We start from the raw sequence: 72089 nt of genomic DNA, 5'->3' as shown, positions 1-72089 counted from the left end.
TGGAACCCATGCTGAGAGTATTAAATAAAAGCCGAGATTTGGGCAGTTATTGCCAAGTGGCATTGCTGGTTTCTCTTCTTATAGTATAAAGCAGAAATTTAAAACACACACACACACATACACACAGGCTATAGAAGATGGACAGATACGATGATTGCAATTAATTTTTGTCTCATGCGGAGCCCTAGAACAAAAACAGCTTCCAGAACTAAACATTGTTAAAATTTAGAATCTGTATTCCTTCTTTTTAATCTTGTTTGTGAGAAGGTCAAAAGCAAAAGGCTTTTGTTAACTATACAGGTCGGATTTCCTAGCCTTTGAACATGTGTTTTAAATAGAGAATGAATCATTATGGATGAGCATATTGGTTTTGCAAGTATTTGACTGTTTTGGTACTTCATGCCTGAATGTTTTCCAACTTTCTGTACCATAGATGCTTCCCACACATTGAAATGTCTTACAGTTGTATTCAGAGTAAAGGAAACGAGGCAAGGAAGTCTATCTTCCAAAGAGAGTTCTCTATATATAACATTCAGTTGGCTGTCAAAACAGAAAAAGGCTGCCTGACAAATGTCTAAATATCACAGTGTTTATGTAGGCTCATTGTCTGAGGTTTGTGTTTTACATTTACATTTAAACATGTTTATTATATTTATTGCTCATATAAAGATTTTCTCATTTTAGTTTTAAATGATGTGTATACTTTTTTTTGCAGTTATGAAAACTCACATTTTATGTGGTAAAGATGAATTAGTTGTCTTTAGTGAAATGGAGTTCTATATATTCACAAGACAGAAAAATAGATGAAAATAAGTTTTATATTATTTGACTCATAGCCTTTAGTAAGACTTGATAGAAACATACAAATATGGTAAAATATTGTCTTTTCCAGATTATTATCACAAATAGAACAAAGGTCTGTCTTCCACTGCTCCAAATAAAATTAAGTATTGTACTTTGTAAGTCAGTAAACTTTGCTTGGAATAGAATTGGGGCTTACAAGATATGCTAGAATTTTTTAAAGGCTTCAGGTGCATTCAAATTCTGCACATCTACAAGCTCTGGGGAAAACATATGAGATAAGCAAGGTTAGGTTGTGGAGTTGTGTTATCTCTCTCTGTGCCCTTTTCATTTCTTTTCTAGGGCCCCTTACTTCCTGATGCCCAGTAATCTGTTCCCATGTTAGTCCCTTTCTTCCTTGAAGGAAAACTATATGATTGGTCAGTTGTTTTAGATAAAGACATAATGATTTTTTTTTTCCATCTTCAAGTTTCCTTGTGCTGTTTGTATTTAAACAAAAATTTCTTGGAGAATGTGGTGCTTAAACCGAAGAGATACAATTTTGATGTCTTATTCCTCCCTCCCTCCCTCCCTCCCTCCCTCCTTCCTTCCTTCCTTCCTTCCGTCCTTCCGTCCTTCCTTCCACCACAGCAAATTGGGCTCTTGTGTAGGCTAGGAGTATAGAATATAGGTTGAAGGATCTTAGTGAAGGCTAAGTTGAAAACATTAAGCACAAGGAAGGCAAGAACTTGATTTGGTGGTGATGGCTCAGACTCTGAACAAGAAAGTAATGAAAGAGGGAGAGGCTTGGGGCTTGTACGCAGATTCCAGACAGTTTTTGAGAAGACTTCAAACACTGGAGTCAAAGAATGAACACTGCAAAGTTCTCTTGTCCCTATGCTCATAGCATCCAGAAAGAATCCATTGTTATATTGTCCTAAACAAATGCTTTGGAAGCTGACAGAATTAAAACATGCACACGACTCTCTGTCCAGGCATACATAGTGTGAACAGTTTCTTTCTAGCTTTTAAATATCCTGACTATATTTGGTTCTTCTAGAAATGGCACCTATTCTGGGCATAGAGGAACATTGAGGAGATTTTGAGAAGTTGTCCTCATTCTTCTTTATAGTTCGTGTCTGCCAGAGATGGTCAGGGACCTAATCAAAGGACCCTTGAAAATCTCAGGTACCTTTCAATTTAAGTGAAGTATTTATTTTCTAATACAAAGGTTTTCCTGGTGCAACTTGCTTATTTGTTTTTTGTTTGTTTATTCATTTATACATTGAAGTAATATTTACTTCACTTGTACCCTAAATGATAAATGCAGTGTTAAACAGACAAATAAGGTCCCCATTCTCATAGAAGGATCTCAACAATGAACAAATAAATAATTTATACCACTCAGTTCTAACTTTTATTATTATTTTTTTTCAGTTCTAACTTTTAAAGTCCTTCGTGTTTCAAGAGATCTGTTTATCGATAACTGAGGAGCTGATCTTCGTGAAAGGGCATATCCAAAATAATATATTCACAAATATTCAATAACATTTTATGATTGACCATACCAGGTACATCAAAAATTAGAGTTCAGTAAATGCATGTAGTTTTAGAAAAGAACAAAGGAAATCATATGTAGATTACCCATCTTTTCTTTAATGTAATCAGATATAATATTTAGGAATGTATATCTGTATATAGATAGCTGAATTAATAATTCAAGATTAAAGGAGGCAATTTGAGTTTTTTTTTAAATTCGTGTTTTTGTAAAGACTACCTAATATCTGGAGATTTTATCTTTTCATGTTATTATATCTAAAAACAAAAGACTACTATAAAATCTGACATAATAAGGTATATATCATAGTATCTTCAAAGAAATTCCAAGTCACTTGTGAATCACATCAGGATTTTTCATAAGTATGGTGGCAACTCATGGCAATTTTGAATTTTAATGTAGTGTACTTTCATATCTTATCAGAAAGGTGGGATTCTTTAAGAAAAAGAAAGCTACTCTAAATATCAGTTACATGTCTTGATTATGTGTTAGGCATTAGACCCTGATACCTTTAAACTGTTTTAAAAAGTCTGCTGTACAGAATGCTTCTCTCTACTCTGTCCGTTGCCTTCAGGATCTAGCTCAGATTTCATTTTTGACCACAGTAATAGGAACAGTGTGAGTTTTTAAGAAACACATTTAATGCTTGACCCATCAATCCTCAAATGGAAATGTTAAAATTCCCTAATAACTTCAGGACTTTATCAGTTTGGTTTTTTGGTGTTTTTTTCCCATGTACTTTGTAAAGCCTTGTTGGCAGGTACAAACAGAATCAGGATTGTTATGATGTCTTAGTGAGTTTTTAATTTTATCATTAAGTAACAACCCTCTTAAAATCAATGATCATCTTTTCCCTTTGAGTATATTTTGTATGATAATAATGTTACCATAGCGTTCTTTGGTTAAGTGTTTTACTAAAGTATGTGAGTGTATATGTATGTGTGTGTGTGTGTGTGTGTGTGTGTGTGTGTGTGAACATAATCCCTTTGCTTTCCACCTTTCTGTGTCAACGTTTAGATGTATTATGTGGTGACTATGTTCTAAAAGTAAGCTGGATTATCATTTCTAACCCATTTGAGCATCTTTGTCTAACAGGCAAAGTAACCCATTTCGCTATATTGTGATTACTGATAGATGCTGACCAATATCTACTACCTTCTTTTAAAATGTTTTCTATTTAGTGTTCATTATATTTTATTTTCTTTCTTTCATTTGATCTTTTTAAAAGAACTGACTTGAGTATACATTACTCTTTATGTTTCTTTCTTCACAGCTGTGGAATGTATAAGGACAGACTATGTGAATTCTGTTTTCTATTTTTACCATATAAGTTAACAGAGTCTAAAATTACTTTATGTCTCTAAATTCCTCCTGAAAAATAAAAATCACTTTAAACACTTTACACTTCATTTTACCATTATCTTTCATACTGATGTTTTCTAGTTTTTCAGTTTTGTTGTTGTCGTTGTCATTGTTAATGTTTGCCGAAGTAGAGGTCCCCATCAGTGTTTATTTGGTCTGTCATATTGCCAGAATTTCCAAACTTTATTTCAAACAACTTAATCAATTATGATTGGACATAATGGTTCCTGATGTATTCCAAACATATTACTTCAACCACGTTCCAGCTAAGTAAAGGTGAGGTTATTTACTGAGTACACACTGTGTCCACTGTGTGGTATGGAATACAGAGATGGACAAGGTATGAATCATCCACTTCCAAAGGCTTTAACAAAGTATATATTGGCCTTCTTCATTCCAGATAAATTGATATAAGTGTTCCTACCTGCCATATTATAGTATCTGTCATGGTGGCTTGCTTATATGCTCTTGCTTAGCCGGTATTTTTGATTGGGTGGAAAGTGAGTGGAGGGAGTGATGACAGAGTCATAACTTAACGGTTTAGTTCCTCCTCAGGAGGGAGATATTCATATATACTCTTTGAGACAGATGGAGATGATATACTGCACCCTCAAGCCCTCAACATTTCAGCCAAGTTTTCATTTCTCAGGGAAGAATTCCAGGATAAGCATAACAGCCTGAATGGTCTCGCAGCAGGTTGCTGGAGAAAGTGCTCATCACGCAGGTTCTAATGATTTTCCGGCAAAGGAGCCTCCCCTTTGTCACTGCCAGATGGAAAGTTTACTAGTGCCTCCTCTTCAGTTTGAGCCAGGCCATGCTTCCTCTGAGAGCTATACAGTTTAGGCTAGTTGGTTAATTAACAAGTGCTTAATCAACACCTATTGTGTGTGGAGCATTCTGTGTGGGTCTGTTCTCTGTCTAGGCAAAATCTACTCACACATCAAAGCCCAGCTTCAGTCTCTGCTCCTCTATGGATTCTAATCCCTCTTGATATTCTCTATGGAAATGATCATCTGAACCATTTTACTATTTTACTATATGATTCTTTATTGATATCTAAGTGTAATCCTTAATTTCCCAGTGCAACTGTAAGCATAAAAGCTTTATTTTTCTATGGTTATTTATTATAGTTGAAGATTACTTGGTGATTATTGTTGCTGAAGATACTGTTTCTCAAAATGTGTTCCAGAGAATGCTAGTCCTTTTTTTTTTTAAACCAATTGAGTATCTATTTTTTAAAATTTTTATTTAAATTCTAGTTAGTTAACATGCAGTGTAATATTAATTTGAGATGTACAATTTAGTGATTCAACACTTACATAACAACACCCAGTGCTCATCACAACAAGTGCGCTCTATAATCCCTGTCACCTATTTAACCCATCCCCCCACCCACTTCCCTTCTGGTAACCATCAGTTTGTGTATAGTTAAGAGCCTGTTTCTTGGTTTGCCTCTCTCTTTCTTTACTCTCTGACCATTTGTTTTGTTTCCTAAATTCCACATATGAGTGAAAGAGTATGGTATTTGTCTTTCTCTGATTTATTTCACTTAGCATAATACTCCCTAGTTCCATCCACATCATTGCAAATGGCAAGATTTCATTCTTTCTAATGGCTGAGTATATATTCCTGTGTGTGTGTTTTTGTGTGTGTACTACATCTTCTTTATTCATTCATCAGTCAATAGACATTTGGGCTCTTTCCATAATCCTTAAGAGATTCTGGGGAAAAAAGGCAGGTGGAGGTGGTTGATACAGTAGAATACATTTGTGAAATGCTCCACACTCTTTCCTTCCTCTTGAAAATACATAATACAATTTGAAGACAATTAAGACTTTGATAAATCATGTGTTAAAGGTAAAATTTTAACTTAGTATTTCTTAAACTTAATTGATTCCTTGTTTAATGCAATCAGATATAATCTTCAAGAATTATATCTAAATTTAGGTATCTGAATTAAGAATTCAGTATTAGAGGTAACAATTTAAATTTGTTTTGGCTTTGCTTTTACAATGGAAGTCCACTACCTGGATATTTTAATTTTTATCTGAGTATATTTCCACATGAGAGCTCTCCTCTTCTCCCTTTATTCAACTCTAGTTAACATCCCTTTTTTTTTTTTTAAGATTTTATTTATTTATTTGACAGAGAGAGACACAGCGAGAGAGGGAACAAACACAAGCAGGGGGAGTGGGAGAGGGAGAAGCAGGCTTCCCGAGGAGCAGGGAGCCCGATGCGGGGCTCCATCCCAGGACCCTGGGATCATGACCTGAGCCGAAGGCAGACACTTAACAACTGAGCCACCCAGGCGCCCCTCTAGTTAACATCCCTTAAAACCAGTATTCTATAGAATAATTTTGGGGAAGTAAATTTCTGTGTTATAGCCAGTGGTTTTTACTAATGGTGTAATGAAGGTAGATACTACATCTGGGACACAGTGTCTGTTTGGCTCATGGCTGTGGTGATAGAAACTTCCTGGAAGACGTACAACAAATCTGTGTAGGTAGGAGGTTAAGTTTTCTCACTTGGCCTTGAAGCTGTGATGTGAGTGCTCTAAGAAACACAGGTGCGACATATATTACCTTCTAGGCAGGGTCCATTCAGTTGATCAGATGATCTCTGTGACAGTCTTTTTCCTTAAAAGAAAGGGACTATCACTTGGTCAAAACTCTCTAAATAACAGCTCCTATGTCAGAATCTTCTGATAAATGCAGACATTAAACCAGTTTCCTTGTCATCAGACTGAAACTCCAAGCAAGTCCACAACATTATTCAGTTCCACTGGATGCATTCTGTGGAATAATGTGCCTGAAAAGCCAGGAGGGAGAAAATCACTCCAGTGGAAGTGGTGTTTCCATGTTAAAGTTTTCGGATAAATGGCTACAGAATTGAGGAAAACATTTAGTAATTGATAATCTGTCTTATTCCAGATGAGGTTAATTATTGATTTTTGACAGGCTTTTCCACTGTAAAATTTCTACTTTTCCTTTTGAAATTAATAAACATTTTGTGGGGACGTACTTTGAGACTATGCAAATATTTTGTTTATCATCGTACTTTTACCTGCTAATTTTAGCATTCATTGATGACTCCTGTCTGTAATACTTACTACAGAAATATTTACCAAATGGTAAATTTCTATCATTCCTCCTATATTTATTAATTGGAATTCTACTGTAAGGAAGAGATGTTCCTCTTACCCCATTTATTTGTTAATGCATTCAATTATTACTTCTGTCAATGTAGACTCATGGATATTTATTTGATGGGCTGATATCCACTTCTTATCATTGTTTAGTGTCTTCCTCAAATGTTCCCAGCTTTGGCTGTTGGGAGCTTTTTCAAATTGACTTCTGTGATCCCCATTCATTCTCTTTTAACACTTCCTTATTTTCCATCACTCAGAGCTGCTCCAGACCCATCTTGTATTTCCTCAATAATTTCCCAGCCCTAGAGTCAACTGCTTTTTCAAGTGTTTTTTGTTCTTTCTGAGAATTATAGAAACCAAGATCTAGGCATATAGTGTTCTCAGTACTACTGGGATGTCATTGCTGTTAGGCCTTCTGAGTGGTTATAGCTAGAAACTATTTGTATGAATAGTAATCCATGTATCTATATCTACTTCTTATCTGTTCACATTATTTATAACAAAATCCATGAGTTCCAACTGATATTTTCAATTGTAGTCCAATAGCATGAGTTCATTCCAGCTTTCCCTTTTCTTTATTTGTAGCTCCTTTCTTTGACTGCAAGAAACCTGGGTCTTATTACCCACAATCTATTTCTATACGATACGTTTATATAAAATAGCTTCAGAATTGCTAATCCATACCCCAGTGAAAATCAAATTTACTAACTGGAGCATAATATTTGTGTACAGTTCTTATTTTTTTCTTTAGCTTTATAGTACCTTTCAAGATATTTATTTGTTTATGTAAGATTTTTTTTTTTATTTGAGAGAGAGAGAAAGTGTGAGCAGGAGGAGGGGCAAAGTGAGAGGGAGAGAGAGAAACTCAGCAGACTCTGTGGTCAGTGCTGAGCTCAATGTGGGGCTTGATCTGCAAGACCCTGAGATCATGACCTGAGCCAAAATCAAGAGTTGGATGCTTAACTGACTGAGCCACCCAGGCACCACCCCTCAAAATATTTTTTTAATGAAGTTACTTAGTCTATTTTTCTCTGACCCCTTCAGTGAGGCTATGTTATTCACTTGTAATAGGCTTAGGTTCATTTATTTTTATATTCCATTTTCAATACTTCCCCTGTATCCAGTTTGAGTTTAATTATTTATTGATACTTTTTATGAAATATTGCTATGATTTGGAACTAGATAACCATACATAAAGGTATATTCAGAGAAATTTCTCTAAGAAACTCCCTTTCTCTTTGAACTTCACCATTCTTGCCATTCTGTTTGCACCACCCCTGCAGGTAACCCATCTTATTTGTTTCTGAATTTTATTACCTAAATTATGTTTTGCACAAATGAGCAGATATATTGATATTTTCTTATTTGCTTTTCTTTCTTTAATGAAAAGCTGCATACTATATTCTTTTGCACTTAAAAAATACATCCTGAAAATTACTCTATATCAGTTCATCGAGATCTTCCTCATTCACTCTTGCAGATGTATTTGGACTATCCAACATTCTTAAGAGTCTGTACATACAAACTGGTGACAGTGACTAATTTTATTCATTTACTGTGATGACTACTTACATTTGAATCAAAATAAAATGCCGCATGCCTTGCTGCCTGAATTTTTATCTCTTCCTTGGCTTCATGATCAGGAAAACATACCTGTCTCTACTCACATGCTCTGGCTGGAGCTTATCACTGCCCTACTTCCTGTTACTTCTTGCTTGAGTTGGCTTTGGCTTCATCTTGTGATCTCATATTTGAATCTGCATCATTAGTTTCTGGTTCTCCCATTCTCTGTCTTGCCCTAGGCCCCTTTCATCAATATTGCTTTGACCTTGGCAGCACCATAACTCCTAGCTTGTGTCAGGTTCACTGTAAGCTCCCATGCCATGGTGGTCTTGCTTTTGCAACTAGACCTAGTCTAGCTGGGTCTAATACAGCTGACTGTACTCCAGATTCAATTTGTTTGTCTCTGACTTCTCTACAGCACTCACTCACTCTTAACAAAATACCTGGGATATTGTCCAATTTGCAGAATAAGGCGTGGCTTTAAATTTTAGCACATTTTTTTTTTCTTAAAAGAGGCTTACTTCTTGTGATTGTATCTTTGCGATGATTTTACTCTATTCATTTAGAACACTGTGAAAGCAGCTTCCTGATGAAATTCATCCATTATGGCAAATGTTTTCACTTCATGGAAACCTACTGAAATGGAAAGTATTTTGAAAATAAATGAAACATAGACTATTTTTGAAAACTGTTCATGGCCAGATTCCGCAAATGTTGATAGCTTGGAAATTCCTGATACTTTAAAGGGGAGAGGGGAAAAAAATACAGTTTTGTGCTAGAAAGTTCTGAGCCTCCCACATCTTACCTCATTTTTACAGATGCAGCAATTAAGACCCTGATTAATTGTTCCAGGAAGTCTAACTCATCTGAAAAAGCATACTTTCCAATTATCCAAATAACCCTGAACACACAAATCAAAATGCAGGAATGAAAGCTCCACATTTAACTCTCTTTCACCGAAACGTTATGAGATCCTCTTCATTTCCTCTTTCTGTTGATACACATAACAGTTTAGACATCAGAATTTGAGGTATATGAAAAGCAGAGGAAAGCCATTAGAAGAAGTAGACATGTGCAGTGAATATTTGTGATAAAACAAGTCATTTCATTATCCACATGCAGTTTGAGCCTTTTACTACTTTCTCATCTTCGGCAGAAATCAATTTGACTCTCTTTCACATCAATAGAGTATCTTCTAGATGAACCCCTGAGGTGGGTACATAAAGGGTATCTGATTTTTTCATTAATGCAGAGCTATTAAAGCCATAAATAGGGCTTAACAGCGTTCAACATTCATTGCAGAAGGGCTTCTCTAGCAAAGTAGTACAGAAAAAGGGACAATTTTCCATTAAATCTGGCATTTAAAGGTGAGAGGTGATCTGAACATTGTACCATGGAAATGTAGGTTCTAAAGATGAAAATGGCACAATGGTGGTCAGGGCTGAAGAATTCACTTTTTTTCAGATCAGGTTTAATTTTGGTTGTACTATAAAAGCATACGCCCATATTTGGTGCTCCCAAAATACACTGTGTATGTTTATTTGTCACAGATGTCTGATGAGTCACTGCACAATATGTTTGGGGTAGGTGAAAGTGATTTGAACATCTAATGGAATAGCAACTAAAATAAATATAGTATTTTAAAATAAATTGCAGGGGTTAAACATCCTGAGACATTTTAACATTAGCTTTGCCTAGTTGATGAACAAGGTGTTCGTGATCATCTATCTTTTTTCTCTGTGCTTCTCATTGTTTGAAATCTTCATCTGAGACAGATGAGATGTTGACTTGTTCTACCAAGTATTTTCTGAGATACCCAATCTTCTTTCTAAATGTTCCTTTTTTTAAGACAGTGAGTATGGGAGAAGCAATTATAGTGTGAAAAAAATGTATGTCCAGGTGAACATACTGACTGCTAAAACCTAGACATTATTTGGATGCTGGAAATATAATAGTAAAAAATCATGGTCCTTACCCTCATAGAATTTATAGCCTATTATAGTCCAAGTAAATAAATATGTATATAAAATATTTCTTTTAACATGTTGTTAAAAGAGCTGTGAGGGGTAGCAGTAGGATGTTAAGAAGGCAATTACTAAGGGAGTGGTCGATTTCTGCAAATAGATAGTTGCGGAAAATGCCTCAGGTGCAAACATATCACTAGGACCTGAACTTTGAAGCGGTAGCCACATGAAAGCTAGCAGAAGAATGTTCCACATAGAGAAAAGAGCTTATCGTGTTCAAAAATCTGAAAGGAGACCTGTGTAGCTCGAGTACAGTACAGGGAAGGACAAGAAGAAAACAAAACAAAAAAATGGGAGTTGGAAATTGGAGTTCTCAGTGAATAAACTGTATGACAAAAGTAGATGGCATCTGGAAGGATGGGGATTTGTAGTCAGAGACTGGAAGAACAGAGTTTAAGTTTTGAGATGTATTGTAGCTCTGGATGACTGCGAAGTAGAAGGTGTGACCTAGGGACACATAGCTGAAGTGGTAATGTTGTGGAAGTTATCAAAAGAGAAGAGATCAAGGGATATTAAGGGAAGGCTGTTAAAGGGACTGTCCTCAGGGTCTTTCAGACCAGGTTAGATATATTATAGGAAGCAAGACTGTGAGGCAGGAGCTCCTTAGGGCATATATATATATTTTTAAACATATGGGAAGTATACATTTTGTTATTATGCTAAATTCAAATCTCTATGCTTAGTACATCTTCACTAATTTCTAAATGGGCAAAATAAACAGCTTATTCAAAACACTGAAGGTTTTTTAGTTTCCTTCACATACATATGGGATAGTGAGCAGTTTGTTGCACTTTAACTGAAACTGTCATTTTTACCTTCAGCAACAACTGGTCTGTGTTGTAGCAAGAACAAATAATTCAGTCATTAAAATAATCAGAGGTGATGATTCCCAGACTTGCCTCAGTGTGAGAATCAACTAGGATGGGGCACCTGGGTGGCTTCAGGCGGTTAAACGTCTATCTTCAGCTCAGGTCATGATCCCAGGGTCCTGGGATAGAGCCCCACATCAGGCTCCCTGCTCAGCAGAGTCTGTTTCTCCCTTTCTCTGTCCCTCTGCCTCTCCCCTGATCATGCTCTCTCTCTCAAATAAATAAAAATGAAAATCTTAAAAAAAAAAAAATCACCGAGGATGCTTATTAAAATGCAAACTCCTGGGTCTCATTCCAGATTCCCTGACTCACAATTTTCTGGAATAGTGTTTGGAAATTTTCATTTTTAGTAAGTGTCCTAAATAATTTTTAAGATCAGGCAAGAATGGGAATTGCTGTTGTTGATGGAAACATGACGCGCTATGGATGAGGAAATATGAAATACAGGCCTATTTCTCTGCTAACCAGCTTTTGATCCAATTACTAAATCTTCCTTGGGTCTCAGTTTCTTCTTCTACAAAATGATTATTTTGAGATCCTTCCATATAAAATGTTCCTACCATTAACATTTCTATGTATGGTCTGTGTAAGATTTTTTTTCTATATACATCGAATTAACAACTAAAATCCTATAACTTCAGGCAACATTGAAACAAAAACACTCAGCAAATTACAAAGCATTTCCAAATATTCCTTGAAATTGATAAGATATCATTTTTCTCATATTCCTACTTTCTTACTTCAAGTGCTGGCCACTTTACCATACCTTTCTGGAAATAATGCAAGAAATTTTCAAACTCTCTTCTTTTGAATCTCTTTAAAAGTTTCCATTAAAATACTAATCTAAAGAAAAAAATTTCAGTTGAAATTAACATTCTTACACTAAAATTGTATTTATTAAAATAACTATTCTTATATAAAAGGAGACAACAACAGGCAGCAAAAAATATAATTTTTAATAACATTTTCTATTAAAACATGTTTTATGTTTTAGATTTCAGAGCCATTTTTGCTACTAGTAATATAGTATAACTCCTTAGCATCTATTACAGTGTTTTTAAAGCTGTAAGTTGCAACATATTAGTGGATTGTAACAGAAAATGTTGCTTCTGGACACAAACACACACATACATGCAAATATCAAGACATCGGATGTAGTAGGTTAAGTATTACTTTGTGAAACTTTCGTTTCAGTTATATACTCCTATCTGTATACATATTTTTTGTATATATTCTGAGATTTTATATAAAATGAATTTTTCACAGTGATCATACTGTATAATGTGTGTTACTTACTACTATATTTAAATAATAGTTTGGGGGTAAGACAGTAAGACAGTAAGACCTGTCAATATTGTGCATGAAAACATAAGAAAAAGAATATAGCTCAATCTCCAATGAAATATGAGCATGAACTCAGTAAAGTCTGTACAGTTTCATTTATAAGTACATCCCACCCAGTTAGTTTCTGCTTTCAGATAACCAGTTCGGAAGACCAGTTAGCACTGATGCCTGGAACCAAAATCAAAGGAAGCACACACAACAGTGTTGTAAGAGAAAGTCAGCCTGTTCAGAATCCTATTCGGCACTATGTTTACTAAATACATTACAGGTAGATTTGAAACGTCAGTCACCACTATTTGCTGTAAACATCCTGAGGTTAAAGACTATGAATTCTGTTTACAACAAAATCAGTTTAATTGGTATAGGAAAAAAAAACCAACTTGGACTTCAACTGGATTTACTAATTTTCTTTCAATATGCAGTGATTTTTTTTGTTTGTTTTTTTTTGTTTAAAGGATTGACTAGAGGAATATATTTAGATTAAAAAAGACTTGGCTTCTTTGCCGTGTCTTTTCCTTGTACCTGACATACAGCCATATGTCAGACCCAGAACACAGGACAAAAAAGCAAGTTGATGGGCCTTCAGTGACAACATGGAACTTGAAGTTCTAAGAACTAGATGTTCATTGAAAAATTGAACTGCAACTTGCCAAGGTCAGAGAGTGACATTTTCATAAATTAATGCTATCAGAAGCTGCTAGAATTTTCACAATTGTCATATTTGAAACCAGCAGAAGTTCCAGTAGAGGTCATACTGATTATGCTGGGAGCAAATCAGAAGACTTCCAATGCATGTAAGAATTTTCTTTGAATACAGAGTAATAAAGCTGAAATAGATTTTTTTTTGGTGTAAAGATGAGATTCTTTTTTTTTTGCCAAAAAGAAACATACTTATGTTTGTATGTTTAATGCCTCTTCATTTGCTCTAAAATATATTTCCTTTTTTTTTTTGTACGTAAGCTTACATTTTTTTTGTAGTTTTCACTTAGAAATAACAGAAATCTTGGGGCGCCTGGGTGGCTCAGTTGGTTAAGCGACTGCCTTCGGCTCAGGTCATGATCCTGGAGTCCCTGGATCGAGTCCCGCATCGGGCTCCCTGCTTGGCAGGGAGTCTGCTTCTCCCTCTGACCCTCCCCCCTCTCATGTGCTCTCACATTCTCTCTCTGTCAAATAAATAAATAAAATCTTAAAAAAAAAATAACAGAAATCTTAAACTAGAAGTTTCAGTTTGATAGAGATAGATTTGAATTGGAACTGTTCAATGGAATAAGAAATGGTAAAACAGAGTCTAAAGGAAAGAGAAAGAGAACTAATTTTCCACTTATTCTGAATATGTATGAACTTCTGAGAAGTTCATACATAGGTGAACCCTGAACACAGGAATTGATTGGAAATTATTAAATATTTATTTGGCTTTTATCATTTGCCATTAGGCCATACATAAAGAGTATTCTGAAACCATAATAAGGATTAACATTCTAAATATTCTATTAAACATTTAATTATGTTCAAAAAAAAAAAAAAAAGGGAAAATGAGGACAACTCCTATGAGACATGAGCCCAAGTACATTTGTGGGAAATGAGAACAGGGAATTTTAATTTGGTTGTAATTTCTCTAATGATGTCTTTATCTACCAGAACTCACATTATCTCACTTAACTCACTTCCCTCCCCTTAAACCTCTGCAAGATGGATTTTAAAGGAAGTAGTCAATCCCAGTTCATCATCACTGATTGGAGCTAAAGGTTCTCTGGCAAGAAGGGTCTAAGCCAGGAGTCTCCAGCCTTTTTAGCAGAAAAACTACTGTCCATTTCCCTAAAATATAAAGCAGTATCCGGAGAAAGAAGTTAGAGTTATTGAAAGTGTAAGATTCCGTGTGAGCAGGGACCAGTGCCATCTGACCTGGCTGAGCAAACTCTGCTTGTGGGTCGCTCCCAGCCCTGCCCCAACCCTGGCCAGGGGGCCTCAGAGTGGTTGCCACAGGACCCTCAGCCCTGCTAGAGGCCATGGACATGCCTTCTACCTTCTTGGGCAATAGCGCTCCACATGCATTAAAATTGAAAAACAAAAAACAAAAACCAGACTGAAATGATAATTACTGAGCTATCACAAAATAAATTAAATTTAAAAATAAGCAAACAAACAAACAGTACATTCCCTGGGAATGGAATTTGAAGCACATTCGTACTTGTAGATACTCCCCATTGAGCCCACTTATCCCAGTTAGCATATACAAGGTCTGCCCTGATCTTCATTCTATGGACTTCAATTACTTTATTTTTCTGAATATGAATAGTCTTTTCCCTTAAGTCATATTCTGATAGATAGCTCTGTTCTGACACCCCTTTGTTTCATCCCTAGACAGATGCCTCTTGCTTGTGAGGTGGCTGAAAAAAAAAATTTTTTTTTCAAGTCAGAGCTGTTAAAGCAGACAGTGTTCCTTCTCTTGGACTCTCCCCTGAAACCTCTAAATCTCTAAGCAACAATAGGCTCAGCTGACAGTCCTGATCTGAGACATTTAAGAGGATTTTAGAGAAGATTTGGCTTTGTTTGTTGTTTGTTGATATCTGGAATAAGGGGAGAGTATTATTTCTATCCTTTCAAACAAAAGGTTTCAGAGCTTGCTTTGAGAGTAGGACTGGTGATTGGGATGCTCCTCTCATCCCACTCATTAGATCATCACTAATGGTACACTGCAGAGCTTGCCAAATTGTGGTATATCTCTCAGTAGCAAGTAAATAAAGGGAGGCAAATGACCAATAATTTATCCTGTACTTGTTATAAGTAACTCAAATTACCTTGAACAAATAAATGTGTTTCTATTATTACCACATGCCATGAAAAGATAAAGGTATATGGAAATAATTATTCTCACTTGCATAAGGGAAATGCATATATCAATGCCTTTGCATTTCATATATACACACACACACACACACACGTGTGTGTGTGTGTGTGTGTGTATTTCACTCACTGAAGAACAGTAGGAGATCTAAAACTTAATCAAATGTCTCATGTGAGTCTTCAGATAGTTCATGAGGCTATGGATCTGGGAAAATATATTCAATGATTTATCCCAAGTTAGTTGGAATTCCCAGCACAAACAAAGAGGTATTATTATCACTTTCACCTAGCTACAGCTAAAATACCCAGTAACAACACTAAAGCACATAATTTAGAAGTATGCAAACAGTACTGCCCTTGAAAGGTGAGGACCAGTCCCTACTCTTTGCTTTCTCAGTTGCTTGTGGAAGAAATTGAAATTGGATCTCCCACATATTAGTAGGGGGAGCTTAGAGCATTGTGTTGAGAAAGTTTTATAGACTGAGTGCAAATCCGATCTTAGCAGGAAATAGGGCAAATGATTGGTGATATTGGCACAGTTATCGGAGAGGGAGGGGGTGGCAGTCCTTGTGCCACATATTTGTCAACCCGCAGCTTATCCATTTTGATCATTCAGCCATCTATCCATTTCTTAAAATAGCCTATTGAACTTCACCCCTATGACCTTTGGGGCTATAGCCTAGGAAATCAGAATCTATGCACTATAGCCAAAATGTCCTCAAGAAAAATTACAACCTCATATTTTATAGCCCTAGCCTCTAATTTTTTTTATTATGTTATGTTAATCCCCATACATTACATCATTAGTTTTTGATGTAGTGTTCCATGATTCATTGTTTGTGCATAACACCCAGTGCTCCATGCAGAACGTGCCCTCCTCAATACCCACCACCAGGCTAACCCATCCTCCCACCCCCTGCCCCAGAACCCTCAGTTTGTTTTTCGGAGTCCATTGTCTCTCATGGTTCGTCTCCCCGTCTGATTTCCCCCCCTTCGTTTTTCCCTTCCTGCTATCTTCTTCTTCTTCTTCTTCTTCTTCTTCCTTCTTCCTTCTTTCTTCTTTTTTTAACATATAATGTATTATTTGTTTCAGAGGTACAGGTCTGTGATTCAACAGTCTTACACAATTCACAGCGCTCACCATAGCACATACATAGCACATCCCCAATGTCTATCACCCAGCTACCCCATCCCTCCCATCCCCCACCACTCCAGCAACCCTCAGTTTGTTTCCTGAGATTAAGAATTCCTCATATCAGTGAGGTCATATGATACATGTCTTTCTCTGATTGACTTATTTCGCTCAGCATAATAGCCTCCAGTTCCATCCACGTCATTGCAAATGGCAAGATTTCATTCCTTTTGATGCCCAGCCTCTAATTTTCCTCCCCCTGTGTGGCCCCCAGTTCAGGTGCACACATTTTAGATATCCTCTTTCCATTCCATTATTCTCTCTTGAGGAGCACACTCTTCTACCACTTCTTACTCTTTGCTTCTACACAATCTCATGCGGATATTTTTCTCTCAGTGTAAATCCTCCCCAGTGAACTTTTGGATATAGTTTCTGTGTAACTGTAAAGTGGTGACTGACTGGGTTATTTCATCTGCTCAGTGTCCTCAGGGACACTTAGGTAATTATCTCTACCTACTACATTTGCCACATTTTTTGCCTATTTCTAAGTCTGCAGTTTTTTTTGTTTTTTGTTTTTAAAATATATTCTAGCTGCTTCCTCACCAACGGTCTGTTGGCCAAAGTTCCCTTTTAACTGCTATCTCAGTTTTCATCATGGGAAGAATGCAGCTATACAGGATATGATTAGAAGTATATACAAGATGGGGGCACCTGGCTGGCTCAGTCAGTGGAGCAGGCAACTCTTGATTTTGGGGTCATGAGTTCAAGCCCTACATTGAGGTTACTTAAAAAAAAAATAAAATCTTTAAATACGCATACACACACACACACACACACACACACAAGGTGGTTTTGTTTGTTTGCTTTTGGGTTTCTTTTTTTTTTTCTTTCATTTTTTTTGGTCTTAAGACTGCAGCTGCTTTTGGATGAGAAAAACACTGTAGAATCAGTTCCCTAAACTGAAAGGTGTTTTTTTTTGTTTTTGTTTTTTTAAAGATTTTATTTATTTATTTGACAGAGAGAGACACCACATGAGAGGGAACACAAGCAGGGGGAGAGGGAGAGGGAGAAGCAGACTTCCCACTGAGCAGGGAGCCCAATGCGGGGCTTGATCCCAGCACCCTGGGATCATGACCTGAGCGGAAGGCAGACGCTTAATGACTGAGCCACCCAGGCACCCCCCTAAATACAAAGGTTTTTTAAAAGTGCTTAGTCAACTCTGTTTCTCCCAAGTCTTGTTTTTTTTTTTTTTAAAGATTTTATCTATTTATTTGTTTGAGAGAGAGAGAGTGCATGCACAGGGGGAAGAGCAGAGGGAGAAGGAAAGAATCTCAAGCAGACTCCGTGTTGAGGGCAAAGCCCAATGTGGCACTAGATGTGTGAGATCGATGACCTGAGCCGAAATCTAGAGTCACTCACTCAATTGACTGAGCCACCCAGGTGTCCCAAGTCTTGTTTTATTCTAAACTAAATTCTACTGATGGATGGATTGCTGTCTCTTCTTGGTAAATCTCTCTCTAAATTTGGATATTTCCTGCAGATATGATTAAATTAAGCCATAGTTTATCAACATTTGAATTCCAAAGTCCTTTTATTTTTCTAATATTTGGAAAAATTAAGCTTAGCAAAAATTAATTCAGCAATAACTTCATTTTCAGTAACCAAGGATTTTTATAAAAGTTGAAAAAAGTACTATCGGTCATCCCTGGATTCATTCATTGTTCAACAAATATTTATTGAGCACTTATATAATCTTAGATTGCATAAAGGGATAAATAAATCAGATGTGGTCTCTGTTTCTTTGTATCTTACAGATTAGTGGAAGAGATAAACAAAATGCAGTGGAATAGATAAACAAAATTAGTGGAACAGATAAACAAAATGGAACTTACAGATTAGTAGAAAATTAAAAAATAAAATATAGGTTTCAACATTCTGAAGTAAATGAATAGAGTGAAGGAATATAGATAGGGATATAGGTAGTAAAGATGGTTGTCATCTAGGAAAACTCTGATGGAAAGAATATTTAAGTCGTGATCTAAAGGATTTTTTTTTTAAGGCATGCCACACAGAGTGGAGGAAGAATATGTTCCAATTAAATGCAAATGGATGTTCAAAATCTCCAAAGCAAGAAACAATCTGACAAGCTCTACGAATTAGAGGAACCCAGCATGGCTAAAATGGAGTAGACACGGAGGCAACAAAAATAGATGTCTTAAGAAATAAGCAGGAACCACAGATTATTCAGGAATTTGTAGGCCACAATGAGGATTTTGGATTTTATCCAAAGTATAATGAGAAACCATTGGTGGGGGGTGGTTAAGCAGAGGAGCAGCACATTCATATTTATGTTTGCAAAGAGTTATACTGGCAGCTCTGTGCAACATTGATTTGAGAGGATAAATATTGATACCAATAAAGCAGTTGAGGCATGAGAGCCAAATGATAGATGATAGTAATTTGAATTAATCTGATTCAGAGGAGATGCTGAAAAAAATCAAGACATTTTTAGAGAAAGAAATGAGCAGCTTGAGACGGCTCTAGTACCAGAGGTGGGAATGGTAAGGAAGAAGGAGGAATCAGAGAAGACAGCTGGCTTAAACCACCAGATGGGTGGTAGCACTAATCACTGAGATGGGGAAGTATGGAAGGAAAACAGGTTAGGAGAGAGGGCAGTATATTAAGAGTTTTATTTTGAAAATGTTTGAAATACCTGTGACATAGTCAACAAGACATGTCAGGTGAGAATTGACCTATGAAGCTGGAATGCAGAGTACAATTTTTGGATTGAGATATAAATTTGGAAATCACGAGCATTGAAAAAAAATAAGGTCTTTGAATGAAATATTTAGTGAAAACATAGAGAAGAATAAAGGAATCCAGCATAATCTGAGAGTTTGTAATTTTAGAGTTTATAATTATAATGGCAACATTGTTCAAGTTCCTACAGTGTGCTAGACACTTTATATATTTTAAGTATTTTAAATACTAGTTCATTGTAGAATTTCAATAACTACTACTTGATTGAATGAAAGTGCAGCCTTCACTAGGACAAAGATTTTTTTCTGTTAGAAATGTGGTAGAACGTGTCCTCATCTTAGCTGAAGTGCCAAAACTAAAGCATAGAGCATAGTTGCCTCTTTGTCTAAAAGAGGCTAAACTGTATCCAGAACATTCATCAAGGGATTGAGGCTGGGAAACTGGTTCATTTTCCAGTATATAAGAGGACAGCATCATCAGACAGGAGATTGAGGAGTATGAATATCTTTGAAGAGTCTAACAGACATTGTTTTCCCAAATTCCTTGCTCCCTACATATTCCAAGTATAAGTACCTCAAAAGAACTACAGATAAATAATGGGAGTAGTCCACAGAATGGAAACTGACATTTGGGCCTGAAGCAGAATGCACTCTGAACTGCAGAAACTCATATTCTTATGCTTCTACAAGATGGAGTGTGATGAAACCAGCCTTGAGACTTGGTGTTGGTGGGACACTGTTGCTTGGATATATCTGAAGGGTAAAGGTTAGCTGAGGATGACTTTGATGATAGAGAAGAATGACAAGTGGGAGTGACTGATACTTCCTGAGTTTGGATTAATGGGAAGCAAGGAATACAACTGGCTTTAGCCTTCTCCAAAGGACTTCTCCAAAAGGAGTACCTGTGGGATACCACCAGAGCAAGGAGTAGGGAGTCCCTAGAGGTGAAGTGAAGAAAAGAGAATGATTTGTGCCAGAGGATCAATGTGGGATGGTCCAAGAACCCACAAAGGTGCCCTATGGGAAGAAAGACTTGCATGCAGGCATCTGCCATCAGAGGACCAGGTGCCAGAAAATGGCAGCACCAGCTACCTATGGCTTTTCTTCCTTTTCCTCCAGCCCCACTTTTACCTTGTCCCCATTCCTGCCCCAAAGGAGCTAGAAATAGCAACTAGAGGAGGGTGAGTAGGTGAAGCATGGAAGAAACTAAACATGGTTCTCACCCTCCTTTCCCATTGCAGACTGGTTAACCCAGATCTGGGGCATGGGCAGAGATGCTTCTGTGAGGAGATGAGAAGCGATGAACTGGATGAGCATTGGAAGTTTTAAGTTATATTGCAGTGGACTTTTAATATCTGAAAATGAGGACTATTCATTAATGCTTGGAAGTCACTGTAAATTAAGGGTTCTTCTTGAGATACTATCCAAGGGGATGGAAGGAATAGCTGACAGAATGGGTTTGTGGGGCAGTGGTAGGAGAAAATTAAATTGCTTGTCTTTTGCACCCTTCTGAAAATAGCTCGTGAATAACTTAGTTCTAATTAGAAATTATTCCCAAACTCCTATTACTACCTTCAATGATGTGTATATAACTGGAGAACTTAGATTGAGACAGAATCAGTATCTTAGGTTACATATGCTTGAGAATAAGATGGCCCTGTGTGTACAAGATTGATGAGAAAAACTCTTTTCATTGGCATGAAATCAAACATATAGAAAATGCTGGAAATACCTAAAGAGGTCTCTTGGTTTTCTTTTCTATTATCAATTTCTACATCACTTTCTGAAGGTTGAGACCAATAATTAGAGTAAGAAGTGGGATATACTAATTGCCCCAGTAGACCTTTCTGTGATCCTGAGAATGTTCTATATCTGCTCCATCAGTCATGCTAGCTACTAAGGTACATGTGACTACTGAGAACTTGAAATGTAACTAGTATAACTGAGGAATGGTTTTTAAATTTTATTTAATTTTAACTCATTTAAACTTGAATAGCTACCTGTGGCTAGTGGACAACATGGGTCCAGACTCTTTAAGGGCTTGTACTAAGCTACACACAGCATGAAATAACATTATTTTAGAATTGACAAAGACAGTTCCCAGGCATTTTCCATCTTAAAAAGTTTATGTTAGGGGTGCCTGGGTGGCTCAGTCGGTTAAGCGTCTGACTTTTTTTTTTTTTTTAAGATTTTATTTATTTATTTGATGAGAGAGACACAGCAAGAGAGGGAACACAAGCAGGGGGAGTGGGAGAGGGAGAAGCAGGCTTCCTGCAAAGCAGGGAGCCTGATGCAGGGCTCGCTCCCAGGACCCTGGGATCATGACCTGAGCAGAAGGCACATGCTTAACGACTGAGCCACGCAGGCGCCCCAAGCATCTAACTCTTGATCTCAGCTCGGGTCTTGATCTCAGGGTCATGAATTGGAGCCCCACGCTGGGCTCGACACTGGGCATGGAGCCTATTAAAAAAAAAAAAAGTCTATTTTGGACTCTTACTTTGGTCAAGTATCCTGTGTAGATACCTTTTGCTCTTATCTACATTACTTTTTGTTAATCTATAATGTTTTTTCCCTCTTTTATTAATCTGGCTAGTGCTTTTATAATATTTGAAGGAAAGAGGGTGTTTCCCCCACTGTAGAAAGTATCCTAATTAAGACAGATAAGTCATGCAGCTTTTATTTATGTCACAATTTTCCCTGTAGCTAGAATTAAATGATGCTGTCAAAGGGCAATGCTAGTGTTTGATGGCTTTTAATATTTTTGTCCATATCAAAAGACTAAATAAATGCGATCGATATTCCCAATTCCTAACTCTGTAGTAATTATTCCAATAAAGACATATTCATGCTACCAAGCATCAATACATGTTCTTCATTGCCCTAATAAATCTGCTCCTAGAAAATAAACCATGTTCAGCTTGGGCTTTAGAGAGAATATTAGCAAACACCAAGCTCAGAATGTTATTAACCAAAGTCTTCAGCACATGGGGCTTACAAAATATGGATTTTTAAAACCGAAACACTTAATGAGAACTATCAAGAAAGAAGAATCATATCTGCAAAGGGGCTGCATATTATATTTAGGGTGGCTCCTTCAGCAAATAGCCCAAATGAGGATTTTTAAATAGCACTGGCTATTCAGGAGAACTCATTTAATAAATGGCTATCTCATAAAATAAAACAACTACAAAATAATAATATCAACTGTTATGAGTACTCCTTGCTGGCTGACTCTGTTTTAAGATATTCAGAGATCCTCACAAGAACCCCATGAGTTAGATACTATTTTATTCTCATTGTATAAATGAGGAAACTGTGGCTTTGAGGAAACTGTGTTGTTAGGAGGCTGTCCAAGGCCAATACTCTGGGGTGGGAGAGTTACAATATTTATCAAATCCAGGTCTGTCTAACTCCAAAACCCATCCTTCTTATTACATATTTAAAAATCTATTTTATAAAGACCCACTATATATTTTCTACAAGATTTATTTATTTGAGAGAGAGAGAGTGAGACCACAGGGGAGGGGCAGAGGGAGAGGGCGAAGAAGAGAATCTCAAACTCCCTGCTAAGCCCGGAGCCTGTCAGAGGGCTCGATCTCACAACCCCAAGATCATGATCTGAGCCGAAACCAAGAGTCGGATGCTCCACCAACTAAGCCACCCAAGCACCTCCAAGACCCACGATATATTAAGACAAGTCATTAACAAGGCAGTGCCAACCTTCTTGTTTCAGTCTGAATAATTCCAGCATGCTACAAACCTTTCTTTGTGAGTTTCTGTTAGCTCAGTCTGCTAGATAATATAGATTAACTTTATTGACTATTAAATGGTTAGCAGTTTTACTTGGTAAAATCTTCCTTTAAGATTATATAAGAAAATAAGTCATAAATTTGTTCAACATCCTAGTCATTCAAGAAATATTTGTATCACTCACTTTCTTTCTCTCCCTATCTCTCCCATTCTCTCTCTCTATATATATATCCATCTCTCTCTATATAAATAGATATATTTAGGAATTCACATCCTGTTTGCAGATCCACTTGCACAAGAAATATTAACACAGGGAAGGACCTCAGCATCAAATTACTGGAACAGGCACTACTTTATCAGTGTTTAAAAGAGGGGAAAAATACTTTGAATTCAGGGGATCTAAGACAAATGGTATGAATATAAACTCATGTATAAATGGTAGAGTATAAACTCTGTCTTGGTGGATTCTTTACAATCCAGATATGTGAGGAGAGAAAAAAAAGATACCGTATAGACAACAGGAATTTATTTTCCATAGTTCTGGAGGCTGGGAAGTCCAAGATCAAGGTGCTGGTTGATCCAGTTTGCCAGTGAGGGAATCTCTTCCTGGCTTGCAGATGGCTACCTTCCAGCTGTATACTCATATAGCAGAGAGAGAGAGAGAAAGAGAGAGAGAGAGAGAGAGAACGTCAAGTTTTCTGATGTCTTTTCTTCTATGGACACTTAACTCATCAGGAGAGCCTCACCTTCATAACCTCCCCTAAACCAAATTACCTCCTAAAGGCTCATTCCAAACACCATCACATTAGTAATTAGTGCTTCGATGTAGGAATTTTGAGAGAACACAGTTCAGTCCACAGAAGGTACATTATAACAAAACTCCAAGGCAGAAGTACTCAGTGACTCTTGGTAGGAGAGTGACTAGACCAGCAGGGTAAAAATGGGAAGGTAAGTAGAGAAACACCCAGCACATCCAGATTAACCATAACTTCCAGGCTAAGGAGTTCAACATTGTTATATAATTGAACTTGATGAAGTTGTTAACCAAAATTCATTTGGTGAGATATTATAGGATGTTTTAAGGAGAGAAGAAACAGAGAGATTCTGGATACAGGATGACTTGTCCCGATGTAAATGTGCCATAAATTACCTTACTGCATGACTCATTTTGTAAGAAACGTGATTCAAAATGGAGAAATGAGAGTCAAATGAGTACAGTATGACAATAAAAGATCTTAGAAAACTATGGATACAGGAAACAAACTATATATATCATAGGGCCTTTTTCTCAAGCAAGCATGTAGAAATGTATAACAGCTACCATGTATGGAAAGAAAAAAAATTTTTGGAGGATGGGAGAAAGGAGGCAATTAACTCAACAGCTGTCAATCAGAGTTGGTTTTGAGAAATACTAAAATAGATGCATGACTTGTAAGGCAAAAAGCAGCTCCACTCCAATTTGCTGACCCAGCTTTTCTCAACTACAGTATTTACAAAAATGTTGGTTTAGAGCATTGTATTAAGAAGCACAGTGATCATAACCCATCTGCTTATCTTTTTTCTTACCTAAGACAGGAGGGAGAATACTTTTTTAAAATTAAATTTAAGTTCAATAATTAGAGAGTAGGCATTGAACATATAGAGGAGGAAACAAAAAAGCTAAATAAGAAAAATCCTCTTAATAAAAAAAGTAGTAGTTGTTACAGGGAAATAGCAAAATCAAGTACTCTAAATGACTTACTTGCATTTTTCTGCTCTTTTACTCTAAATTTCATAACCTTAGTGAAGGTTAGAGTTTCCTAAACACAGTGTGCAAATGGCCCTTTGGAGTTCATATTATTTTGTTTTTATTTTTAAATTTTTATTTAATGGAAGGCAGTCATTGATTTAATTCTGGTCAGGATCCACACCGGGGGCCCTGCCGGCCCCGTCCATGGTGGGTATATTTTACTTTTTAATTTATAAAACTGTCAGATTTATTAAAAGAGAATTCTTACCTCTTTCTCTTGAGTAAGTGGCTTAAAGGACAATGCATGTTAAGTCAGGAAAGAACAATCTATGTCCTTTGAGACTTTTTTAGCAACAAATAATTTTACTGTTTAGAAACTCCCATTCTTAAAAGAAAGCACAGGTGAGTATTATATTTTTTTTCTAATTAAGAGCTTACAGGGGCGCCTGGGTGGCTCAGTCGTTAAGTGTCTGCCTTCGGCTCAGGTCATGATCCCAGGGTCCTGGGATCGAGCCCCACATCGGGCTCTCCGCTAGGCGGGAAGCCTGCTTCTCCCTCTCCAACTACCCCTGCTTGTGTTCCCTCTCTCACTGTGTCTCTCTCTGTTGAATAAATAAATAAATAATCTAAAAAAAAAAAAAAGAGCTTACATAGTTTTCTATATTCTCTTAAGGATTACTATAGCCCCATAATTCTTCTAAATTTTATCAGTTCCATAATTTTTCCTCTATCAAGGTTTTTTTTTCCATTTTATTTTCATATACATCTTATTTTTGCAATAATATTTTCATATGCACACTACTGACAAAAATAATGGATAGAAGCAGTTTTACTAAGTTTGTGCTGCTATATTTAGAAATAATGTAATGTTCATCTTATGGCATATAATTCTTAACATATTATTGTAAGTATATTTAAATACAAATCAGGGGGCGCCTGGGTGGCTCAGTTGGTTAAGCGACTGCCTTTGGCTCAGGTCATGATCCCAGAGTCCCGGGATCGAGTCCCATGTCAGGCTCCCTGCTCAGCAGGGAGTCTGCTTCTCCCTCTGACCCTCCTCCCTCTCATGCTCTCTGTCTCTCATTCTCTCTCTCACAAATAAATAAAATCTTAAAATAAAAAAAAATAAATAAATACAAATCAGTAATTTTGGCAGTGATCAGTTTAGTAATTCTGTTGTTTCAAATCCTCTTTCAACTTAGAAATTATATCCATCGTTTCTACCTCCTATTTGAAAGATTAGTGGCATCTCCATTAACCATAAGGTGAAAGTTCATTGCTATGCACAGATAACTTCCATGGCCATTTTTGATAGCTTTTGGTTGGATCATCCCCCTATATATATATATATTTTTTCCTTTCCTCTCCTATTCTGTCCTTTTCTGTCTTCCTTCTTTTCTGGAACCCTGTTAAAAAATATTCTTGCTACCACCATTCTCCCCCATCAGATTCTGGCATCAGCATCTTTTCCTTAATTTACTTTGCAATAATCCAGTTAGTCTATAAATTGAATCCCTTAAAAATAAGGAATGTGATTCATTGAGTTGTATCCACCTGTCACCGGAAATTTTGGAACTTACTTAGTATTCAAAGTTTCTTGAATACTTGAGCACATTTTGAGTTTCATAGGTTTGTGGACCCGCTTGAGCAAAACAACTAATTATAACCTAGTTTCTATAGAGTTGCAAACAATTGCAGAGTGGAGCACTGGTTATTCACAAATTGGGAATTGCCTATATTGTTTTGAGAGACGCCTGTTCCCATTTGGGGCTCTTATGACAGGTACTCAATTCTAATGCTTTACTAAGATTAGAGGTGGGTTTAAACCGTACGGTTCTAAATGAAGCAGTTACAGCTTTTCACCTTGCTCACATGTCTGTCTCAGAACTTACTATTTTATTATTATTATTTGCTTTGAGATTGTCGTGTAAGGAGAAAGGTAACCACTGGTGGTTGCGCCGGATTGCAGGGCGAGGCCGGCTGGTTCCTGCAGTGCCCAGGCCTGCACGGAAGCGCCTAGCGCCCGGCAGAACCCAGCTGAGGATACACGCTTTTCCCTCCCTCTCTGCCAGAGGGCTGAGCAGCAAATCGCTCCCCGGGGGTATTGTGTGTGAGCTGGCCGCAGATCGCAGGCCCAGGGGGGCAGCTCCACCACAGGAGACAAGACACGCCTCAGACCGGGCAAATTCCCGGCCCCCTCTGGCCCCAAGCCAGCAGCCGCCGCCCGCCACCTCTTCTCCTCCGCTGTGGCCCCGGCCGCCCTGCCGGGCCCCGAAGTCGTCCGCGCCTCGGCGCCGGCCCCTCGGCCCACGGCGCTGGCGGCGCGGTTGGGACAGGACCGATGTGGCGCATGCGTGGTGGCACCACCAGGCGCGGGAGCTGCGGCGGTGGGGACGGCGGTGGGGACAGCCGCGGGCAGGGCCGTCCCGGCCGGGCTCGTGGGGGTGGCGGCATCGGCGGCGGCGTGGGCTGGCGAGGCCGTGCGGGCGGCGCCCGACAGCAGCTGGAGGAGCGGTTCGCCGACCTGGCTGCGAGCCACCTGGAGGCCATCCGCGCGCGGGACGAGCGGGACCGCCAGAACGCGCGGCTGCGCGAAGAGAACGCCCGGCTGCGGCTTGAAAACCGGCGGCTGAAGCGCGAGAACCGCAGTCTCTTCCGTCAGGCTTTGCGGCTTCCCGGCGAGGCTAGCGACGGGGCGGCCGCAGAGGCGGCCAGGGCCACCCCGGGCCCCGAGGAGGCCAGCACGAACCCGAGGGCGAGAGGCAGCGGCCTCGAGGACGAGCCAGGCAGCCCCAGGGCCCTGAGGGCCCGGCTCGAGAAGCTGGAGGCCATGTACCGCCGGGCCCTGCTGCAGCTGCACCTCGAGCAGCGGGGGCCGCGCCCGCGTGGCGATAAGGATGAGCCGCCTTTGCGCGCACCCGAGTCAGGCCTGCGCGCCCCGGACTCAGAGCCCTCCGAGCCCTGGCTGTAGCCCGAGGCCGCGGCCGGGGAGAGGCGGGGCCTCGCGCGGCCCCTCCTTCTCCGCGCGCCGCTCCCCCATCTAGCAACGCCCTGGGCCCACCGCCGCAGGACTGGACCCCTGCGCCCTCCGCCTTCCGCCCCGCACATCCCGGGGGGGCTTGGCGGGGCGGGGGGGGGGGTCGGCTGAGGTTGAGCTTGCCGGGCCCTCTGGATCCGCCACAGTGCAGAGGACCTGCCTCTTGCCCCTGCTGGTTTCCATGGGTTGAGGCCTAGAAACGGAGGGGCGGGTTTTACAACAGCAAGAAATGGGTGCCAGTCAACACTTCCTAATGCCTGAACTTTTCAGGGTGTTGTGAGGACCTCTTCTATTTTTTTTTTTCTTCCTGTTTTGGTTCTTTGAGGAATGAATAATGCATTTTGAGTTGGTTGAATTTGTTGTTCATTCTTCAGTCCCCTAAAACCTCCAGCCATTATCTCTTACGTGGTCAACATACGCTTTTATGAGTCAGTATTACTTGGATATCTTATAAAGTACCACCTTTTTATTAAAAAGGTAATATTTATTACTTAGGAACTCTATGTCTGCTCCCTGCTCCAGTCCTTAAACATCTAATATATTGATTTGTTTACCCCCAGGAAATTTTTAAAATATCTGCCTGTAAGTGATCCTTTAAATTGGTAAATAAATCTGATGCATTAAAAATAACCTAGAAACATCCCATGACTATTCTTTGAAGTGTGTGACATTTTTACACATGTTTAAGAAATATACATGACATGTATAAATTTTACATGTTTTATATTTGACTTTAGTTATTCTTTGTAAGCCACCATTTTCGCTTAATGTAAGTGATCGTTTTAAATAATTAGATAGTCTAAATACTATTTCATTATTTTTATTACATTTTAGGTATTAGAGCATAGTCAGTGCACAGCTACTTTGCCTTCTTTTGTTTAATAATTTTTAAGAAATTATGAATTATTTGTATATCAGAAGTATCCAAACAGTGATTTAAGTCTCAATTGTGGTTTCACTGGCAAAAAAAAAAAAAAAAAGGGGTTGATTTCAAAAGCAAATGTTTTTTTTTTTTTTTTTTTAAAGATTTTATTTATTTATTTGAGAGAGCATGAGAGGGGGGAGGGTCAGAGGGAGAAGCAGACTCCCTGCTGAGCAGGGAGCCCGATGTGGGACTCGATCCCGGGACTCCAGGATCATGACCTGAGCCGAAGGCAGTCGCTCAACCAACTGAGCCACCCAGGCGCCCCTCAACAGCAAATGTTCTAAAATCACTTTTTTGCATTTTACTGAGTAGGCACTTTTGCCGACTAAGTAAAGAGGATACCATTGTACCTCATAAAAATCATGGGTATAATATAGTGTTTAAGTGATGGAAAATATCAGTTGAAGAAAAAAATATAAGTTTTTGCTAGAGCTAGAAATTATTTCATAAGTTAGAGATTTTGTTTTATTTGTGACATATTCCAAAAGTTTCAAATATATTACATATATTACAAAAAAGGTACCAGGAAAGTAGTTTTGTGATTTTTCTGTTTCTGGGTTTTTTGTTTTGTTTTTTATATTTTATTTATTTATTTGACAGAGAGAGACAAAGCGAGAGAAGGAACACAAGCAGGGGGAATGGGAGAGGGAGAAGCAGGCTTCCCGCTGAGCAGGAAGCCTGATGCAGGGCTCAATCCCAGGACCTTGGGATTATAAAGGGAGCAAAAGGCAGATGCTCAACAAATGAGCCACCCAGGTGAACCTGTTCCTGGGTTTTGAAGACACCTTGTGCATTTTGCCTAAAGGTACTTGATATTTGGTTGTAAATATTTAAATCTTCCCCTCTGACCGAAAAATATAAGAAGAATCTTGGTGAGGATAATTAGGTATATGGAAAGTATTTCTATCAGCTTTACTTCATTTTCTAATAGTGAAAGAAAGAAAACAGTTTTAGGAGGCAGTAGGAATTGAAGAATAGGAAAAGAGCCTATCAGCCATACTGCTACTTAACTGTAACTTTGGGTTTAAATTAGTTAATCTTTCCAAGCCTTAGTTTTCTCATCATTAAAATGAGCACAACCTCTACCTCAAAATATAAAAATTTTATTGAGATGTTATATGTAGAATGCCTGCATCAAAGTAAGTGGTCTATCAATGAGAATTACAATCTAAAATGTGAAAGTCATAAATGCATATTTTACTGACACTTTGCTTTCTGTATTTTGCTCCTATATGATTCTATATTAGCAGAGAAATATATTCTTTGAAAGAGTTGACATTTTTCACTCCTTATAAATAGAGGAGGTAAAACCCTATATGATAAGGGAATAATGCATCAAAATTTGCCACATGTGTCAAAATTGGGAATCTTCAACAAGCAAGCAAAATACTTAGTTTACATAGTTTTTATGCACCTTTTGTCTTAAAATCATGTACAATGTAAGTATGTGAGAAAAAAATTGTAAAGGAATGAGGCACACATACACAAAAGTGAGGACAACTTTTAAGCGTAATTCCTGAAAAAAATTCTGAAACCAAAATGTCCCAGAAGATGGGTTAAGGCTAATATATTTTGACTTTGTTGAAATTCTCTGCTGATAACTGATAAAGCATCATGTAATAATATAAAAGATGTTTGTGATATCAAAATATATGCCTGTTAAAGAAGTGGGTAAAGTTGATTTTAGAAAAGTTTGATGTAGGATCTATTTTGATCTAAAATAAACCAAAACTTTAGATCATCATACCTTGACATTTTATTTTCATAATTTGGTGTTGTGCAATGAAGAGGGCTTATAATTTATAGAAATGAGCAATAAAAATATGCCATGTTAGCAAACAAATTTAGTGAGAACAATTGGCCTTTTTAAACACCATTTTCTATGGCTGCTATTCACAAAACCATACTTTATCTTTTCCTCTATAAAAACATATGTATAAGTCAAAGCAATATGGAATGAGTATGTATGTAGATCATAGAACAAGTTATCCTTGCTAAACTTCTTGAACATATTTATAATATTTATAACATATTAGAAGAATACTGGAAAACATTTTTTGTCTCATTTAGTCTTAGACATAGGTTTGTCAGTTTAGGAGTATTGCCATGATGAAACTAATACCAAATTTTTAAATAAATTGAATGATCAGTACATACTAAATAATTACTAGCGTGATTTTGATGCCACTGCCAAAATATCATTCTCTGTTTCTCTAAAAGGAACAGATTTTCACTGAGAATTTGTCACAAAATCTTCATATATGAATGACACAATTTATTAATCTTTCTGTTTAGCGATTAATCATTACAAATTCTCATTTTCTACTATAAACTTGCTTTTTTGAAATATATCTTATCCATCTGATATAGACAGTATATGCATATATTTATGCACTGGAAATAATGGACCAAGGAAGGACTTAGATAATAACCACTTCTGACTTTATAAGGATTAATCATGCTCAAATTTCAAATTTTAAGCTTAAATAAGATTTTCATCTCTCAATGATCAGAATTAAACTGCATTGTGTTTAGTGTATAGCAGATTTTGCTTGTAAAATTCATGTTGAGAATCTACTTTGTTCATCTACATGTTCAGAATCTAATCTTTACTTATTTCATGATAACTTATTAGTAAGACAGTCCTTTTGTATACCCAAACTCTCAGACATCTATCATGCTTTAGAGAAAATTTGAGAAGGGACAACAGTGAGTTTGTTGGTGCTTGATTCTTGTCCGAATGATAAGCATTCTACTAAAAAACTAAGCTCTTTGAAGGAGAAATTTGAACAACAGTCTACCTCCTATTTCATACTTGGGACTGATAAAAGTTTTCCTTGGCCTTTCATTTTTCCAGGTCTTTTCACTTTATCTTTGATTTTAGAATTTTAAACATATAAACTATTGTATTTTTTTAAATTTATTTTTATTTTTTTAAAATTTGTATTGTAAACTTAATGGATCTGCCTTTAGTTATGGTGAAAACTGTTGCTAAGAACCAAGAAATCCAACAATTAAAAACAGTGGAAAATTCCTTTTTCTCTGTTACAAAATATGTCTGATTCAGGGGCTTCAGGATGTCAGGAATCTTTGCTCCACATGGTCATCCAGGGTCTCAGAACCTGTTATAATGTTCTTCTGTCTTACACTGGGTCATTGTTTCATGTGCATGGTAGAAATAGGTTACTTCTAGATCCAGCTTTCAGCATAGGGTCAAGAGAAAGAAAACTTGGAAGAGCTTTGCCCAGATTTGAAAATAACATAAATTCCCCTGGACACATTCTGTTCGAAAAACTTCATCATATTACCCATTTAACTTCAAAGGAGGCTGAGAAATATAGTCAAGCTGTAGAGCTTTTGCCTATAATTTCATTATTACAGAAGACTGAGAGAACAGATTTTAGTGGACAACCCCCTTAAAAGAGGCTGACATCTGCTTAAATTTTTTAAAGAACTTCTATATCCTGGTATAGCATTTTTGAAACTATGTAATTTAAAATAGAAATATTGTGGGATTGCTTTATTGATTGAAAAAAGTCCAACCTTTTCATTCCCCTCTGTACCATCCTTACAGTGCAAAACAGAAGATACTGTTTGAAATAAGCAAGGAAATACAGCTATTACATTTTACATAGGATATCCTTATAAATTATGAATTATCCCCGAATAGTGTATATGTCATAAAAAAACACAGTTTTAAGAGCCTATACTTGGTAAACATTATTTCATATGTAAATCTAGATTTATAACTTGAGGGGGAAATGTTTCTGTTCATCTTGTTTCTTATATAATAGCATTCCACAACTTTTAGAGCTGAAAGATACCTTGAAAAGTTTCAGCCTAGCATCCTTCAGACTCTTTTGTCAACAATTTAACAACTTGAGCAAGCTATGTACATATAGCACTCCATAACTTAGAGTAAGTGCATCACAATTCTAGGTAATATTATTCTCTCCTGTTTATGAATAAGGAAACTAATGAACAAAGACTATGAATAACTTTTCCAAGGTCAAAAAGAAAAATTTATTTAACAAATTTAATTGATATATAATTGACATATAACATTGTATTAGTTTTAGGACAAACATAATTTGATGTATGTATGTATTGCAAAACGATAACAATAAGTTAACATAACAACCACACGTAGCTACAATTTTTTTTCCTTGTAATGAGAACTTTTAAGATCTACTCTCAGGAACTTTCAGATCTACAATATAGTATTGTTAACTATAGTTACCCCACTGTACATTATCTTCCAGGACTTATTCAAATAAGCTATTGTAATGGTTTTAATAAGAATGCTTCTGGCTTTCTCTATTAAGCATGATATGCTTGTCCAGTAGTTCCCTAATTTTGCACTCTTTATCATGGCCATGGTTATACTTATTCCATAAGAAGATTTTGTTGTTTGTGTTGCAGTACAGTTTAAATAGCACTGGAGTTATATGTTCCTTTAAGTTTTTGTAAATTTTACGTGTGGGATTCTTGGGGACATATGGATAGATTATTTGGGGAAGGCAGGGTAGATACGTTGAAAATTTTGCCTACTTACTTGATGGAAATGTATCTCTTTACAAACACAGCCCAAGGAGACTAAAGGAAAATATTTATATTCCTTGGTCAGAAGAGAGGTTCTCCCTCTGACTTGCTAGACACAGAAAGAAAGCATAGAGTCCCATTTCCTTTGGCAGCTGTCATGCGATCATAAGAATGGCTGTACAGAGAGATGGAAGAAACCTCTTTCTTGATGTCATCATTGCTGCTCTGGTTGTCATGCCTGGGGTCTGTCCTACTAATGGGAAATACATTTCCTTATTGTTTAAGGCAGTTTGAATTGGGGCATTTAAAAAGTAGAGGTCACAATTGAATCCTATACAAGAATGAACATTACAGTGACACACCAAAATACAGGTTTCTCACAAACACAATGTTGAGGAAAAGAAGCCAAACACAAACGAACATAAAATGGACAAAATAACTAATATCTATATATATTTAGACTTGTATAAATTAAACAAGAAAAAAAAAAATCATCCCAGTTCAGAAAAGGGCAAATGACTTAACATATCTTTTTTATTAGAGAAAAGCTAAATATCCCAACTAACATATGGACAGATTTTCAAATTAACAGTAATATTAAACTAAACTTTTGTGTCCTATCTCTTGTATTGTGTAACTGACTCAGCATTTGCCTAATGGCAAAAGCACAGTATCCAAGGACCTTTGGTTCTCACTTTCTGTAAAGTGAGCATTGAGGAATGCCAATTTGTTTTAGTTCAGAGTATACATTGGTGTATGTACTGTTGACTAATAATCTTCAAAACAGGGTAGGCAGGTAAAAAATCTCAGATTTTCAATTTACATTTATTTTAATCTTATCCTTTTAAAACTTTTTCTTTTTGTGTATGTTCTAGAATGTTCTTAGTATAGTAAATGATACATATATTTTTGTATATACTCAAAAATGTTTTACAGATCCCATACTACACTGGGAATCACCTCAGTTGCAGGATTTCTCATTTATTAGCTTTGGACCTTAATCTCTTTATTACTTAATCTCTTTAGTACACAGTTTTTTTCAAATATAATAATTGAGTAATAAAATATATCCAAATATGTATCAGAGTTAGCCTTGTTATAAGACTTCAATTAGATATTATATATGAACTTGGATTTTATGCTTTAAAATATAACCAAAGTAAAAAAAAAATATTTCTGAATGATAATTTCTTCATGTCCCTTGGCTTTGGGGACATAAAAAGAAGTCATTAAAATTATTTTAGATTTTTGACTCATGTTATCTTCCCAACTAATTCTTAAGGTTGAGGATTAATTTCTCAGAATTTTGGGGGTGTATATATCTTTTTTTGGCCTTTGATATATTTGGAGAACTCAGGGCAGGTTTGTTTCTGTCAAGTATAAGAAAGCTACCAAATTAACCTGAAAATCCTAACAGCTATATTACTGAATGTAGTGCTTCACAACATTTTCTGAGAATAAAAACACTTCTGTGCTTATAATAAGGCACATCAGTACTACTAATAACTCTAAGACATGAAAATATCTGACTGTGAAGTTGATTATGTACTCAAGCGGAAAGCTGTAATAAAAACTTTTCTGAATCCACTCTCCTTCTGTAATGTTTCTCCCCCATATTGTTGATGCAGATGTTGAGTTTTTTCAAAAAATGCAAAATAATTAGACCTGAGGACTCCTTTTAGCTAAAAAGATTCCTTCCCCATTTTTACTAAACCAATATATTTCAGTGAAATAAGTTCTATGTGTTATTCTTCTGAAGCTGAGATTCAGCAGCATAAAAAGGAAGTCAAGTAAAAATAAAATGTCCAAACATAGCTCCAGATATCAAACATTTGTCTTCTGGATCCACTTTCCATCCTTCTCCACCCTGCTCCCTATCACATTATTAGCCTCCTTTCATCCTTGTGTTTCAGGGTAAGGTTGGCTTCTTGTTGGATTTTGGCTGTTGGGAAATACAAGCATGAGATCAGAAGGAGGAAATAGTGTTAGCTCTGAATTTCCTATGGGCTACTTACAGCCTTCCACCAAAGGTCACTGCTCCTATAAGTTTGCCCTGTCTGTAGGTTCTGATAAATGCTCTAGTCCCTCACCGCTTCTGGCCAAGGGGTGGTGAAGTTCTCCATGGCAGGTATTACTAGCTTCAGGGTACTTCTGTCTCCTAAACTATATCCAAGCTTTTATAAATGGCCTTTTATTAAACTATTTTATTAAACTATTATCCATCTTTACTGTGGGGACACAGATTGATTCAATGTACAAACAGTGACTACTAATATTGATATTGATTATATGTTTTAGGTTTAGGGTTTTTTGTTGTTGTTTGTTTGTTTTGTTTTGTTTTTTTGTGGGGCCTGAATTTATGACCCTGAGATCAAGACCTGAGTTGAGATCCAGAGTCAGACTCTTAACCAAATGAGCCACCCAGGGGCCCCAGCATGCTTTAGTTTTTATTATATTTAATGCATTTTGAAGATTCCATTGAGCAAAGGAGATCATCTCAAAATTTGAGATCTTTAGTTAATTCAGTTTGATGTTTTCGTGATTTAACTAACTAAAAATGCACATATGCAAATTAGGTTTTTTAAAATTTTTATTATGTTATGTTAATCACTATACATTACATCATTAGTTTTAGATGAAGTGTTCCATGATTCATTGTTTGTGCATAACACCCAGTGCTCCATTCAGTACATGCCCTCTTTAATACCCATCACCAGGCTAACCCATCCCCCCACCCCCCTCCCCTCTAGAACCCTCAGTTTGTTTCTCAGAGTCCGTAGTCTCTCATGGTTCATCCCTCCCTCTGATTTCCCCCCCTTCGTTTTTCCCTTCCTACTATGTTCTTCTTTTTTTTAACATATAATGTATTATTTGTTTCAGAGGTACAGGTCTGTGATTCAACAGTCTTACACAATTCACAGTGCTCACCATAGCACATACCCTCCCCAATGTCTATCACCCAGCCACCCCACCCCTCCCATCCCCCACCACTCCAGCAACCCTCAGTTTGTTTCCTGAGATTAAGAATTCCTCATATCAGTGAGATTATATGATACATGCCTTTCTCTGTTTGACTTATTTCACTTAGCATAATACCCTCTAGTTCCATCCATGTCGTTGCAAATGGCAAGATTTCGTGTGGGTTTTTTTTGATGGCTGCATAATATTCCATTGTATATATATACCACTTCTTCTTTATCCATTCATCTGTTGACGGACATCTTGGCTCTTTCCATAGTTTGCTATTGTGGACATTGCTGCTATTAACATTGGGGTGCATGTACCCCTTCAGATCACTACATTTGTATCTTTGGGGTAAATACCCAGTAGTGCAATTGCTGGCTCGTAGGGTAGCTCTATTTTCAACTTTTTGGGGAACCTCCATACTGTTTTCCAGAGTGGCTGCACCAGCATGCATTCCCACCAACAGTGTAGGAGGGTTCCCTTTTCTCCGCATCCTCGCCAATATCTGTCGTTTCCTGACTTGTTAATTTTAGCCATTCTGACTGGTGTGAGGTGCTATCTCATTGAGGTTTTGATTTGGATTTCCCTGATGCTGAGTGATGTTGCGCACTTTTTCATGTGTCTGTTGGCCATTTGGATGTCTTCTTTGGAAAAATGTCTGTTCATGTCTTCTGCCCATTTCTTGATTGGATCATTTGTTCTTTGGGTGTTGAGTTTGATAAATTCTTTATAGATTTTGGATACTAGCCCTTTATCTGATATGTCATTTGCAAATATCTTCTCCCATTCTGTCAGTTGTCTTTTGGTTTTGTGGACTGTTTCCTTTGCTGTGCAAAAGCTTTTTATCTTGATGAAGTCCCAATAGTTCATTTTTGCCCTTGCTTCCCTTGTCTTTGGTGATGTTTCTAGGAAGAAGTTGCTGCGGCTGAGGTAGAGCAAATAAGGTTTTGACAATTAGAAAGATACTAAGTATATATTACCTCTTAATAGTGTTTCCTTTAATTTGTATCTCAAGTGATTCAATACTATTCAACAGATATTTATTATTTTAATAACTCTTTGGCATAAAATCTCTGACCATTGGTAATACAATCTATGAGATCATTTCTTCTTTTGAAATGATTAACATCCAATCAAGATGCAGATATATCATGTAAAATAGGAAGAAGATTCCAAACTAGGAAGAAGATTCACATGACGTGTTATTTGAGCTGATTCTTAAAAACAAGTAGAGGATCAGGTAGATGGGTCTGCTGGGATAATTATTTAAGACTAAGGGAAGCCGAGAAAGGGATATGACTAGGGATGTACAGGGAATGCTCTAGGAACTGAGACTGTGATATGACTGAAGTGAAGGTATATGGGATTATTGTAAATTTGAATAAAATAGACTAGGGTCAAATAGTGGAAGGTCCTAAATTCCAAACAAAATTTAATCTTTCACTGGAGAAAAATTAAAGTTCTTTTAGCAGATGATTGATTTAGAATTATGAAGTATCTCATGTCATAATCAGATACAGTTTTTTTTTAAAGATTTTATTTATTTATTTGGCAGAGAGACATAGCGAGAGAGGGAACACAAGCAGGGGGAGTGGGAGAGGGAGAAGCAGGCTTCCCGCGGAGCAGGGAGCCTGATGTGGGGCTCAATCCCAGGACCCTGCGACCATGACCTGAGCCGAAGGCAGATGCTTAATGACTGAGCCACCCAGGCGCCCCATAATCAGATACAGTTTTAAGAGAGATTCCACAAGCAGCAGATAATCAGAGGACAGGTGAAGCTGGAGGTAGGAATGCAGGAAAGAAATTAGAGCCATGGTTCGGTTAAGAAGTAATAAGGCTTTAACACAATAAAAACTGTTGGAAAAGAATATGTTTCTTAATTTGTTTTCTCTGAAAGCAGAGCCTGTGACAAGGCAGTTAATTCAGATGACATAGTCATGGGAGAAACATGTACAGTTATAAGAGAAAAAGACCAAAGAATGAACTTAAAGAAATGCGTATATTCAAAGAATTGACAAGGCCAATGAAGGAAATTGAAAGAGTAGGCTAGAAATGTAAGGAGAAATCTAGGAAATTGTAAATCCTGAAGACCCAGGGAAGATTGATTTGATATAAGAAAGAAGTTAAGCAAGATGTGATAGAGTCCAAATAAAAATGGTCCAATTTTTCATTCATCCCTGTAGCTCTCATCTTTGTAACATAACTTTGCAATTCCACCTGCAAACACATGGAATTTATTTCTCTGCCTTGTTGTTACTTGTTTTAGCTAATGGAATACAACAGAAATGACAATATGGTGGTCTTGTGTATAGGACTCAAAAGACCATGCATGCTTCTATACTTTCTTGGAATCCTACTGTTACCATATGAATTCCTCTAACTCCAGCTAACAGCCAGCGAACTATCCTTCACCAGCCAGTTCCAAGACATCCAGTCAGCTGATCACATAGATTTAAGCAAGTTCTTTACAGCTCAACTCAACCAGGCCCAAATCAGCAGAACCAGTGACAAGTAAATTTGTGATCAACACTTACTGGTTATTTTAGGTTACTAGGTTTGGGGGTAGTTTATTGTGTATATATAGACAGCTGATACAGAGAGAAAACATTGCAGAAGCAAGTTTAGAGAAGAATGGTAAGAGACAAGCTGTTAGATTATAAGCTGTTGAGGAGTTACCAGGAATTGGGCAGTGGATATTTTTTAAATAAATATCTTCTTCAAGAGAACAGAGTTGGAAAAGTTGCTGAAGGTATTATTATTTTTATCATGTGTATAGAATGGATTTGACTATGTTTTAGGGAGACAAGAAAAATCTAATGGAAAGTGAGATGAACAGGCCAATGAAAGAAGATATAATTGAGGTAACACATTCTCAAGAATGGGTGAGCTCAAATGCATGCATGATTAGAACAGTCTGGTAAAGTAATAGGTTAATTTTTTTAAAGAGATAAGGAGAAAAGGGCAGGTGATGATAAAGAGAAAGAATTAGGTTGGAGAGGAATAGATTGAGTGAGGTCAGGTCTTTTCCATGAAGCAATAAAATCATCTTTTGAATCAAGTTAGCTGATTTTCTTTTCTAAAAGTAAAATTTCAAACATTGATGAAAGATATTTAAAATAAAGTCAATTGAGGGAGGAAGCAAAGAATGGTTGAGTGGTTCTGAGAGCTCTGAAAGTGGTTCTGTGAATTTGGATATCAAGAAACACACTAGAAATCACATTGGACAGGAGGAGAAAGTGTATGCAAGAAATAACTGAAAGATGCACAAGAGAACTTTTTTATTTCTAAAGTTGGATTTCACTAAGCAGTCTTATTGGTAAGTCAATTCTGATTTTCTACTTGTTGTATATCTTGAATTAATCCTGTTACAATAAGTAGAATTAATACAGATCATGCAGGTGCAGAGTTAAAAATTTTGTAATTTTGGAGTCTTGGCAACGTGTGTGTGTCGTGTGGAAGGGAGAGACAATGTAGAGACTTTGCAACCAGGATTAGTGTTGGGAGAAGAAATATAAGATATTATTAAGAAATTAAAGAAAACAGTGCCCTCTGTTTGCTTATCAGGCTTGACAATAGGATCAACAGAAGCTGATGAGAAAAAGTCCCTGGGTCCTTTGTGTAGAGACAGAAATCTATTGATATCTCCAAGATGCTGGTCAGAGAGAGATGTTGATAAGGCAAAAAGAATGGGATGAAGGTACATTTATACAAGAAAGGAAGACTGGATTTTTATGGCAACCTCTCAGGAATTATTTTCTTTGACCTGTAGTCAGAAAAAATCAATTGGACTCGATATCTTTACTTACAGTGTAGTAACATCAACTCATAGAATTGTTGAGAAAATCAAATGAGATGAGTGTACATGAAAGTGCATTGAAAATCTAAAACCCCATACGAATGAAAAGGATTTGCTGAAGCCAAAGGCAATAATATTTAAGATAACTTTTATTAAAATTGATTTTTAAATGATACAAGGAATAAGCTTTATATATTGCTTTAAAATAATTGGTTCTGTCTCAAAATGATCAAAACAATTAATCCAAAATGTTTGTCATAGGAGATTAGAATAATACCCTGAGTGTTACTTGTTATAAAATTTGTGGATATGCTCTTTCATTCTGTGTATTCAACAGTTACCTAAGAAACCTGAATTCAATTACTTCTAACTTCTGTATCTTACTGCTTCTATTATGCAATGTTTATATGAACTGTTTTTCTTATCATTTTTTGTGCCACTTGAAAGTAAGTCCTTCATGATGAGAATTATTTGCTCTGTTGGGTGACATGGATATTTATAGAGCATAAAGCCAGTTGACACATAATTTTTGAACATTGATATGTTCCCCTTGTTATCTTAAGTAGAGAAGGAAAGAACATAATTCACCCTAATGGTTTTTACTCTAGTATTATGGAGCTCAGGTCTCTATGAACATACACAAGAGGTAAGAGATTTAAAAAATGATTCATTATTTTATTAACAAAACTAACATTCACCTGTGAAATATATGTTGAGTGCCTGCCCTGTGACAGGCAATGTGCTATGTGCTAGTTGCCATCCAAATAGAATCCGATCACTACCTTGGAAAGCTTACAAGAAATGAAGGAAGATAAGTATCTTTTTTAAAAATCAACTTAATTTGTTTTTTTCTTTTACAACATTTCAAGTTCTGGTCCAGATTAATTGGGAGGACAAGATGAAAAAAGGTTATACTGAGAGAGATAATGGAATAGTGGGATGGGCAGGTGGTCGTGAATCACTGTTACTGAGTCTTTGTAGTTGATGTGCACAAAGCTCTCTTCCTCCATTTAATTCTCCTGAGCTGTATAACTTCTCACCAACTCATTTAATTTTAGAGATAATTTAAAAGTGAATATTCCACAAATGTAGAAAAAATAGCATCTTTGATAAATGTTGCTGGGAAAGCTGGATGGTTACATGTGAAAGGATAAAATTGGATGATTTTACCTTATGCCATATACAAAAATCAACTCAGAAGGGCTTAAAGACTTAAACATACGTTCTGAAAACCTTAAAACTCCTAGAAGAAAATATGGGGAAAATCTTCTTGACGTTGGCCTTGGCATTGATTTCTTGGATATGACCCCAACAGCGCAGGCAACAAAAGCAAAAATACATGAGTAAGATTACGTTAAACTAAAAAGCTTTTGCATATCAAAATAAACCACCAGCAAAATGAAAGGGCAACCCTATGGAATGGGAGAAGATATTTGTAAGCCATATACCTGATAAAGGGCTAATGTCTAAAATATATAAGGACTTCCTAAACTCAACAGAAAACAGTAAGTAAATAAAACAATCTGATTGAAAAATGGGCAAAGAACTTGAATAGACATTTCTCCAAAGAAGACATACAAATGGCCAATATGTATATAAAAAGGTGCTTAATATTACTATTCATCAGTGAAATGCAAACGAAAACCACAATGAGATGCCTCCTCACACCTGCTAGGATGGCTATCATGATAGATACATAGATAGATAGATGATAGATAGATAGATAGATGATAGATGATAGAGATAGACAGATAGACAGATAGATAGATATAACAAGTGTTGGTGGAAAAGAACCGGGGACCCTTGTGCTGTAATGGTGGAAGTGTTGTAAACTGGTGTAGGCACTATGGAAAACAGTATGGAGTTTCCTCAAAAAATTAAAAGTAGAACTACCATATAATTCAGCAATCCCACTTTGGGTATGTATATCCAAAGGAATTGAAATCATGATGTCAAAGATATATCTGAACTCCCATATTCATTGCAACATTATTCCCAATAGTTAAGACACGGAAGCAACCTAAATATTCTCGATGCCTGAATGGATAAAGAAAATGCAATATATATCATATTCATACTAGAATATTACTCAGTCTTTAAAAAGAAGGAAATCCTGCCATTTGTGACAACATGGATGAACCTGGAGAACATTATACTAAGTTGCCAGATACAGAAGGACAAATACTACATGATACTAATTAGATGCAGAATCTAAAAAGAGTCAAACTCATAGCAGCAGGGAGTAGAATGCTGGTTGCCAAGGGCTGAGGGGGAGGGAAATAGGGAGATTTGAGTCAAACAGTACAAAGTCTCAGTTACATAAGATGAGTAAGTCCTAGAGATCTACTATACAGCATAGTGCCTATTGTTAACAGTACTGTATTGCTTACTTAAAAATTTGCCAAAAGTGCAGATCTTATGCTAAGTGTTTGTATCACAAAAAACTAAAAAGGTCAGTGAAAAAAACTTTTGGAGGTGAGGAATATGTGTATGACATAGCTTGGTGATGGTTTCACGGGTGTATACTTATCTCCAAACTTATCAAGTTGTATACATTAAATATGTGCAGGTTTCTCTATGTCCATCATACCTCAATTAAGTAGTTTCAAAAAAGTCCTTGCTCTTAGAAGATTTCAGTGAAGTAACTGAATATATATTTTTGAAGGGTGACATTACATAAAGTAAGTTCAGGTGTTTGGCTTGATTGTAAGTTCTCTAAGGCAAGAATAGTATCTTATTCATCTTATATCCCCAATAAATACCTAGAATATTATAAGTAATAAATAATTATTTTTGACTTTTGAAAAAAAAAAAAAGTGAAGATTTCTGAACTGAATGGAAACATGTTTTTTTTTTCTTCCAAAAAGGTATTTTGAAAGAAAAGAGATGAGTTTTCCTAAAGATGCATCTAATTGTTTGGCAATAATTTGTGGTCCTTCAAAAATAGGACTAATTATCATCATGTAGGCAGGGAAACTTAGGTGGCAATTTGTAATTTTTAGCAGCTTTTTACTTGCAGCATTTTAAAGTTGCCACAGCAGGAGGTAAAGTACAAAATCATGTTTATTTGAATAGAAATATTTAAAAATGCTATATTATGGAATCACTGAAACAGAGTTCAGAGGAAATAAATGTATCTGTCCTCTGTTTATGTTATTTAAACTTCATATGTATTCCACATAATGGTGATTGGGATTTTGGTTCCCATAATAGCCTCTTAAATGTATTGCATCTTAAATTGATAGTCTCTTACAGATATAGTCTAATACACTGGCCAGTATGGTAGCCCCTAGCCAGCAGTGGCTGTTGAGTATTTGAGTAGTCTGAATTGAGATGTGCTGTAAGTGTAAAACAGACGCTGGCTTTAAAATACTTAGAAAAAAAGAAAATAGCATGTTAATAATTTTTATATTGCATATTGAAATCATAACACCTTTTGATAAATTGGGTTAAATAAAATCTCTTAATAAAATTGATTTTATCAATTTCTTTTACTTAATGTGGCTAAAAAAAGTTTAAAAACACATGTGGCTTACCTTATACTTCTATTGAACAGTACTGTCTAGTAAGCACAGACTACAGTGGGATTACTTTTATCCCCTTTAGAATACCATTTTCTATTACAGGAGCCTTAGATTAATAGTGATTTTATAAGCCCTAGCTTAGGTTTGTACTCAACTTCTCATTTACTAAATCCATGAGCTCCATTTTAAAAGAGCTGCTGGTAAACAGCTCAACACTGTCCTGCAGTATATTTTATATATCAAAAATTTATATATTACAGTTGCTTGCACAAAGATTTTGCCAAAGCTCACCACAAAATATATTTAAGCTCACTAGTTAACAAATAAAGTCAAATAAGAAACAAAAGAAGATAGAGGAAGAATAGGTATCATTCCGAGATAAAAATGTTTACAGTAATTAATCAGTTAGCTCAAACTTTCTTGCAAGAAGTAAAAGAAGACATACCAACATCTTCTTGGCCTTATTGTAGAGTAAAGTCAAAATTTGGAATCATTCATTCTTAGAAACTGAACTTCTTGTAAGGTAGCTTGTAAATCTTTCTGTAGGATGGCGGGGCATGGGACAGGGAGAAGCAGACAAACCCTGGGAGGTGAGGAAAATCAGAACACCTTAACAGTATATTTCTGCTGCATCTAGTTATCTCACTGATGACCCTGCTTATATGGCCTTAGTTGTACATTTGGCTCTTTGTTCTGAAATAATGGTGACATGCATACCAGCAAGAGCCCTCTTCATCAAATTCCATAGAGTATTTGAAAAATCAGTGGTGAAAATCTTCAACAATACTATGAGTGACCAATAAATATAAGGATTGATTTGATTAAAACATAACCAAACCAAAGCAAACCAAAAACATAACCACCAGCTTCCGGTGGCAGGTTCTGGGGAAGGGGCGGCAGGTGCCACATCCACCCATGAAGGTGGCATGAGGACGCCTCTGAAGCAGCAGGCCAAGCAGATGGACGAGAAAAGGCATTCAAGCAGAAACAGAAAGAGGAGCAAAAGAAACTCAAGGAGCTGAAAGCGAGGGCCATGCGCAGGGAAGGGCCTCTAGGCCACAGTTGGGCTTAAGAAATCTGGCCAAAAGTAAGCTGTTCCTTGTGTTTGAGGAAATGATGATCCTTAATTCCATTCCTGTTTAAACATCTGGATTCCCTGTCACAATATCTGTTGCTACCTACAGCTAGAATGGAGTGTTGTCCTAGATCTTGTACATTTAAGAATAAACTTTTGTTAGAGAAATAACCATTCATAAAAAAAAAAAAAACATAACTTGAAGTCCATTAAAGGTTTAAGCAGTACAAATGGAGAACAGTATTTTAGCAGTTAAAAGAAAACCACCCTGAAAGTCTGTTGAAATGTTTCATGTATGAGAAGTTTTAAAAGTTATATATTGGTTTTAGTCAAGTCTGAAAGAGATGTAAAATTGAAGTGAGCAGAGGGAAGTAAGAAGAATGTGGTAGAAATGATGTAGGAGAGCTAGGTGAAGGCCAGAACTTCTCGTAAATTCTGAAAAGAAATTTATTAGATTTTACTCTAAATGTAATGTCAAGCCACTGATTTTGAGCCCTAGAAATACAGAAAATCATTCTATATTCTAAAACAGCAGTCTGACTGCTCTGGGAGCCAAGAGAGAAATTAAGATAAGGCCTTTTTGGACATAGATATGAATGTGCGTTGTAAATACTGGCACCTAGGAGTATGAAGCTCAGGGAACAGATCCGGGATAGATATGTAACTTTGCACATCAAGGTATAGAGAGTGGAAGAAATCTTCTGGGAATAAATATAACTAGAAAAAACAAGGGGCCCCAGACTCTGGAATATTTGGGTTTCCCTAGAGATGCCGAAACCAGAAAAGAAAACTTAGAAGAAGCAGCTTGTGGGATAGAACAAAAACCAGGAGCATGATCCCTTGGATCATTGATGCCAAGAGCCTGTGTCAGGAATGGGGGGATTCTCAGGGGTGCCAGATGTCACAGATAGGGTGAATAAGAAAAGAGGCAGCCAAGAGGTGTGTCACCTCTGAGGCCCTGGTTGACACTGACAAGAGTGGTCTCAGTAGTGCAGATTAAGAGACCGACAGGGAGGTGACAGTGTGGGTCCCGGAGGCACGATTATTAACAACTTTTTCAAGACTTTTCTACTTAAGGAGCAGCAACAACAACAAAAGGAAATGGTGACTGAGTGGATACAGGATTAAGATAAAGGTTTTTGTGTGGTGTTTTGACTTTGTTTTTTTCATGATGGGAATGATACAATAGAGAAGCAAAGATTGATGGTCCTGGAGCAGATGAATAAAGGACCTACATCCTCCACAGGACTGGGCTTAGAAACTAGGGACACTTCATTCCTTGTCATAGGAAAGAAAGCAGGTTGTAACTGAAGAGATACAGGTGGGTGGCAGGTTTATTGAAGGAACTCCAAAGGCATTCCTTTCTTTTTCTTAAATTTTCTCAACAAAGTGTAAAGCAAGGTCATCAGCTGAGATGAAAGGAGGGAATTTTTCTTATTACCAAAGGAATAAAGCAGTTGACTCTAATAAAGAGGAGCTGTCTGAACCTGGTTTCAAGATTGTATTCTACGTTTTCCTTCCAAGTAAACGTGCTGCTGTCTCTGCAATTCTAAATGATGGGGAGATTATCTACAACCCAGATGTTTGATAATTGTGTGTCACTTTGTATACCATGGGGTTTATGAGTGGGTTGTGTAGGCTAGATTATGCACCAAACTATCGCTGTACTCACATTTTCTTTATTTTTTGAGTCCTCAGGATTTCGAACAGTTCTGGAGGATAGCTCAGAGATTATCCATGCAACAGCAGGCTGTGGTTTAAAATAAAAGACGCTAACATTTATGTTTCCCTGAAATAATGTTTATATAGAAACTGAACATAGACTGTATTCCTGTTCACACACATAAAAGATGTAAAAACATATCACACCTGGAGTAGGCCAGATTAATGCATCTATTTTGTTTCCTCAGAGCTACAGAAAATCTGATATCAGAGGACAAACATGAAGATAGGCACTTGAATTGTGATTATCATATATTGTTGCAATTTGTTTTTAAGGTAATCCCATTTTTATGTGACAATTTCAGGCTGAATTATAATTTATGTGCTAGAGTGGTCATTCTTTAGCTGTTGGAATTTAAGCTAGCACTGGAGTTTTTATCTTGAGGACACTGATGAATCTTTAAAGATCAGTGGTATGGGGAGAGTTTAGAAATACTACCTTAAAGGGGCACCTAGGGGGCTCAGTCGGTTAAGCATTGGGCTCAGGGTCCTGGGATCCAGCCCCTTCTTGAGCCCCCTGTCAAGCCCCACGCTCAGCGGGGAGTCTGCTTGTCCCTCTGCCCCTCCCCCTGCTCATGCTTGCTCACGCACTCTCTCAAATAAACAAAATCTTTTAAAAAGAAATACTACTTTAAAGACACAAAAACCTTAATTTTATCTTTTAGCAATAGTTCATACTCTTCTATTTGTTTAATTGGTGTTATGAATTTATCTTTTATCAGTTGATAATTAAATACAATTTTTAGATGTGTAATTTCGATCTGTTTTGGAACAGTCCCTTTGTAACTTTACTCTCTTTTAGTGTTGAGGGATTTCTGAAAAGGTTTTTCTATAATAAATGTAGAGCACATCCTGGGGCGCCTGGGTGGCTCAGTCGGTTAAGTGTCTGCCTTCGGCTCAGGTCGTGATCCCAGCGTCCTGGGTTCGAGCCCCGCGTCTGGCTCCCCGCTCAGTGGGGAGTCTGTGTGCAACAGCAGCAGAGTGGCAGGAACATTTTTGGAAAGCAGCATATGAGGAATTTCTTCATGGAGGGGGTGGTTCTCAGATATTTAATTTTTAATTTCCTCATCCCTCTCTCATTGGACTTTTCATTTTTCATTATTAAAATGCAAATTTATTGTAGGTAGATGTAATTTGCATCTTATTTCCTCGAATTTGATGCATAGCAGCAGGTTAATACATATATGAAAGATACGAGCCGTAGTAGTAAAACTGAACCTATGAAGTCATCACTCAGTGTAAGAACTGAAATATAACAAGGACTGCTTCATCAAGAGGTGCTCCTTTGCTGTCCCATTGTCCTGACACATGGTCAAGGGTAATTGTTATTTTGAGGTTTGGATTTATCATTTTCCCTTTTTAAAAATTTTTTTAAAGATTTTATTTATTTATTAGAGAGAGAGAGACAGCAAGAGAGGGAACACAAGCAGGGGGAGTGGGAGAGGGAGAAGCAGGCCTCCCGCCGAGCAGGGAGCCCGATGCGGGGCTCGATCCCAGGACCCTGGGATCATGACCCAAGCAGAAGGCAGACGCTTAACAACTGAACCACCCAGGCGCCCCTATCGTTTTCCCTTTTAAAAATATACTTTTATCATATATAAAAGTATCCCTTGTTTATATTTGCCAAGACTTCAGAGTATGTCCGATACGCCCTCAATTTCATCAATTTAACTTATAATGGATTTGGATTCTCTTAAGGTAGTTTGACCTTTTCCCCAGAAATAATGACATTTTGTGGGTATTGAAGAGAACTAGAATAGATGAAGGCAAAGTTTTCTTATTTATTTGGGAAATTCTAGCAAGTACTATATTTGACCCATTTGACTTAAGGGACTCCAGAGAAAAAATACAATTTGACTCCATAGCCAGTCTCAAAATAATTTGAACCAGGTTTGTGTAAATGAAGAAAACAAACAAGCAAACAACACTTTTCCATAATTTATAGTAGGGTAGGAGGTTTATATGTCCATTTTTCTGGTGTCTTATTTTTGTTCTGGTATCTGAAGCAAACAGAACACCTAAGATGCATTCTGGTCTTCCTAATCAAATCTCTTTCCATTACAACTACTATATTTATCCCTTCTTTCCTTTCTCCCATGTATAATACATTACTTTCAATTGTGCTTTGTTAGTTGTAAAAAAGAATACCAGGAAGTGGTCCCCTGTGTGAAATCTGTCCATTACTATTGGACAGGAGTAGACTACATGGACTTAATGAATTTTTTATTCTTTTCTCCAATGCATTATTTTCTTTCATTAAGAAGATGAAGGGGTGCCTGGGTGGCTCAGTCAGTTAAGCCTCTGTCTTTGGCTCAGGTCATGATCCCGAGTTCCTGGGATCGGAGTCCTGCATGGGGCTCCCTGCTCAGCAGGGTGTCTACTTCTCTCTCTCCTTGCCACTCCCTGTTTGTGCTCTCTCTCTTCTGCTCTCACTCTCTCTCTCTCAAATAAATAAAACCTTAAAAAGTTTTTGGGGATGGGGCGCCTGGGGGGGCTCAGTCAGTTAAGCGACTGACTCTTGATTTCAGCTCAGGTCATGATCTCAGGGTCGTGAGATGGAGCCCCACATTGTACTCCATGCTCAGCAGGGAGTCTGCTTAAGATTCTCTCTCCCTCTCCCTCTGCCCTCCCTCCCTTGCACGCTCTCTCTCTCTCTCAAATAAACAAATAAATCTTAAAAAAAAAAAGATTTAGGGATAGCAAAATAGAGGTATCTATGATCACAAACAAATAAATATGAATTTTCTTTTATCAACTTATTGTTTTTATAATAGTATTGGCTATGATAAGAAACCATTTATCTTTTTGAGAAGGAGGGATTTGCCTTACAATTACAGTCATAAAATATTATTTTTATTATTATATAGATAGAGATAACAAGACAGATGTTGAGGTTAATTTTTGTTGGTATTATTAATTATCTCCAGTTTTTAGTTGACCTCTGCTAAAAATGGAGATTCTGAATTCCATTTCTGCTTTTATAGTTCTGAGATGTTTTCTGAAATAATGTCCTGGTTTATTTCCCCATAAAATTAGTTCTGACTTTGAGTACTTTGGTGGTATTTTGGTAGCATTGCTTCAGCATTGTTATATACATGTCATTGTACATGGTGTAACACTGTATTTTTCTTTTATTTGCATGTGAATTTTGCTGTTTCTACCAAAAAAAACAAATGCAAAATCGAGGATAAAGTCTTATTTCTAGTCTTCCAAACTCCTTCAAAAAACAGATTTATACATGTGGCTTGTATCAGGGATTATAGTGTGAACTTAATATTGTATTTATCTGATTACTTACCTATTATGGAAATTGAATCTGGTTGTCAGTCAAATGTAATTACTTTAGCAATATAGCAGGCACTGTACTAGGTATTAGGCATGTTGCTATCAATAATCCATCCAGGAGCTACTAGTAATATATTTGTGAGAATATCTGTATTAATTTTTCATTATTGATATAACAAATTTCCAAAGACTTGCTGGCTTAAAATAATACCCATTTGTTATCTTAATAGAGTTCTGGATGTTAGCAATATGAAACATCATAGGGGCTAACATCAAGGCAGGAGGTGGGGTATGTTTCTTCTGGAGGCTCTGGTAGAGAATCTGTTTTCTTGACTTTTCCACTGTTGAGAAGCAGTGCAAGTCCTTGATTCAAGGTGCCTTTCCAGCTTTAAAGCCAGCAAGGACCTGGTGGCCGGTGCAGTCTTTCTCAGGCTCTGTCACTCTGATATTGGCTCTACCGTTTTTCTTTTTCACTTATAAGAACGCTTCTCATTATATTGGGCCAGAAAAATCTCCTTATCTGTTATTCAGAGTCTCCTTACTCTAAGGTCATTTTACTAGCCACCTTAACCACCACCTGCCATATAATATATTTACAGGTTGCAGAGATTAAAACATGCACATCTTTGGGATGCCATTATTTTGCCTACTTTAAGTACTCCTTAAGTCCAAGTACCATGCCTAGTTTTTGGACCACTCAAGTAAAGAACTGAAAGTATCATTTGTAAAATTGAGGTATAAAACATCTTTTTCATTATGCATTACATACAAATGCTGCAAAACTTTATTTTTGGTTGATTTGTTTGGATAATTATCCCTAGTTCTCCAGTTGATTTTGCATAAGTTAAAATAACATAGATTTAAGCTCTTAACCAAACATTAAGAGTTCCCGTTTTAGAATTGTATTAATTTTAGAAAGAAAGGACAGTAAGGGATACTTATGAATATTAATTATTAGGTTCTGAGATAAATTATAAGTGAATAATGACTTAGCTTCTGTGTAAAACATATTAAAAATGGCAGCATAGTTCACCATTACTATGTTTTCTTTAAATTCTTCTGACCTTATTTATTTAGCTTTTCAGGGTCAAAAAATAAAGTATTAGGTATTTGATTTGAGCATATGAATTTTTAACTGAAGGGTATCTGATTCCAACTCTGTCAGGACCTCCTGACCTTACAGCTTGAAATGATTTGATTTAGTCAGCAAACATGATGGTCACTGTTTCATGTATAAACAAAAGCCATTTTTTTTGGTCTTTCAAACTGGATTTAAAATTCACTGACATGGTACAAATAGAATTTAGGCTGAATATCATAGAATAATTAACATTATATTTATGTTGTCATAAAAATTACCATTTTCACTGATGCTGAGCCAAGATAGTTTGTAGCATGCGTTTCTAAAATATTTCCCACCCTGTTGTTTATTTCAAGGTCTCAGGGTATGCTTTTGCTAACTCATTGGCTTGGGGAATGTTTTTGATGAGACCTGAATGCTTAAAGGCATAGGTCAGTGAATTACGATTGGTGAAGGAGTCTTTATTTTATACATTGGGCATAAATTTGGAACAAGAGTAATCATAGTAAAAGATTCTTTTAATTCTTAAGCACAAAAAGAAACTTTGGAGCATCAGTGGTCTGCATCCTCCCCAAGGCTATATTTGCTATGATTTCTGATCCAATACTAAACTGACATTTGCCTTTCTCAATTCATCCTATATCATGAGATTTTAGGCATCCTCTTTTAAGCCAAATCTCATGGCTAACTACTGAGCCGCAAGCATCTGTTACTATATAGATTTTATGTACTCAATGAACGTCTTTTTACTGAGAAATAGCTTCATATCTCTGTTTTGGTCATCAAATTAAACTTCCCATTTTACATGTTTAACCAGCCCAAACTTTGCAAAGAGGTTAAAACTATCCAGGATATCTTTATATTGTGCATTAACTACATGAATGGGTCTTTAAATTTTTTTCAGTTAGCTTTGATTTTGTTTTGCTTTGATTACTGAGGACTTTGAGGATTAAAAACTAAACTTGGATTGAATCTCAGCTCCACCTTTTTAAGATCTTTGATTTTCATTTCCTTGGGTATAAATAGAAAATAATAACACCTATCTCTCTAAATTACAGTGAATAAAATAGGTAACATGTTTCATTATCTAAGCTAGTATCTTGTTCATAGCAGTTATGCAAGAAACCTTTCATTTTTTTTTTTTAATTTTGTGTTGTATTTTCTTTCTCTCTTCTCCTTTTCAGTCACTAGGGTGGTAAATCCAGGTTAATTTTTCAGGTTGCATTGTGTTGCTTTCCGCCTAGACCTTATGGTTGCATAGGATGAAAAATTGGTTGTTGACATTTATTGTGATGAAATAAAGGGTAAAAAAAAGGTTTGAGGCTTTGAATATAAATATCACAGAGGAGAAAGGAAAATTAGAGGTCCCCCAATCCTTATAGGACAATGAGATACATCTTCAGGATGACAACTCCAGGATACATCCATCAAACCTAGAGAAATAAGTAACATAATTTCTTAAATCTTATTAATGATTTGTTGTATAGCATTGGCCTACTTAGTACATAATATTTCTACATTTGATCACATGTTCAATGGGCTTTTCTCTTGAGAATTGGAATTTCTTTTCTTTTAATTTCTGTGCATCTCAGAAAGCCCTGGTGTTCTAGAAATATAATATTATTAGGTGAGAAATCTTTTACTAACACAGGCTCAGTGGGGATATTTGAGAGTAAAAAAAAAATTAAATGGTTATAGGGAGATTTGTGCACTTTCCTCATGTTGTTACTATACCTGCATTAGCATACCTTCAGCTTCAGTCACTTGTTAAGAAGAAAATTTTGGAAGGAAAAAAAGTCTTAGGTACCTCAAGGTGTATGGGTGAAGAATTACTCAAATTTAAGACACAGGTAACCAAACCCAAGCTGAAAACTCACATATATTATTTATTGCTTAATTGTTATAAAAGGTAAACTTCTTAAAGTCAGGGAACACTTTTATTATTTTATATTTCCCAGTACTTCATGTTATTCTTTATCCTCTGGAAAATTAGTAAGTTATGCTGTCCTGTGTAACAAATAAGTGTATGAAAATTCTTTGAACATGGAAATCTATGAACAAATGTCAAGTATTCTAGGAACAATGAATGATGAGTTCGATAGTGATAATGATGATGAGGATGATGATGATGGTGATAGTATGATGGTGATTATGAAAATAAAAATATCATAATAAAGGCCATAAAATAAAAGTGGGGCAGAACTGACCAGAATACTAAAGATGTGGGATACCTCTTGTTAAGAAGTTAGTATATTGGGTCCACTGGTGTAGGTACTGATAAAAAAAGAAGAATCTTAGTAAATAAAGGAATTTATCCTTTACTATGTGGTGTTGCTGTGGTAGATACTCCAATGAAGAAGGTGCTATTGTTGTCTCCGGTATAATAATAGTCGAGGATAAAATATTTGAACACAAAGAGCAACAACTACTTTGCTGGCTGGAGTTTAGAGGAAAGAAGCGATAGCTTCTGCTTGAGAAGGTGGATCAGAAATTCTAAAATAAGGTATCAAACTAGGAGATTTTGCTGGGGAGAAGTTAGTTTTTCATCACTAATTAAATGTGAGGATAAGAAAGAGAAAGAAATCAAGTTGTTTCAAAGTTTTTAACGTTGAAAGACCAGGGGATGGGTGCCAGGAATAGAAATTTAAAAATGAAAAGGAAATTTTAGTAGAAGACAAGCAGCCATAATGCAGTCTTGTTTTGTGGGAATTTGAGGGAATAGATGCTTTCCTTCTCCTTGGGAGGTAGAATCGGGCATTTAAAAAAGAGGCATCAAACCTGAGCCTCTAAGGAGGAGTGACAGGATGGAGGAGGGAGATCAGGTAATATTTAGGCATGAGAAGACACAGTGGGGAGTACAGAACTCTTGCAGGGAGAGGGTTTGGGAGAAGCTTGCCAAAGATGTGTTAAGTCCAGGTAGAGATGTCAAGGGGCCCAGGGAAGAAGGGAGGGAAATATTCAGATTGAAAGTTAGAGAGAGGACCCTGAGCTGGCAGTATGGAAATCAGAGCCATCTGAGGAGAGTTGATATTGAAGCTTTATGGTAGGACATAATGGGTTATAGATAGAATGATCAAGAATGACACATGGATCCAGAGAAGTTAGGGATGATCTACCATGATGAACTGAAAGGAACCCGAGACAAGCAAGCAAGAGAGAGAATGGAATCAGAGTAGTAGTAGACAAACTAGAAGAGTGTTCTCAGAAACAGAACCCTGAGAGGAGGAAGGATTTAAGGGTGGTCAGCCTTAAATGTGTAATGTTGTAGGAGGATCAAGACATGTTTTGTGAGTGAATGAATGTGGTAGAACTGGAGGTAGGTATACGCTATGTATAAATATTGCCACTCCTACCCTTAGACTCCACTGACTAATAAAATTGTTGACTGTAAATATCTTTTCATTTATTTGTATTCCTTTGTCCATGTCATTTATGGTTACTTCAGAAAAGAGGAATCCAGAGCATATGTACTTCTTTTTAATTTCATGTATCTTTGTACATACTTTCTCAAGTGCCTTGTACATGATTTTATATTCTGTTGTAACCACAGTTTTTCTTTGCACAAAAGATTTGCTAACAAGAGCTCTGATTTCTCAAGTGAACCCAAACATTTCTAATTAAATGTGTGTTTAGTATCTTTCAGAGAAAAAAATTCCTAATGCTTCCATTGGAATTAGTAAGCAGTTCGTGTCTATGATCATAACAGTAGAGTATGGTGACTTTTAATCTTTGGGTAGAAAACTCCTTGTGGTAATTAAGTAATGAAGTCTTACAGAATTCTTGTGCTTTTATTTCCATAATACTATTTTTGATAAAGAGAGTAGTTAAGACATTTTTCTTTTCCGTAAGTATAAAGGAAAAGTCAGGAACAAAGTGTGTCTCTAATTTAAAATACTTAGATTTTGCTATTTTTTACTATTTTCACTGATTCTCTAATGGCTTTTGTGCATATGCCATATTTACCCAATTTAACTATAAGATTATGGGCAGACACTATTTTTTTTTAACTTTTTCTCTTGTGTTGTTTTAATTAGTCGTGTCATAGCACAATATTCTACCCATGAAGCACAATAGTAAACTGAATGTCTGTTGAATGGATCCAAAAGAATTTTCTACATTTACATGTCCCTCTGTTTCTTTTAATTTTCTGTCATTAAAAATAGAGTCATCCCATCTCATTTTTATGGGTTTTTGTAGGAAAAAACTCACAGATGGCCTTATACACATACCTAAAAGGACAGTTTCCATCATGTTACCACCAAAATAAATATTATGAACTTAAAACCAAAGAAATTAGATAAAAATGGAATACTACAAGTAAGAACAAAATTTGCTACTGAAGTATATCCTACATAATAAGAGAAGTAAAAGGTCAAGACATTGCAAAATAAGAATGAGATATGAGAGCATGCTTTATTTTTTGTTTATTTTTCATAACTAAGATATAACTCATTCTTTTTACCTCTGACAGTAACATTTGTGCAGAAAGGTCATTTTCATTAACCTTAGGTTTGTAATTTCCAGTCTCCCTGCCCAAAGGCATTGCTGTTATTTACAATTTTTCTTAGTCCTATGCAAAACCAAACCATCAGTGTAAGGCTAATATATGTTAAGTGCTTTAGGCACATTTCAATTAAGTATTAACATAGATTGGAAAATTTCCAAAACATTTAGTGAATATTACTTTCAATCATTTTCATTAAAATTAATAGCAAATGTTAAAAAGTCATATACCAGGGAGCTTGGGGAATTGAATTCTTTTTTTTTTTTTAAGATTTTATTTATTTGACAGAGAGAGACACAGTGAAAGAGGGAACACAGGCAGGGGGAGTGGGAGAGAGAGAAGCAGGCTTCCTGCTGAGCAGGGAGCCCGATGCGGGGCTCGATCCCAGGACCCTGGGATCATGACCTGAGCCGAAGGCAGACCCTTAATGACTGAGCCACCCAGGCGCCCCCGGGAATTGAATTCTTAACTTATAAAGGGCTACTTGTGCTAATGTAGAAAAAATATGAGTACAATTCAGCTGTATATTACCTGGTCCCATTAAATCCTGCATTTTGTGCGAGTAGAGGATGGAGTCATGTGCAAATTAATTTTAGTTTAATACTTTTATATAGTGACTTCAGATTTTAATGAGTATTTACTAGATACAAAAATATTGAACTGGTATGTGCATAAGCTGAAAACTACATTCATCCGTCTTTAAGAGTATCTTCTCAAAATACTTAAAGATGAGCTTGGATAAATCAGTTGAACATCATTATAAAAGGAACCAATGATACAGAATTGTGTCTGTGAGAATGAAAAAAAAAGTACAAATAAAGAATGAATTAAATGGAGTATATTGCTGAAATATCACAATAACTCAGTAAGTATAATGGCCCAAATTTACCTCACAAAATAGTATTATGTACAATATGGACTTTAAAAGAAAACAAAAGCCATTGGCCTGCCTCACTTAGTAACCCTTTATTTTATTTTTAAATAAAAGATCTTCAGCTACGTACCAGTATGCAAAACAAATGGTATTATGCACATTTAAAAAAGTGATATGTTGTCAGATTTAGTCTATAATATCTATCTGTATATATCTTATATATGTGTCTTATATATTAATTTGTATAATATATATGATATATATAAAATTTTGAAGTTTTTGTACTAATTTTTCAACTTTAAAAGATATTACCTATATAATAGGGGAAAGGAGGGAAAAATGAAACAAGACGAAACCAGAGAGGGAGACAAACCATAAGAGACTCTTAATCTCAGGAAACAAACAAGGTTGCTGGAGTGGAGGGGGATGGGAGGGGTGGGGTGGCTGGGTGATGGACATTGGGGAGTGTATGTGCTATGGTGAGCGCTGTGAATTGTGTAAGACTGATGAATCACAGACCTGTACCCCTGAAACAAATAATACATTATATGTTAATTAAAAAAAAAGATTTTACCCAAAACACTGATTTTTCCCTCATTTCTTCCATTCAAGTTAATGCTATATAAGAACCAGTGAAATATGAACAAATTAAGGATTTTGAATAGAGTGTTGCTGCTGGAATAGTTATAACATTTTTGTTGTTGTTCTATTTCCTTGCTTTATTATTTGTTTTTGTTTTAATCCCAGTAGAGTCAGTATACAGTATTAAATTAGTTTCAGTTGTACAATATAGGGATTCAATAATTCTACACATTAATCAGTGCTTGTCAACATAAGTGTACTCTTAATCCCCTATACTACTATTTCATCCATTCCCCCACCCATTTCCTCCCTGATAACCATCTGTTTGTTTTCTAAGAGTCTGTTTTTTGGTTTGTCTCTTTATTTTTCCTTTGCTTCTTTGTTTTGTTTCTTAAATTCCACATGAGTGACATGATACGATATCGGTCTTTATCTGACTGACTTATTTCCCTTAGCATTATACTCTCTAGCTCCATCCATATTGTTGCAAATGGCAAGATCTCATTCTTTTTTTATGGCTGCATAGTATTCCATTATATATATATATATATGTGTGTGTGTGTATATCACATATATATATATATATATTATATATATATATATATCACTTCTTTATCCATTCATCTATCGATGGATACTTGGGCTACTTCTGTAATTAGGCTATAGTAAATAATGCTGTAATAAACTTAGGGGTGCATATATCCCTTTAGATTAGTGTTTTTGTACTCTTTGGGTAAATACTGGTAGTGTGATTACTGGATCATAGGGTAGTTCTATTTTTAACTTTTTGAGGAACTTCCATCCTGTTTTCCAGAGTGGCTGCACCAGTTTGCATTCCCACCAACAGTGCAAGAGTGTTCCAGTTTCTCCACATCCTCTCCAATGCTTGCTGTATCTTGTGTTTTTGATTTAGCCATTCTGACAGGTCTGAGGTGGTATCTCATTGTTGTTTTCATATATGGCCTTTATTATGCTGTATGTAAAGATATTTTATTGAGGGATTTTATCATGACTGGATGTTGTGCTTTGTCAAATGCTTTTTTTTTTTGCATCTATTGCATCTATGAAAGGATCATATGGTTTTTATCCTTTCTCCTGTTGTGATGTATCATGTTAATTGATTTGAGAATATTGAACCACCCTTGCATCTAGGGAATAAATCCCACTTAATTGTGGTAAATGATTTTTTTAAATATATTGTTTTATTCCCTTTGCTAATATTTTGTTGAGGATTTTTGCACCTATGTTCATCAGAGATATTGGCTTGTAGTTCTCTCTCTCTCTCTTTGTGTAGTGTCTTTATCTGGTTTTGGTATCAGGGTAATGCAGGCTTCATAGAATGAGTTTGGAGGCTTTCCTTCCTCTTCTCTCTCTCTCCCTCTCTCTCTTTGGGAATATTTTGAGAAGAATAGTTACTAACTCTAAATGTTTGATAGTATTACCTGTGAAGCCATCTGCTTCTGGACTTTGGTTTGTTAGGAGTTTTTTGATTACTGATTCAATTTTATTGCTGGTAATCAGTCTGTTCAAATTTTCTATTTCTTCCTGATTCAGTTTTGGGCAGTTGTATGTTGCTAGAAATGTGTCCATTTCTTCTAGGTTGTCCAATTTATTGGCATATAATTTTTCATAAAATTCTCTTATAATCCTTTGTACTTCTGTGGTGTCTGTTATTCTCCTCTTTCATTTGTGATTTTATTTGGGTCCTCCCCCTCTCTCTTTTTCTTGATGAGTTTGGCTAAAGATTTATCAATTTTATTGGTCTTTTCAAAGACCTAGCTCCTGGTCTCATTGATCTGTTCTATAGGTTTTTTTAGTTTCTCTTTAATTTATTTCTACTATAGTCTTTATTATTTCCTTCCTTCCACTCGTTTTGGGTTTTGTGTTCTTTTTCTAGCTCCTTTGGGTGTAAGGTTAGTTTATTTATTTGAGATTGTTTTTAAATTATTGAGGTACGCCTATATTGCTGTAAACTTAATTCTTGAGCCATTGTGTTTGTTTGTGGTTTGGGTTTTTTTTTTTTTTTGTCTCCCTATATTTTTTATTTCTTCTTTGATTTCTTGGTTGACCTATTCATTGTTTAGTAGACTGTTATTTAACCTCCATGTATTTGTTCTCTTTCCAGGTTTTTTTCTTGTGGTTGCATAGTGTTGTGGTCAGAAAAGATGTATGTTATGACATTGATTTTTTTGAATTTGTTCAGACTTGTTTTGTGGCCTACTACATGATATTTTCTGGAGAATATTTCATGTTCAGTTGGCAAGAATGTGTATTCTGCTATTTTAGGATGGGATATTCAGAATATATCTGTTAGATTGACCTGGTCCAATGTGTCATTCAAGTTCACAGTTTCATTGCTGATTTTCTGTTTGGATGATTTGTCCATTGATGTAAGTGTGGTGTTAAAGTCCCCTACTTTATTATATTAGTACTAATGTTTTCCTTTATGTTTGTTATTAACTCATTTATGTATTTGGGTGCTCCTATGTTGGATACATAAATATTTACAGTTGTGTCTTCTTGTTGGATTGTTCCCTTTATGATTATATAGTGTCCTTCTTTGTCTCTTGCTATAGTCTTTCTTTTAAAGTCTATTTTGTCCAATATAAGGATTGCTACTTCAGCTTTCTTTTGACATCCATTTTCATGATAAATGCTTTTCCATCCCCTCACTTTTAATCTGCATGTGTCTTTAGGTCTGAAATGATCCTCACGTAGGCAGCATACAGAAGGGTCTTGTTTTTTATACATTCTGTCACCCTGTGTCTTTTAATTGGAGAGTTTAGCCTATTTATATGCAAAGTAATTATAGGTATGCACTTATTGCCATTTTATTTGTTTATGGTTGTTTTTGTAGTTCTTCTCTGTTCTTTTATTACTCTGTTCTCTCATGATTAGTTGGCTTTCTTCAGCAGTATATTTGGATTCCTTCCTCTTTATTGTTTGCATATCTATTACTGGTTTTGATGTCTGTTTACCATTTGGTTTGTATATAACATGTTCTGTGTATAGAAGTGTATATTAAGTTGATGGTTGTTTAAGTTTGAACCCATTCTTTACTCCTCTCCCCATACATTTTACTTCACCTTTTGTCATTTCCCCAGTTTTCAAGTACAGTCACTCCTTCCTTTGTTTCCCATAGTATTTGCACACGCGCATGGGCACACACACACACACAGACACACAGTCTCTTTGTCTCTCACCATAGATTAAATATTTAAAAGAAAATGTTCACAATATCTATTTAACTTTGTATCCTTGGTCCCTAGGAGATGGACTGACACATAATAGGTGCTCAAATATATTGAATGAATAAATTAATAATTTAGGGCTCGTAGACAGAGTAAGATTACATGTAGCAGGATCAGAACACTCAAGAGTTTTTAAGGCAAAATGAGTCTCATATTTGAAAGTGATTCAAAGTGCATTCCAACCAAATTTGAAAACCTTCTAGATTCAGTATGTTTCAAGGATTATTACTACAAACAGAAAAAGATGACTGATTTATATGAGGCTAAGTAGGTAACACTTAGAATTAGCATTTTGCCACATTTGCCAGTATTCAACTAATCCTTAATATGGTGGGGTTGGCAAATGAATAGGAATTGATTTGCATGAAATATATTGCAATTAGTTATAAATGTATATAAATTATAGTTTGATAGATCATTATAAAAATCTTTCATAATAGTTTGGTTGTTCTCAATTAAGTTTTTCCATAGTTCCAAATTTAAAAGTCAAAAATTTTCAACTGCTTGTCTCATCATGAGCCTGAACTCCTGATAAATTCTATAGTCACTGAATCTTCTAGCATGATTCATATCTCCATCAATGATTGAGTAGAGACAGTTTTCAACTGAATTATTTCCAAAGAATCACGCTTTTATGGTATAACCGCATTTATTATTATTTTAAATTAAGGGATGTATCTTTGAAATATTAGATGGTTATTAATAAATAAATAACATATATAGTACAAGTTAAGTATCTTCCATCTTAGGTTGCATATTGATAACAGATCAAGTAAAATTATGCTTCTTCATGTAAGTAGACAGTGGGAACCTGAGCACTGTTTGTTGTTGTTTTTCTACTCTTGTCTCTAATTCAATCTTTAGGACTTTGGTCTTAATTTCCATAAAAGTTATTTCCTATGTGAATTAGGCAATTTTTACTGATGAAGAAACGACCTCTGTGACATTTTTTCCTGGAAGCTAGCATCAAATTGTTGACTTCTTTCCAGTGACCTTCAAAGGATAATGATAATGCATCATTACTAATCTATATTGGAGTTGAACTTGTAACCTTTAGACCAAGAGTTGTATATTGGACCCCTATATTCATGATTTCTATATTTTCTTTCATTTCATTTTTATTTTTTTTGAAGACTAAAGTATTTTATTTCTTTGTGAAAGACATGTCAGGAGTACTGAATAGTGCTTGCCTCCTAATTATTTCTGTATTTTAGCAGAATATTCACCTTTTGAGTCATCTGTGAGCAGACATGGGGAATTCATATAAACATAGTTGTAAGGGCGGTTACACTTACTCTTCTTCACCTAGCAATAAATTTGAGTTAATATCAACCAAAAATTTTGAAAATATAAAACAAATTATGTTTAAGTATAAAATAGCCTTAGATTTTTTATGTCTTTATTTTTTAAAATTTTTTTTAAAGATTTTTTTATTTATTTGACAGAGAGAGACACAGCGAGAGAGGGAACACAAGCAGGGGGAGTGGGAGAGTACTACATGAATATACAGCTGTGAACTCATGTAGAACCTGTACTGTGGTGATACCAGTTCTCATTGCCAACCAGTGGTGGTCTTAGGACAGTCCTGATAGGCACATACATGGATTTTTTTCAATGAGGTCTGTCCTTCCATTGAAACTGAACACATTGTTCTGAGTCAGATATACTTGGTTGCTGAATCTCTCATTACTACCTTTGGGTAGATGAGTAAAGGAAATGCTTTCTTTCTGAAATTCCTGCAAAATTCTGCCATTATATCTCCAACCCTTAGCAGGATGAACTGCCAAATTGATTCCAAGTAAACAGAGGCTTAAGCCAAACATGACCGAAATCATGTTCAAACAATTGGTCATCTTTCTCTCATGTCCAGATGTAAAACATGCAAGAGATTCATTAGAAAAATCTTTTTTTAAGATCTTCAGAACAGAGGGCTCTGAGAATGAATATGATTAACATGTAGAATCACATAGTAGTTGTCTAACCAGCTTTTCTCTTTTTGCTGGAAATAATATTTTTTTCCTTTGGGAAGATACAATCTCCCTACTACAACAATGTAGCAAAAGCTGCCAATTATAGCATCTAATTCTCTTTATAAAAATATGACCCAGGTAAAGCATTCACAGTCTTTTCCTGGAATTTTTTTAAACATTGGAAACAGAGTAATTCCTAAGTTTGCAATCAAAATAATGTCTCTCTTAACTCCAGGCTTAAGGTCTAGAGTATAAAAACTAATGGGCAGAGAGAAGCAGAGATGAGAGATGGCATATGATAGTATTTGAACCTCTACTTCTAGTATTTCTGTGGCTCATGAAGATTGTTTAAATGAAATTAATAGTTTTTCCATGTTGTCTAGGCTAACTTTGGTTGGATTCATTTACTTGCTGCTATTACAGTCTTGTTAAAGAACAGATGATTTAGTGCCTACAGAAACATTGCTATGTCAAGAACTTCTACTTTCTCTTTTTCTGAAGTCGAATGGAGCAATAGGTGGGGTTCTATGCTCTGAAGTCTTTTATTTTCTTTGAAGTGGTAATGTGCTTTGTCATAAACATTCTAATGGCCAACCTATAAGGCTAATTTCAACTCCATTAACAAATACAGATATGCCAATTAGCAATCAAACTCCAAAGAAAGTAATATATTGCAGCATTTAGTGTTTGAGAAAGCTTAAGAAATGAACACTTTCGTATTCTTCTTGGGGACCAACTTCTGTGGACATATCTTGATAGTGTGTATCAACACACTTAAAAATATATGAACCTTTTGACCCAATAACTTTACTTCACCTATATTTATCCTAATGAACAAATAATGAATGTATAAAAGATCTTTTCAAAAGACTAGAAATCCACTTCATCTAAAACTAATGATGTAATGTATGGGGATTAACATAAGAATAAAAATAAATAAATAAATAAATAAAAAGACTAGAAATCATATCATTCTTTATAATAGTGATAATATATAAAACAATGTGAAAGTCAATTATAGGACTTTTGTGATATAAGTTGTATATCATAGATAAAGTAGTCTTAAAAATAATGTTGTAGAAAAATATTAACTACCATAGAAAGATACTCATGAGATTTTATATGAAAAGGATATGTTAAAAAGCAGTATTTGCAGTGTGATTTTTATTTAAATGGAAAGTATATGTTAAAAAAGACTAAAACATATACATGTTGCAGAATATTAATTGAAATTATCTCTGGGTAAAGGTTTATTGGGTAACTGTCACCACTGATCTTTATTTTCCAAATGTTTTCATGACATTTTAAATTAGAAAATACCAAAAAAATCGTATTTCGAACCAAAAAAATGTCATTCCACAGATAAGTGGTGTGTTATTGATTGTTTAGAGCCCTGAAAACTTGACATCGCTTTATAAATGATGTGCTTAGAGATTTCCTTATTTGCTTTTATATTAGATGGTGGGACACAATAGGCCAAACAAAAACACTGTGTACTTGCTTGTGAGACAGATGGCTTGGGAGGATGTCTTATATCCCCAGAATAACTGAGGAGAATGTCCTACAGGATGTGTGCTGTGACAGACTGAGAAGTATCCATCAACATATGCAGAATATAGTGCATCCTCAGTTTTGACAACGTTGACCTCTACATTTAGAGAATACTCACTTGTTGGATCTTTGGAACTTGATTTATGGGAAAATCTGTCTTAGCAACAGGGGGTTTGACTTAATGTTTTGAGCACAGGTCATATGCTTTAGCGTATTTATTAGAAATCTTTATAATAAAGTATTAGGCATAAGCCAAGAGAGAAATAAAATGGCAATTAATTCTCACTTTTCATTTGAATTTGTACATACATCATTTATCTCCCTTCGGAATTCTACAGGGAGGGGTGAATGTGGTTTGTGGTAGAATTAACTTATTTTCAAGTCCCCTAGCAAAATACCATAAAAAAACCTCACCCACATTTCTGATACAAATTTAGGAAACCTAAGTCCATCAATTAAAAAAAAAACAAAAACACTGAAAACCAATTTTAATTCTCTGCTTCTCTAACCTCTCCAATGGAATATTATTTATTGTATTACATGTGCCCAGAACACTTCATGGAATTTAGTAAGCATTCCATGACTATTTGTCAAATAAATTGCATAGAATAATGAAAAATGAATCCATTAGATTATTAGTGACCACTACTAGAATTCTTTGTTATGAGAGCAGAAATGTGGGTTGCTGTGAGGTAAGGAGTATATAGGAAATGAGGAATCACTCAGATTTTATAAGGTTTATTACGTACCTCCAGGATGTTTCCATAAGCTTTGACTGTTTCTGAGTCCTACACAACGTCATTTAAACTGTCTTGATTATTCAACTGACTTTACTACCCCTATGTTAAATGGCAAGACTTCAGAGACACTGCCCTAACATGTGTCTCTTGGGATTTCCCAGAAGGAGACATTTATTCTTCAAACACCTCCTAGATTGCTGTACTACCTTATTCCTTTCTCCAGTGTTAATTCCTCTTTCCAACCTGCAGGGAAATGGCTTTTTATTATGGTATTTAGTGTCTTTGAAAGGAGATCCCACATTAGAAGGTTTAGTGACTAGTGACAGAGGTCTTTAGTTGTATCATACGTGTCTTTTCTTCCCAGGTCATCTAAGTGCTCTCTGGGGACTGAGCTGAAATGGTTTCAAATATAGCCTCCTATTTGACCTAGAATCCCTTGTCCCTGGAACCTCCAAGGCTGAGCTGCTACTACTAGTCCACCATATAAAGTTACTCCCCAATTTAGCCAGGGGTGTCCTTGGAGGTCCAGGAGTCCTTCCTATATAATTTGGCTTCTTTTGGGAGACATAACATATCCTATATATATACAACTCATCCTGTTTATAGTATTACAGTTTTTTTCTCATGGGACTCCTGGGCATTAAACAAAATCCTTTTATTGTTTTGTTTTCTGTTTTTTATTAGGTGCCCTTCAGCATTCCATATCAGTTACAGAATCACTGTCTGCCTGGAGCAGAGAGGGCCACTGTGGAGCTGTCAGTTCTTCAATCAGTCGTGTGTCTCAACTTTGACTCATGTAAGACATTTCCTTGGATGTTTAAAAATCAAATTTATTTGCTTATAACTTACCTCATTAGCAGAGAATTTGAGCTAGCTTATAACGAAAGTCATATTTAACAAATTAGTAAAATATATAACATCAGAACCAAGTAAAGAGATTTCCACAAAGGTCAACACAGGTAATGTGATTGATATTTATCTCTAAGCTTTCAGAAAGCCAGAATGAAATGGGAAACATACATAAGATGCATAACTCATGTTATTAGAAAGTAGAAACCGTAGCTCTTGAGGGGAAACAAATATATAAATAATTTTAAACTTGAATGTAAATAGATGCATTAAGGGACAGAAAATATCCTTAATAAAATTTTAACACAAATACAACAATTAATTGAAATGCTTAAGAAACTTGTTGAGTATGTCAAAAGTATTTTCCCCCCAGAATCATTTAGCTTGATGGTAATCATACAAAACACTGTATTGTCAAAATTAGCCTACGTAGATTTTATGTCTCCTCGTCATGATGAATTGGCTTATTAGATTCAGTAAATATTTCTTGTATGCTTATTATTAGTTCAACACCTTTTTATATGCTATGAAGCACTGCAGGTAGCTTATGTTAGGGGTTTATCATGTATGAAACTTCCCATTTTATTTAAAATTATTTTCTCAGTAATAGAAAAGATTTGTGTATTTTTTTATTGACTAGGGATTAGTGGTATAGATGGTAAAAAAGAGCAAGACTTCGTTGTTTGTATTTGAAGGATTTGATTACTGCAGGATTGAAGGTAGGTCAGTGAAACAAAGAAAATAATCAAGAATGGTGGCCATGATTTTGGTCTTCCCCCTGAATAAATGGTAGTGCCAGTTACTGAAATTGACAAATGGCTGGGAAAAAAATCACGATATCCCCTTTTGGGCATGTTAGGTTAGAAACGCCTACCATTCATTCATATCTTACTTAACCTTTGTAACACTTGATGGTGTGTTGTACTTAATCACTCCAAAAGCTTTTCTTTTTTGACTATTTCCCCTTTTCCTTTAATTATTAGCATTTTAGTCTTCTCACCACTTAACTGGTGCTTTTCTCTTATGACCGTCCATTTTCCCATGTTATCACAACCACATAGAACTTGAACAACCGTCTGAATGCTGATGCTCCACATATATCTTTTCAGCATAGATCTTTCTCCTGAACTTTACAGACCCATTGATTCAATGGAACCTCATACTAAACTTGTCTCAAATTCTCCTTACCAACTTTCCCCAAATCCCTGTTTTTTTCTCAATAAGTAATATTAAATATCACTTGAGAGTTAACTGTGTATCTATTGGATACTCTGCTGAGCTTTTTATATCCATTAATTCATTTAGTCCTTACAATAACTTACTAGGGTAGGTGTCATCCCACTTTACATATGAAGAAATGGAAGCACTTAGCCACTTAGATAAGTGGCAGGGCTGGGGTCTAAACTCAGGTAGGTAATCCTTTCCAGAATCTAGACTCTTAACCTTTAAGCTATACAGCACCTTTGCTATCACCATCTGTTCAGTCAATTAGGTCAGAAACCTGGGAATCATTTTAGCCTTCTTTCTCTTCTTATATATGCAGTATGTTACCAAATCCTCTTAACAGATCGTGGGTCTATCTCCTTTGTTCTGTCCCCACTGCTAATGTGTAACTTTATATCTTCATTATTTCTAACCAGGACTCTTTCCATATCTTACTCTGTCTTTAATCTTTTATCTCCTTTTATCTCATTTTTATAAAATGAAAATCTGATCATGTTTTTTCCCCAACTTCTCACTGATAGGCAATATGGCCTAGTGGTTTAAGAATTCAGGCCAACAGATAAGGGACCGAATCTTATTTTGCTGCTTATTTATGTGCAAGTTTATTTAGAGTCTCTATCCTTAATAGCCACATCTTAAAATGAGGATAAATAGTAGTACCCATGTTGTAGAGGTCTATTGAACATTAAGTGAGAGAAGGCATGCAAAACACTTAGGAGAGTGTGTAGCACATAGCAAAAACATAGTATGTGTTGTGGATAATTTGTTGTTGTTGTTGTTATTTTAGCGTCTAAGGCAAAATTCAATCTCAGCCTGGCATATAAAGCCCCATGGCACCTATCTACTCCTTTCGCCTTACCTTGCACTACTGCATTCTACTGTACATCCACCAGGCCCAGTGAAATATTGCATGTCTCACCCATCTGTGCTTTTGCTCAGCTGCCCTTCTTGCCTGGAACCTTGTTTCCTAGCTTGGAAACCTGACAAAATGTTTCTCATATTTTAAAACTTGATTTAAGAAACATATATCACAAAGTCCCTCCTGTTTCCTCCTTCCCACTCCTCTTCAGGATTGAGTATTTTCTTTCTGATGTCCTTTCTATACACCACAAATTTCTCTCAAAGTACCAATGGTATTTAAATGTAGTATTTGTTTACATATCATCATTCTTCTTTCAGACCCTAAACTGCTCGACATCAAAGAGTTTTATTGACCTCTGTATTCCCAGGACAGAGCACAATGCCTAGAATATAATAGACACAAAAGACCTGAGAAACACATGGAGAATAGCCATGTTACTCCAGATGAGGCCTAGATCACCAGCTAACCCATCAGCTCATCAAGGACACATGAGCAAGTCGGTTCTAGGACAATAGCACTGTTGAGTTGAACTGCAGACTTATGAGAAATAATACGTGGCCACTTGGTGTTTTAAGCACAAAATTTGGGGTGTTTGTTTCATGACAATAACTAACTGAAACAGATAATAAATAAAAGCACCAGGAAAGGAAAGTAATTTAATTTCAATGCTAGATTTTCCATGAAGACAATGTAAAAACAGACCTTGGAAGAAATACTTTGTCTATAGGAGAATAAAAATAGTTCATGAAGGGAGTAAAAACTCACAAGATTAGGAGTTTTTCATTCCAATTATAAAAGTTCAAAATCCAGCTCATCACTTGCTCCTCCTCCGTTTTCTTAGCAGGCTATTGATGAGAGTCATCAGAGACTCAGAGGCATCCAGTTATTTTGTAATAGTGGAGAGCAACCGTGTGTGATGAGTGTCTAGGGCACAATGGAAGTCAGTATAGCTACATGTACAATGTCAGGATTTTTCACAACGCTTCCCAATTAACTTCCAGAGAGCCTGACTACAATATCACCAGCTGCTCACTCAATCAATTTCTACACATTTTCCTGAGCTAAATGGGGCTTGCATGACTGAATTTGCATAGGAGTTTTCTCCAGTTGCAATGTCATAACTAGCGGGTGAAGTATTTGGAAATGACTTTTTTCTGCTTTGTGGGGCATTCTCTTAGATATTATATCTTCCCTGTCTCTTTCTCCAACATTGCTTTGCATCTGTAAGATTTGTTAGTTTGGAATGAGTCAAAAACCAGTGATAAGAGGAATAAGGTGAACACACCTCTTTTCATAATTTATTCATTTATTTATATTTTTGCCAGGTACAGACTGATTGTCTATTATGAGTAAGGTACTGTGCAAGGTGCTGGGGATACAATAAAAAATAAGAAAGTTCTTAAAGCCACAGACCTAATATTTTAGGGAAGAGTCTGGAAATACGTTAGTAAAATACAGATGATGAAAGGGAGGCTCTAATTTAGGGAGGGTAGTCAGAGAAATCCTCCGTAAGAAGGTTCCATTTAAGCCGAGGCCTGAAGGACAAGAAAGGGTCAGCAATGGAAAGGCTTAGGGGAAGAGAATTTAAGGCAGGTAGGACCAGTGGCAAATGTCTTTTGTGGAGAAGAGCTCATTGGGTACAGAACCGACAGCCAGCCAGGCCAGTGTGACTGCAGTGAAATACAGAAGTGATAAGAAACAGGTAAGAAAGCTAGGCAGAGAGTAATTCATGCGGGCTTCTGAAGACCATGCCAGTAATTTGCATTTTACATGACCTGGGCGTTCCAGTGACTCTTTCTGCATTTCTTTATTGTCCTAAGACAATGGATCAGACAAATGCAAGAGAGGGACAAAAGAGACTGGCAATTGCAGTAATACAGGTGAAACATACATGTTGTCTTTGGACAAAAGACATGATAGTGAAGATAGAAGGGAATGGACAAATTATGTATGCTGTGTTTTGGAGGTGATACTAGCTGATCTAACTGTATATATGTTTTGGAGGGTTTCTTTGTGGACACATTATGAGTCTAAGCCTTAGTTTTGGCTATAGTACTCTACCAGCCTCAACCCATAAGTGATGATTCCACTGGTGAAGGACATTACATCTTACCAAGATCAACAATTTAGGTTGCCTAATCTTCATATGGGTTAGACTACAGCCAGATAGGTAGGGGTAAAAAGTTTGAGATTGGGCCCAGGAGAAAGAACTGTTCACATGTTCAGAAATGGCAAAGATGTGGAAACTGAAACAGTTCTATAGACAAGAAATGATTTAAAATTTCCTTAAACCAACTTTTCTTCACATTTGATGCCTATTGTACCTAAGATGAGCCAATGCATAGAAAACTAGAATTAAACCTAAATTAAATTTTACAGATACATTTTTGGGAAATACATCTGCTCTGTTCATACACACGATATAAACCAATATGAACTATCAGTTCATACTGAGCAACATGCTAAGTGACTTATTGACTGGTTCATATTAAGTAGCAAAGTAGTTGACCCTTGAATGCAGGATGGGGGTGTTGGGGGTGCTGACACCCCCACAGAGTTGAATATCTGCATATAACTTTTGACTCCCTAAAAACATAACCACTAATAGCCTACTGTTGACCAGAAGTTTATAGACAACATAAACTGTAGATTAACACATATTTTGTATATTATATGTATTATATGCTGTATTCTTACAATAAACTAAGCTGAAGAAAATGCTATTAAGAAAACCATAAGGAAAATACATTTACAGTACAGTACCATATTTATTGAAAAAAATCTGTGTATAAGAGAACTTGCACAGTCAACCTCATAGTGTTTGAGGACCAACTATAATCAGAAATCAAACAAATCCCAGGATAATAGAAAATTACTTACTAAAAGTAGAAAAAAGAATAACACTCCAACTGCTAGTATTCAACAACTTTAAAGTTGAGATACAATGCATAAATGGAACTAAATTCTCATGCTCTGCAACTCAATAGGCTATAATATAATTATTGAAAAGCTTTATTTATGGAAGATTTGAAAAATGATGAGATTTCCTCGGGTTTAAAAAATCATAGGAAAAAAAGATTATGAATACAAAGATCACAGAGACTTACATAATTGTGGTAAGAGTATAATGGTCTCCCACAGATTTCCCTGTCCTAATCCCTGAAACCTGTAAATGTTACCTTACAAAAATGATTTTGCAGATGTGATTAAGTTAAGGACCTTGCAATAGGGAGATTATCCTGAATTATCTAGTTGGGCCCAATGAAATCACGAGTTTTTATGAGAGGGAAACAGGAGGGTCAGAGATAGAGAATTAGATGTGGTGACAGAACTAGATTTCAGAGAGAAAGGAAGATTTGGTGATGCTATACCATCAGCATAAGATGAAGGAAGGGTCATGAGCCCCATGAGGAATGCAGGGGGATTCCAGATGCTGGAAAAACAGGGACACAGATTCTCTCTTTTAGGCTTTAAGAAAAAGGCAGCTTGGCATCTGATATTGAACTTCTGACCCCCAGAATGGTAAGAAAATAAAACTTGTATTGTTTTAAACCACTGAGTTTGTAGTAATTTGCTACAGCAATAATAAGAAACTAACACAATAATGAGAAAAGGAGGAAATGGGAAAAAAAACCTATTATACAAGAACAGCCATTTATATGAAGCTAAAACTAAGATTGAAATATTTAAAGCAATATGTGAAATAAAAAATGAAACTATTAAAAAAGATTGTGCATTCCATACAGTATGGTATCTCTACTATAAATAGAAAATATTCAAGGAAAACTTACAATGTCAAAGGAAGAAAATAGTAATGCACACTTAATGCAAGGCATTTAACTAAAACATTTGGCAGTTCACATGTAAATGTTAGACAAGGATTACTATTTAATAAGTGATTGTTTAAAAGACTACTTTTAACAATGCATCCACAAAACTTTCACATTCTATAACCAGACCATTTAAGTCAAAGGTCCCAAGGACTTCAGTCTATGGTCAATAATAACTGTTAACTGGAAAGTTCCACATAGTGGAATCATAAAAGAAGAGTGGATAATGCAGATATAGTTCATGAATATATAGTGTGTGTAATTTATGTGTATATATATGTGTGTGTGTGTGTGTGTGTGTATGTATATAATCCTTAGTGTCTCTTAAATATATGTTAAAGAGGAATTTTCTGAACATGAGAAGATACAGTAAAAATCAACCACCACGTTGTTTAATGTGGTTTCTTGCATGTTGTTTAATTTTGCTTTTAGAATATTATGCCATGGTATTACGGTTTGGTCCTCCAATAGTGAATTCAGGAGTAGTCTGAAATCTATGAAGAAAGACTTTCTAATGGAAAATTTCGGACAAATCTTGCATAGGTCACATTATCCCCACCGCAGTTAGAGCCTGCTCACCCAACAGCGTGAAATACTAACTCTTTTCAAGACAATTACAGGATTTTCTATTTTCCCTAGTTCTTTTTAATTTCAGACTTCCTGAAATAAAATGCTGAAAATGTACCTGTATATTTTCCAAGAAATGGAAAGGAAGAAAGAGGGCCTTTTATCAACAATTAACAGCAATGGCAGTACAGATACCCCAAAGCTAGGGCAAACATCTGATTAATAAAATTGAATCACTTGTAAATCAGTGGTGAAGTGTCAGGTCCTTGAATAGGTTGGAGGATTTATTCTAATGAAGGAATGGCAATAAAGAAGCATTTACAACTGAAATGGGGGTGGAAGTAATTAAGAGCTCCTTTGAAAACAGAAGGATAAATGAAGGAGTTGGGTAAGGCTAGAGTGTTAATAGAAGTTAACAAAACAGCTGCAGACCATTTGTCTTGTTGATTGGCTAACTTTATGGATCTTTTTA

At 36.2% G+C, this 72089-nt stretch overlaps 1 protein-coding gene across 1 annotated transcript; it reads left to right on the top strand.

Moving 5' to 3' along the window:
• Nucleotides 1–27203: 27203 nt before the first annotated feature.
• TUSC1 (tumor suppressor candidate 1) lies at nucleotides 27204–27870 on the top strand. Its single transcript, XM_021681047.2, has one exon. The coding sequence runs from the start codon at nucleotides 27204–27206 to the stop codon at nucleotides 27831–27833; it is 630 nt and encodes a 209-aa protein (XP_021536722.2). The 3' UTR covers nucleotides 27834–27870.
• The last annotated feature ends 44219 nt before the right edge of the window (nucleotides 27871–72089 follow it).

The sequence above is a fragment of the Neomonachus schauinslandi genome, chromosome 13 (genome assembly GCF_002201575.2).
Source record: "Neomonachus schauinslandi chromosome 13, ASM220157v2, whole genome shotgun sequence".
NCBI lineage: Eukaryota > Metazoa > Chordata > Mammalia > Carnivora > Phocidae > Neomonachus > Neomonachus schauinslandi.
The sequence above is the reverse complement of the archived record's forward strand: the minus strand, read 5'-3'. Positions and strand labels throughout refer to the sequence as shown.

Coding starts and splice junctions, on each gene's coding strand:
- TUSC1 (XM_021681047.2), top strand. CDS start 27,204: ATGTGGCGCATGCGTGGTGGCACCACCAGGCGCGGGAGCTGCGGCGGT.